This window comes from Sceloporus undulatus, chromosome 8 (assembly GCF_019175285.1).
Source record: "Sceloporus undulatus isolate JIND9_A2432 ecotype Alabama chromosome 8, SceUnd_v1.1, whole genome shotgun sequence".
Classification (NCBI taxonomy): domain Eukaryota; kingdom Metazoa; phylum Chordata; class Lepidosauria; order Squamata; family Phrynosomatidae; genus Sceloporus; species Sceloporus undulatus.
In genome coordinates, this window is record NC_056529.1 from 17,361,725 (window position 1) to 17,422,672 (window position 60,948).

Below are 60,948 nucleotides of genomic sequence, written 5' to 3' on the forward strand. Positions count from 1 at the left end.
TCTGCTTAAAGATTTCCAAAGAATGAGAGTGAACCATCCATCAAGACAGTCTATTCTACTGTCGGACAGCTTTTACAGTCACATTCTTCCTAATGTAAAGAGATCTGGTAGCCAGAGAATGGACTGGGAACTTCCAGCGGCATTGGTGGCATTCTCCCATGTGGTAATATGTATCCTTTCCCCATTCCATTCCCTTCCCACCCTCTTTCGTTCCACTCCGGTCATATTCCCCAAGCCCCATGTGATGAATTCCATAGTACAGTGGTGTCTCGGGTTACGAAATTAATTCGTTCCGCCGCCGCTTTCGTAACCCGAAAAGCATTCGCAAGCCGAAATGCCATAGGCGCTAATGGGGAAAAGCCGCGATTTCGTGCGAAAAAGCCGAAAAAAGCACCAAAAATTTTTTCGTAACCCGAAAAAACATTCGTAACCCGGAACAATTATTTCCTATGGGATTTTTTCGTATCCCGGAAATTTCGTATCCGGGGTACCACTGTATAATTTTTGAAGTACAAATGGGCCCCAAGTCTTCTGCCTCAAAGATCAGCTTTGCAACATCTCTTGGATGGACCTGATTGACCATCAAGGGATACATGATGTAGGAGTGGGCATCCTATGGGTATAGATGAAATAGTGAAGTTGGGAAGGTGGTTGGAGCAAGGAAGGTGGTTATGGGTGGCAAGGATAGTGTGGCCCCCACACACAAAGACCTGAGGGTCCTTGAGGCAATATAAAAACTTCCAGGACCTGAAACCCATTATACCAACCCTCTAATTTACGTCACCAATGGTTTCAGCTATTCTGTCCAGTTCCAACAAAACCCCAAACCAAACCCAAGTATTGAAAGCTTCCTCGACTGTTCACACTCTTCCAGAGAAAAAGCTGCTTCATTGGATGCTGGCAATGATCAGTATATCAGGTGTGTGATTTCTACCTGGGGAAAAAGGTTGGTATGAGGAAATCCAGCAGGGGAGAATTGTTTTTAGAAAATAAAATAAAATATTAATAAAAATGCCTCTGATGGCTGCCTTCTTGATTTCCTTGTCACCTTTTGGGGGAAAAGAGAATCAACTCTTTTATTCGGTCAACACATGCTCCTAATAACTCAGCCTAATTAAAGGCAGACCACTGAGCAAGCTGAGAAGGGTTTCTTTATCGGTGCCGAAATGAAGCATGCGATGCAAGGCAGTTTCTTATTCTTTAAAGGCCCTTCAAGGAAACTACCTAGACATGCTGACTTGTGAACTCTGCTTGTCTTTTTGGGGGGTGAGGGCAGGAAAGTGGATGAGAACACAGGTTTCTTTCTAATGGATGCCAGTGCACCTAATAAGGAAGGCTAAAGACATTTGTAGAAAATCAGCATGTCAGTTCCTCTACACACACACACACACACACACACACACACACACACGCGCGCGCGCGCGCACAAAGGGATTCACTGTAATGAAACAACACAACAACAAAAAAGTGGTGTGAGCCAAGAGTGGAAACAAATTCAGACTTGAGTGATACCTTTATCAGCTCACTAAAATGTCACCAACATTTTAACAATCCAGTAATTATGTTCACTCTACCCGCTGATTTGTAGTGGTTTAGGCGGTGAACTATGACTCTGGAGACCAGGGTTTGAATCCTGCCTTGACAACATGTGGTTTGCATGACCCCAATCTGGGTGAAAAGAGGTGTGTGACTTGCCCAATGTCCTCCAGGGGGTTTACATGATGCCATGTAAACCCCCTGGAAGACCTTGGGAAAGTCACACTCTCTCAGCCTCAGGGGAAGGCAATGGCAACCTCCCCTGAACAAATCTTGCCAAGAAAACACCATGATAGGTTCACCATAAGTCAGAAATGACTTGAAGGCACACAACAACAACAACAACAACAACAACAACAACAACAACAGAATAAAATCCTGTTGGCCTTCAAGTCACCTCTCAACATATGGTGGTCCCATGAATTTCATAAGGTTTTCCTAAGTGTGGGATACTCTGAGGTGGTTTTGCCAGTTCCTCCCTCTTAAATATAGCCTACAGCTCTTGGTATTCATTGATGGTCTCCTATCTAAGTACTAACTAGGGCTGATCCTACTTAGGGGCTGTACAGATGGGTGGTCGCATGCCGCCTCTTTTCACCCAGATTGGAGTCATGCAAACCACACGCTTCAGCCTCTACAGGGAGCAAAAAGAAGCCACAAAAAAATGGGTTCTTCCTGCTCCCTGGAATGGGCATCATAGGCACGCTGGCATGCCATGATGATGCCCCTTCTGCGCTGCACCAATTGGGCACTGCACCACAGTGGCATCATCATGGCACACGCTGTGTAAATGGGCATATGCCAAAATGGCACAATGGGGACGGTGTAATGGCATCAAGCATGTGGACGCTACAGTGTGACACCACCCACAGACCAGCACAAAGTGCCGGTCTGTATCCTCCTTTAGTTTCCAAGTTCAATGAGCATACACCTCAATTACAATATCCCAAATAACAGAGCAACGGAATAACACTAACATAACTTTTTAATATACTTTTTATACATATTAAATACAAGCTTCATGGCCAGTGACATCTCAGGGGTATCTGATCAACCAAGCACTGTTTTCTCCAACCTTATTCATAAGATGGGGAAAGTCCCCTTGGCTCAATTCCTAGCTCCCTCTGGCCTGTTTCCTGACCTTCAATTTTCAATGATGTTTTTAGTGGCAAGAACATGGAGCATACATTCCTCTTTTCATCTCTTTGTTGCTTTACCATACCCCACAGAAATTTGTATATGCACGTCACAAGAGGTCCAGAATAAAAAAGAGAACAGGGCAAGTTCTCCCATTTCCACGTCTATTTGTTTTGCTCCGAGTGCGGAAGTCGCCCACCGCAGGAGTCCCAGGACCTAAACTGGCAGTTTGGAAGTCAAGATAGTACAAATTCTGTCCACAAAAAGGCAAACATCTGGCATTCTCATTATGCAAGCCTTTGATGGGGAGTCGAAATGCATCTCCCTCTGTGAAAAAGTAAAATGTTGCAACACCCCATTCTTCAGATATCATAACAGAGGACATAAAGGCACATTGGTATCTGCATGCATTGCACATGCATACATAAACCCCACACCAATTTCCCCGTGTTCATCAGCTCCCACAGAGATCTGCTATCTGCGAAGGTGAAAGCTGTCTGCTAATATCAGTACTCCACTGAGTACTCATGAGATCAAGGAAAGACTACCCTGCCAGAAAGAATAATGGTCATCTCGAGAATCCCATGTTCATCCTTGCTTTTCCCCACCTGAGTTTATTAGCGACTATTATGCTGATATTTTAATATGAGATGTCATTGGCTAAATCAGCACTGGAGACACACCATATAGCATTTCTCTGTTAGGCACTTGAAGATAATTTGTTTAAAGGGTGTTTGTCCTACTTGGAAGGCAGGGGTCAAGCCCAGCCATTAATGTCTAGAGCGGTGGTTGTCAAACGTTGGTTCATCAGGTGCTTTGGACTTCATCTCCCAGAGGCTCTAGCCACTTCGCCCAACTGACAAGAATTCTAAGTGACGAGGTCCAAAACATCTCAAGGACCAAACTTTTACAACCACTGGTCTAGAGTTTAGGGTAGAGTAAATTGCCCCTCCATTCATTTGATTCGATATCACTGATGGTTTTATGGTCATGACAGCAGCAGAACACATGGTTGTTGTTGGTAGTTGTTACTGCTGAAGAATGTAGTTATCTTTTTTAAAAAATGCTATCAAATTTCAGAATGAGAGTTGGAAATATTGCCCTCACTCTGATTTGGTTTGATGATAACATCTTGACAACAGGGAACCCAGTCCCTCTATGTTTGTATATTCATGGCACACTTTGATCCTACCAGTGCCATTACCCATCACTCATTACCATATAGTTCACAGAATACAAAAGAAAGTAGCAAAAGGAAGAGAAGGGCTGCATCTACATGGCAAAAATAATCCACCACTTTAACTGCCAAGGCTCAATGCTATGGGATTCCAGGAATTGTAGCTTGTTGTGGCACAAGAGCTCCCTGACAGAGAAGGCTAAACGCCTTACAAAACCATAATTCCCAGAATTTAACAGCATTTGAGCCATAACAGTTAAAACGGTGTCAAACTGGATTATTTCTGCAGTGTGGATGCAACCAAGGTGGTTGAGGCTTAATAGACACTGTAGAATTAATGCAGCTAGACACCACTTTAACTGTCACGGCTCCACGCTATGGAATTCTGGGATTTCCAGTTTTTTGAGATGTTGAGCCTTCTGAATCAGAGATCTCTGGTGCCATAAGAAACTATAAATCCCAGGATTCCATATTAAAGTGGGATCAAATTGTATTAATTTTGCAGTGTGGCAGCAGTCTTAAGCTCAACAAACATTTAGCGTTGATAAGAACTATTTAGCTCAATGTCAATAACGGGGGGGGGGGAGGACAAAAATAAATAACAGAATAACAAAAATGAAAGCAAAAAGAGGGCATAGCTTTGAGCAAAGGGAGGTATGAGCAGAAGAAGGATTACACAAACATGTTGATTGGGATGTGCAATGCTTTCCAAGGCACATGGCAAGCATATATTGGCACACATGCTAATGTGGATAAAATCTATTGGGTTCTTGGAAAAATAATCACTTCAGCCTTGTTACTAGAGGGATGAATCTGGGTCAACAGATGCATTTTGGATAGGCACCAATTCTTAAATGATTTAGCATTCTACACTGCAAAAAGAAAAACAAAAACAACTCTCAATAACATGAATACCCGCTTTCCCCAGTGACTAATTTTATGGGGCTACAGCCACTCGCCTCGATGCATTCACCAAACACGATAAAACACAACTCCTATACAAAGAAAAGGGATTCTCCAAAACTGATATAATGCACATCAATGTTCTGGATTATAGCTTGAAACAAGTTCAAGTTATTCATATGTCTTTCAGGCAAAGACATCCTGTCTGGATTTCCAATATCACAAGATTAATCTGGCTAAGACATTGCCATACAGATGGTCAGACAAGAAAAATTAGGCAAATATGAACAAATATTAATATCTTCTCTTTATGCAATGGAAAATATGATTTGTCTTCCAAGAAGATTAGACTTGGAACTACCAAGAAAATCTGATCCCGCAGCAACATTCATTTCTTTGAGCTGCCGGTTGTCTTGCATCTTCAAAACATATGGGTCTTCTTCAGTCAAAAGGCAATTGAGAAATCAAATGCCACAACATGGCATCCTCACATCAGCTCCCTTAAAAATAAAAAGTCATTCTCGTTCATGCATGGAGCAGACATTCCAGCTTTTATAACCTTGAGGCTGGATTGCTGTAATACTCTGTAAACTGGGATGTCCTTTAAAACAGAAATATTAATACATTCATTCATTGGATCTATACCCCACCATTCATCCGGAATGGGATGGAATGCTATACTTCTCTAGACAAAATTCATTGGTGTACCTCCATCAGATCCCATTGCTTTTTTCAGAATCAGTGATACCTTCTCAGTTCTATATTTGTCCCTCCACCCATCATGCAACCAAAAATACTCTTTTTTAGAGATGGAAAACCCTCTGCGGCCAGTTTTTTTAGCACTATGGTGGGCTCTAATGGGAAGGGAAGGAAAGGGAGGAAAGGTAGACCAATGTCTTTCATGCTGTTAAAATGCAATGTTGCATTCTGGCCATAAAATTCCTCAATCTAGAAATATTCCTTTCCCATATTTACTGCTGATTCCTTTCACCAGTTGACCCTTAGTTCTATTTCTTACAGAGGAAGAAAAAGAGAACAAGGGAGGGAGAGAGGGAGGGAGAAATTTAGGCTTATTCTTGCTGTCCTGCATCTCATAGCAGTTTGGCATGTACTTTTTGTCACTATTTCTGATTCCATATAATGGATTTGAAGAATAGTTTTTTTTGTGGGTTTTTCAGGCTATGTGGCTATGTTCTAGAAGAGTTTATTCCTGATGTTTTGCCAGCATCTGTGGCTGGCATCTTCTTGTATTTTTCATGTATCAGCTACTATCAGTTAATACATTTGGCCATACCAGATCACTGGTGGTTGGTGGCTCCCACATCACTGGTGCAGTGAATCCATTCTGATTTTTGGTTGGAACTTCAAGTCCAGTGTATTGAAAATAGGATTCTATCCCCACACAAAGGACCAGCACCTGGAATACCTGCCCTAAAGTCCAGCTGAAAACCTGAAGCAGATTCACTATTCCATTGACATGATAACAACCATCCACCACTGCATGAGACTCCACACTAAACTTGGTTCAGATTCCCTGGTTTCCTGGAAACCCAATGAATCTAGTTAAGCATTGGAAATGACCCAAGATGTCATTCCTAAGCTTGGTTCAGCATGCTTTCTGCCAATAGCAATGTGTTCACAGCCAGCCTCCATCCTCTCACTATTACGATGCCAATAATATCTCAGCTAGTTGGGGCTTGGTGGGTACATCAAATCTGGGAACCAGCCAGAATCAAGCAGCTTGTGATATTGCCATTCATCAAGAAGCCCAAGGTCCTAAACATCAGCCTAAGTTTGACACATGTAATAAAAGGAATGCCAATGTGTTCTCTGGGTAGGGAAGACTCTGAATATCATAAAAAGCCAAGACAAAGAGAGGAGGCATCCAACTTGTGACAAAGCAGTAGAATTCTATCAAATTAAGGAAGCCAGATCCCAAAGATAGCTGGCAAAGATCAGTTGAATTAGAAAGAGCTAAAGGATGAAAAAGGAGGAGGAGGAGGAGGAGGAGGAGGAGGAGGACCAAAGGGCTCCTGTATCTAAATACTGGCAACATTTCCCACAATATCTATTCTTTCCAAATAAATTCTGCACATGGCAGGCAAATCTTTTGCATCCAGTCTGTACTCCCTAGTGAACAGTGTTCTGTAGCTGTAATTACAGCCTCACATTTGTGTATCAACTGACTAATATACTGGGCACACTCTATTGCATTGGGAACATGTTTCTGTGAGGACTAAGATCCAAAATCTCTACACAGCTATACGGCAGTCTGAAAACCAGAACTTGGGAATAATTAATTACTGATAATGAGCTACTTGTCATTAATACTCTTTTCACCCCCATATGAAGGTATGGCTTCATTACTATCCAATTGTAAATTCATGAAAGTTAATTTTTGCAGTATTACTTTCCCAGTTATTTGGACAGTTATGGTGATGTGGCCTCACTGAATGGTGGAGGAGGACCAACACATGTTTCCTTCTCAGTAGTGTTGCCCAAAAATGTGGGAGGCAGGCAGATTCAGAGTCCCTACCAACCATGTCAGCATCTTCTTGGTATTTCTTTGGGGGGGGGTGTTATTAGGAGAAAGGAGACCTGTGAAGGGTGGGTAACTTAAGGGGATCTCTCCACCTTTGTATACTAGTACTCACTGCAGAGACTATGGTTTCAATGAATAACACAGTTTTATTTAGGAATGTGCAAATGTAGACAAAAACACACAAATTCAATGCACTCTTAAGAATTGTACAAGGCTAACAGAAAGAAAGGTTTGAAAGGCTGGATAGCAAGAAATCAGGAACTGGAAGGGGTGATTACCAGTCCTGAAGAAAGGTTTCCATGGAAGATGGAGAGCAGGTCAGACAGAATTGGAGGGCTATACAGGGAGAGTAGCTCTAGTCTTCAGAACAGAGCCTTGGTCTGTAGCAGCGAATTGGTCATGTTTAGGGTGGATGTTTATATCCTGTTTTACACCTACGAGGGGTATGTAAGGAGTATGTAATCACAAACCCATTTACCATTTATTTTAGTAACAGCTAGGTCATTCATATGTCTTTGGGCCAATGTGGCTTTCCTATGTGAAACTTCCTAGTGTCCAAGGTCATAGTGACCTATGTCACTAGGCCTCTTAGGTCATAGTGACTTCTTAAAAATACGCCTTACATCAGCTATTAAATATGAAACCCCATATTCAATGAGAATGATGATGGGTATGGTAACAGTAGTCTCTCCACAATACAGTACTGGAGAAGGAATATCACATGGTCCAAGTGATGGCTTATATTGTGCCATAAATATTGTATATATAATAATATTATGAATATAAAAATATTATACATCCTAAACTATTGTCTATTTTTAGCATCGCATTGCTTCAACAAAGCACTTTTGGACAAAAGTTAACTGCAACAGCTGTAAAAAAACAACAACCAGGAACTATTTGTGTGTTTTCTGTTGCATCCCATGTTCAGCTTGTTTATCCATAAACAAACAAATTACAAAGACATGGAAAGCCCTCAGCAGTTCATCCACAAAGGACATTGACTCTACCATGGATGGCCTTGAATTTTAGACCATTCAGTGAACAGACAGCACAAAACATGGGTAGAAATTTAGTGAACATAATTAACCGAAACTAGACAGCAACCCAACTTCCCAGGGGACTGTGTGACATTTAGCAAAGCACATTCATTTTCCTGAGAGATTAACCCCATCAGAGCATATTTATCTACCACACTCTTGGATTTCAAAACAGACTTGCAAAGAAGGGTTATTCTGTCTCTTATGGTGGAAACATTTTTAGAGCCTATTCCCAACGGACTCCGACAATGTCACATTTATATAACTCTGATGAATCCCAACTTAATTAAACTGCCCAGGGATCGAGTGTCGGTGTCAATATAATATTTGGAATGGCGGGCGGTAGGAGAGGACTCTCCATTTACATGGGTGTCATGGCTCACTAGATGCCATTCTGTCAGGCATCTGGCTCAGTCGTCTCAACCGATTCGTAGGAACAAGCTGCATTTTTGCATTTTGGAATTCAACAAAGATCACCCAGCTGCCAGTGTGCTATCAAAGCCTAAAGGTCAAATAAGGGTTTGGATTTTCTCCAACATCCCTTTTGCAAACCTTATTATTATTGACAATGGAGTTCGAGTCACAAAAGAGGCAGGATTGAAAATGTAACTGTGCGCCAGGGCTTTGTACATCATCGGCAGCTGTTGCAACTGGAGCTTTTCAAGCAGAAATGACGACGGCAGTGGAGAACATCTCTCCAAGTACTTGATGCGAAAATCTGACCCATTTTCAGGCTGTAAAATACATTACTCCTGTATGCTGGAGGACTTTCTAAATACAGGAGAAGAATTTATATTCCACCGTGATTGGTGTCTTTGAGGTATGTATGAGGAAGGAGTTCAACAAATCTGCTTTGGGTTCCATTGAAAACATTAAAGGTGCTGGACTGTAGGGATGCAATTCTTTGCTCATTTTCCTCTCAAAGGAAGCAACAAGTAACTTCATCAGTGATCCTCTCACTATGAAAAACCCATAGAAAACTGTGCAGTTTTCAAAGACTGTTTGCAATTCAAGACTTTCCTGTGCAGCATTCCCGTCCCATGGTGCAGAAAGCAACATTTTTTGCACAGGAGGCAACATTTTTGGCACAGAAAACAATGTTTCTGCACTGAAATGTTATCCTTCTGTGCAGAAAATAATATTTATGTGAGGAAATAACATGTTATACATGGGGGAAACTACTGTTCCAAAGAATTACATGTGAATTTTGTGCAGAATAAGTCCCAAACTGCAAATAGCCTTGCCATTCATGACAGAGTCTCTCAATACTTGAGAAACATAATTTTCATCAAGTTTTTAAATGCGTCTGATATTCCTCCCATTCCTACTATATATTATCTCAAAGGTAGGTGAGTTCAACACCTTGGATGCTCACAATTTTAATATCCACAATAAAATACAGCGTGTAACCTATATATGGAAGCTGCCAGACACCAGCAATTTTTCACATATCTGCTCCACTCCCACTCAAAGGTGACATCTGCACCACAGAAACAGTGCAGTTTGACACCGCTTTAACTGCTATGGCTCAATGCTGTAGAATCCTGGGATTTGTAGTTGCTGTGACACCTGAGTTCTCTGCCAGAGATGGTGAATTATCTCACAAAACTGATCGTCTGGACTTAAGCCGTATGGCGCTTTGTAGGTCATGACCAGCACTTTGAATTGTGCCCAGAAACAAACAGGTAGCCAGTGTGCAAAGCTGTTTTAACAATGGAGATATGTGCTCCCTGTAGTGGAACCCTTCCTCAAATCCCGGAGAGTACTACTAGTACTACTAGTCCGTCTTGACAATACTGGGCAAAACGTGCCAGTGGTTTTACTTGGTACAAGGCAGCACCCTTTTTCCTATGTTCTGTTTATTCTCCATTCTTACAGCTAGCAGATGAATACATTTCCCCCCTGGCTTTCTGGCAGCTGCCACTGGCCAACACACAAACTCTCTGTTGACTGAAATCAATCTCACTCTAGGCTTGCCTGCATCTAAAACAGTATCTTTCCCCCTTTCATTTCTCTCTCCTGGTTGAAGGAAAAATAGAGCTTGTGCATTCTTTTGGCAGGCCTTTTATGTCTGTGGAACTAGACCATATACAAGGTAGCAAAACTGGCATCATGCCCCCATGAAGCTACTCCTTTAAAACCTGGCCTGTTGACCTTGGAAACACACATGTTGATATATCCTAACTCTCGCCTCCCATTTCAGAGATTCTTTCTTCAAAGTTTGCAGGATCTGTGTAATTTTTCATGCAAGGATTAGAGAGGATTAAGTCATCGCTAGACTGGGTCTCCCAGGGAGTGTTGGCAGAGATGTTCTGCACACATTTCCAAGATGAGTCAAAGCGTTGGACGGGTATCAATAGCGGTTGCTTTGTATAAAATAACATAAAGAAGAGAGTGGCCCAAAACTGTAAATCAGGTTTCACAGTCAGCCTATCCTTGGTATTTCATATGGAAACGCCACAGGGGGGCAGTGGAAAACATCTTTTTTAAAGAATACATCCTTCCTCCACAGGGGAAATAAAAGTACATAGTGAACACATGCTGTGAAAATAGCCACACAATCCTGTACATATTTATGCAACGATAGGTCCCATTGAATTCAATGGTCTTATGCACAGGCAGTTAGCTAGAAATTGTTTGGCAAACACTGCTTCATCAATCCACCTTTTAAAAAGCTAGTCTGTTCCTTGAACTTATATCCCTGTCCTATCATTTACTTAACACACGTATACATGCCCACACACTAAAAATACCAAACTATTGGTGTTGATATTATGTACTGCCGGTGTTGATATAATACATTTTTCAAAATTAGAATGATTCAAATGCTAGATTTTATTTTATTTTATTATTGCATAGGAGACAGCATATTTTGTGGAAGGTGCAGAAATTCTTGAACAGAAAGCAATATTTTTAGATAGAAAACACATGCATGGAAAGCTACATATGGTCTCTCTGGGCAGAAATCGATGCATTTGCACAAACTGAATTATGTTGGGGACTTTTAAAAACTTGTATAAGCCACACAGAGTTCCAATATTGGGAACAAGGTGATAATAAAAATTAATAGATAAAGTGTGTAATTTTGTACAGCTTGCATAAATGTACAACATTTACACAAATACATCTGCACATTTGTCATATTCATGCATGTGTTTTCTGTGCAAACATAGTGCATCTTTATGGAGGAATTAGTATATTTTACACCTGTTTGTACCTTCTCTATATCCATACTCTGCTTCTGTGAACCCTTTCTTGAGTTTTCGGCAGCTTTACATATTGTTTTGCAGCAATAGTTTGATCAATCCACCTAAAAACAGGTTTTCCCTGACTTTCTATGACATATCACACACTCACAACCCTTGTTTCTTCAGGATCAAGAAACTCTAGCAAAAAGAATAATTGGTGAAAATATTCATAATATGAGACTTATTTTATGCAAAATTCACATGTGGTTATTTTGTGCATGATTTTTTTTCCTGTTTAGAAAATGTTGTTTCTACCCAGAAATATTGCATTCTGCACAGAAAACACATTTTTCTGTGCATCTTATTCAGTGCAGAAACGAAATTCTACTGAATATATTATGTTCCAAATTGCACACTGGCTAACATCAATGTTATTTCCATTATGTTAATGAATTAAGACACTGCTGAGTAGTTTTATACCATCCAGGAATGTACAGCTGTATGTGCAGTGGCCATACTTATAAAACTCTGTTTACACAACTGAATGTATAACAAACTTGAATGTAAAGCAGCAGTTCTCAACCTACTCATTTGGGGGGGGGGGAGCGAACCACCCTTTCACAGTGGTCGCCTAAAACCCAGGGTTGATACCTTAATCTATAATACTCTAGTGCAGCAGGTCTCAACCTGTGGGTGATGACCCCTTTGCAGATCTCAGCCTGTGGGTCACGGCATTAGGAAGGTTGAGGACCACTGATGTAAACAGTTAGGTTGTTCTTGTTGTGTGCCTCCAAGTCATTGACATATGGTGACCCTAAGTTGAACGTATCATGGAGTTTTCTGGCATGTTTCTTCAGAGGGAGTTTGCAATTGCCATCCTTTGAGGCTGAGAGACTGTGACTTGCCCAAGGTCACCCAGTGGGTTTTTATGCTTGAGCGGGGAATTGAACCCTGATCTGTACAACACTGGCCCACAGTGCCCCAAAAATGGCCCCAAAATAGAGCAGGATCCCAAACCCTATTTTTGTTGGTGTTCTGCTATCAGTGCCGTAATGAAATTTTCCAAACCAACACAATTCACATCTATGGTGAGCCTTTCTTCCACCCTTCTAAGCCCAGGCAGTAAACCCTGGGTACCTTGTTCACTGTAAAATGTGACTTTCCTCTTGAAAGCCATTAAGGAGAGATAATATTTCATTCAGGTGAGCATTGCCTTTCTGCTTAAAGGGGGGAACACAGCATTGTAAGCTTAACAGAGAATTTAATTTGATGCATATCTGCAGGAAGTAAGCCTGACATTAAAAAAATATATATGGTAAGAGCTGGCAGCTGGATTCAATATGAGATTTGACACTGTTTGTTCCTAAGCTCTTTACCAAATGTACGTAGTTTCTGAAACTGCCACATGCCCACCTTATTATGATCTCCTTTTTTTCCAGGAAAAATAAGAGAGACCCTTAATCTGAATGATAGCATTCACATGCTTATTTTGCAAAACAGCTGATGCCACGTGAAGAGCTTTATTTACTCTCTTTCTCTGATTTTGCTATAATCGAGGCTTCTTGTCAAAGCCCTTCCATAAGTAATACACCATCGGCACACCCTGTTCTTCATTAAAACAGGCAGGATATCAAAGCAAAAGACTTACAAAACATCGCTGGAGAGGAATGCGAGGCTTGGACTGTAATCTACATCATGCCAGAGCCTTAATAAGGAGCACCAGTGATAAAAGGAAATCAAATGTGGACCACATAACCAGATGTTGGAGCAAGCTCTTGTTGACTGAAATCTGTGTGGATATGAAATGGTTTCTTCTAGCAATTCGCCTGAAGCCAGTAGTTGGCACCCAAAAGTCACTCCCTGCAGATAAAGTCATGCATATCCTCAGAAATGTCAAACCACAAGTTGGGAAAAAAATCTACTTTTTGGATGAAAACTCCCAGAATCCTTCTACATTCTCAGGAATTCAGCAAGGGGAGGTCCAAAAAAATTAACTTATCCAAGCTCCGTGTCACATTGGCCCTGTAGTGGTAGTATTTTGATCCTCAGATTCTGCTACTCCACAGCTGAAGGCCTTTGAGAATCCTTTCCTCTTCTCTGTTTCCAAATTCCTCTAAAATGTCAGAGATTGGGTAGAGGTCTTGCTTCTGAAGTAAAGCTGACGGATTAGCAATCCTCTGGTATCCCAGTTGTATCTGATATACGTTCCAAGTCTATCTGTACTTGACATACTACCCAAATGTCGACTGTCTTGCATCTGTAGAAAGGCCTGCATCATTTTAGCTTTCAGTTTCTTCACTTCATTTGTATTGTCCATAATCAATGAAACTAGTTGGGTTTGGGATTGTTTGTTACAAACTATGCTAAAAAACATAGTTTAAAGAAGTACGGCTGAAATGCTGGCTGGATTCTTGTTATCAAATGATGATGGCATGAGATGTACACCGCTGCAACTCATGTAACTATATGTCCCTCCCCCACCTCACAATGTCCAACTCTCTGACAACACAAAAATAACCATGCTGTGTGTGTGAGAGTACTGATGACAAAGTGAGTTTTTTTTTGTTTTTGTGTAGCACACAGAAATGTAGCTACACACTACACATATGCCTCCCAGTGCAGTATCCTGGCCCCGTATCACTGTTGCGCAGTATAAAACTCTACATGGGGAGTTACACATTGATGTTGCTATGCAATCCCTGTATGAACTTGAATGAAAACATTGTGCAACTGAGTGTACAACATGAATGCACATGCACATCTGTAATGTGCATCCAGTTGTTGAAGCGCTTACATAGCTACACAAATACGTGCAATGGGACTGCATGTGCAAGTCAATATGGACTTGAAAGCACATAACAACAATGACATGACATTATTGCCCTGTGTTACTGAGGGTGCCCAAATGTTGGCCCTTTAAGTCCAAGATAGGGTTGGTGGGGGTTTCAGTCCTATCAGAGGAGTATATATTCACTACTCCTGCATTTGTCAATGCTTTCTTTGAGTCATGGCAATTGTACCAAACTACAGCCATATTGAATATAGCACTGGGTTTATATGACTTTAAGAACATTGCTACCAAGTCCTCCCATCTGTATCTGGCTGTTGTCTTCTGGGTCTCTTCCACAGAGTTCTTATCCTTTTCAAACAGCTGGTGCTTTACCTCCATCAGCCCTCACACATCTCACTTCCCAAAGGGCCTCCTGCCTTGGCCATTTCCATGCCAGAGCACTGAACATCTTGTAGTATCAAGAGGGATCCAAGCCAAAATGCCCGCCAAACCCTTCCAGAGGTGACACCGATCCAACTTCCCTGTTGTCAACACAAATTTCTGGAAGGCCTCCTTCTAAAGAAGCAGCTAATCCAATCACATGTTTCTCCAATGGGCTTTCTGCCATCCGCGTATGGAGATGAAGGCATGACCTAAGGGTTTGCGCCACATCAAGTGGTACGGAAAACCCTTCCTAGCCAGAGCTCTACCCTGGACAGAGTTTGGTTCTGCAGAGCCAAGGAAGGGGAGTTGTGGCAAAATATTTCTTCCCCTGAATTAAAGAGCCGAGACCCATGCAAGGCAGAAAGGGAGATCAAAAGCAACTAAGGGAGTATTTCAACAACTGGAAGAGGAACCAAAGCATTCCAAAATGTTGCCCTGGCCAAAACAGTGTTGATCGTGGAATCGATTTGGGAGGCTCAATGAGATGCTTGTATCTCCATAAACAGAGCCTCTGTGGAGATAATGAGGGGAGGAGGCTTTCTCTTCAGATAAAAGGAGAAAAATGAAAGAAGAAAAGAAGGCAGAGCTTTTGTTGTGATAAGTTAACTTTTAAGAGATTAAGATTTATAATAAACCATCACATTTTCAAAGAAAAATGCAGATTTTAATACAATTTTAACCTCCCCAGATTCTAACCAGTTGTGCAGGGGAAGGAAGCATGGAAGCTATACCTCAATAGTATTTATTTATTTGTTCATTCATTCATTCATTTCATTTTTTAAAAAAATCTCCATCCCCAGAGCTCAAGTTGGTTTCCTTGGTTCTCTCACTGACTCACTCTTATATTCAGAATAAGCCAGCAAATGTAGGTTAGGTATGAGAAAGAAATCAGTTCGCCTGAGCCCAGGTGAGTATCATAACTAAAGGTGCAACTACACTCTAGAAATAATGCAGTTTGACACCACTTTAAGTGCCATGGCTCGATCACACAGAATCCTGGGATTTGCAATTTTGTGGGGCACCAGCACTCATTGACAGAGAAAGCCAAAGACCTTGGAAAACTACAGACCCAAGGATTCCAGAGCACAGAGCAACAACCCTTAAAGTGGTGTCAAGCAACTGCATTATTTCTCCAGGGTAGATGCACCCTTAGAGGGAAATGGAGAGGTGGAACATGCAGCAAGAAGCAAATCTCTGAATATGGCTTAATGCAGAGTCCACATGGATTTTTGATTCGCCACTGATTCTAAATGCACACCTGAAATGGCATCATGGGATGCTTCCATGGAAAGGAATGAAATTGCCCAAAGTATTCTACTGTTTTACTTGTGTCCACTAGATGGTGTAAGGAAGGCACTTTTTTTTATCATGAAGAGGAAACCTCTTTTTCTACCTTCATTGTCTTGCAGATCTGGGGAGCTTCGTAAAGAGATGCAAATGAACCAATCACTAGTGCAAATTGACTAACCACTTCTGGTTTCAACACAAAACAATCTAAAATATGCTAGAACTTGGATTATCATGACTTTTGCAATAATTGGGCCACTCAACCAAACTGGGATGTTTTAGTTGACAAATCCAGCAATCTTCCAAGTGCATGTGCATATATTTACAATCAGATGAAACAATGGTGGGATACAGGCCGCCCTGGTTTGCTCCATGAGGGAGCGGCAGTGGTCAAACAGCGTGGCTCCCTCGCGGAGCAAAAAGAACCCACAAAAGAGTCACAAGCACACTGGGACGTGCTGACACTAGGCATCCATCATGACAAAATGGCGGCACCCATGTAGACAGGGTGCCGCCATTTTTCATTCCCAGTACATTCTAGGGTTAGCCTAGTATGTACTAGGGTTAGGAAGCGTGTGAATGGTGCATGCTCCCTAACCCTACTGCCGCCACCGCCACGCTACAAAATGGAGGTATGTATCGCACCCATATGTCTGAAAGAAGATGCATGTCCCCTTTGTTGTTAGATCATGGGTACATGTGTCAGAGCAGGCATCATCTGAAGAGGTGAGAAGAGAAAAGCAACAAGATGTTCTCTGAATGTTGATTTCAAAGTAGTACTCATTTGGGGTGAGAGAAAACAGGAGGAAAATCTATAATATATAGTTTGGCTCAGATAAGGGTGAATCTACACTGCAGAATTTATGCTTTTTGACAGAGCTTTAACTGTCACGGCTCAATGCTATGGGATTCTGGGATTAGTAGTTTTGTGAGAGATTTAGCTTTCTATGTCAGACAGCTCCAGTGTCACAGTAAACTACAAATTTCAGGATTCCATAATATGGAGCTATGTCAGATCAATCTGCATTAATTCTGCAGTGTGGCAACAACCCTAGACATGCATACTATAGATTTATTGAAATCCACAAGACTGACAATATGTCTGTTTCAGAATCCTTTGTTGTTGTTCTGTGCCTTCCAAGTCATTGCTGACTTATGGCGACCCTAAGGAGAACCTATAATGGGGGTTTCTAGACAAGTTTCTTTAGAGGTGGGTTGCCATTGCCATCCCCTGAGGCTGAGAGAATGTGACTTGTGCAAGGTCATCCAATGCATTTCCATGGCTGAGGAGGGATTCAAATCCTGTTTACACCAAGTGCTTGCGAACAAATTGCAAAAGAATGGGGCTTGTGTGCGTGGCAGCGTGGCGGTGCGGCAGTGCGCACGTGCCATTCATTTGAATGGGATGCACCGCCCCTTGCACCCCACGCGCTCCCCGCGGCTTGAGCACATAGACTCAAGTCCGCATATAACACGGGCGCACTGTACACTGATGGAAATATATAAACGAACTGGGCTCCTACTTGATCTTGGGCTAAGATTTCATCCAGATCCAACCCAAAGTTATTTGATGTTTACCAAGAGAAAGAGGAATAAATTTTTAATCAAGCAATATTTTTAATGACTAAGAACTTCCTAAGAACAAGACTGTTACCACTGGGTATTAATTTCAATACTCTAAGCATAACTAAAGCTGGATCCAGCCCACTGTTTATAGGACTACACCCGCAACTAAACATCTGTGACATCAATTGCCCTTTTCAGATAAGATCTGCAGATACAGCCAGTAAAAATGATTTAGCATCAAAACCTTGAAACAACAATAATCCCCATTCCAGTATAATATCAAGAATAATACCTGAGAACTGAGGATTTTCAGAAAGATTTGTCCCTTGGGGTATTACTTTGTTTCCTGTTGGCCAGACTTCTGGGTAGAAGGTATAACTTGACCCTGAATCCCATCTGTGGCTCATCCATTGCCAAGGCCTTTCCTTATTACAAATTGAGAGTGATACCCATACAAATGGCTTCAGCAGGTAAGGGTTATAGAAATCACAGATGCTCCTTTTCTCATTTCCTCTTGAGAAGATCCGGAGCTTACCAAGCCAAGCAGAAAACCTTGTACGCTTAAATTAAGTAATGCACTGGCAATTTCCTTTTGGGCTTTTCTGTGGCATTTCTTTCTTTCTTTTTTTTAAATATGGATAATTCCTCTACAATATTGGCAAACATTTGTGAGTAATAGCCTGGATTTAAAAACAGAGTTGCATAAGTGCAATCCATTGCTAGAAAAGGTAGTGAATATAACTAGAGCCAAGACTCCATAAAACAACCTAACCTTGTACTCAGTTTGCTTTTGTTTGTGATAGGTCAAGATAATCCAGACGTTTTAGCATCAAGCGGGAAGCCAAGAATCTTAAGAGTTGGAAGGGGTTATAAAAGTCATCTGATCCAATCACCTGCCATGCAGGAATGTATAAATGTTGTTGTTGTTGTTGTGTGCCTTCAGGTAGTTTCTGACTTATGGTGGCCCTAAGGCAAACTTATGGGATTTTCTGAGGCTGGGAGTGTGTGACTTGTAGGTTTCTATAACCAAGTGGGGATTTGAACCCTGGTTGCCAAAGTCATAGTCCAACACTCAAACCAAAATGCCACATTGGCTCCTATATATAACTGTAGCACTCCTGAAATGATTCCCATCCAATTACTTTAAAGATCTCCAAAGAAGGAGAGACTGCCATCCTTCAAGAAGTCTATTCTATTGACAAACACCACTTAAAGAGGTTCTTCCTAATGTCTTGGCCTTTTCTTGTAATTTAAATTCATTGGTTCATGTTCTAGTCCCTAAAGAAACAGAAAACAAGTACATTCCTGCAAGACGTTATATGTGGCTATGGCAATATGTTGGATGTGGGACTGCCCTTGTTGACAAAGAAGTTGTAGCTAATGCAGAATGTGATGTCTAGATTGCTCCTGGGAACAGTATATGGAAACAACAGAATACAATGGTTTTAAAGAGACTACACTCAACAGCAATGTTTTTCCAGACTGCATTAAATTAATGAGTGATCGTTAAACTCTCTAAATTGTCTAGGACCAAAAATGGCTGGAGGTTAAAGTGGAGGCAGTGAATCCCCTCTAGTCTAAATTGTAGAGATGTTTAGCCTTCTTCGTCAGAGAGCTCTGGTGCCATAATAAACTAAAATTCCCAGAATACGATAGCATTGACCCACGGCAGATAAAGTAATGTAAAACTGGATTATTTTTGCAGAACGAAAGCAATCCAAATTTCCATTTATCCCATCAACAGTTGGCATACAAGAGGAAAAGAGGACCCATTTCCCATACTATTTGTCCTCTTGCAATTGACACTAAAAGGCCCTAAAGGTACTGTCAATCTGTGCTAGCATAAGTTATTGGGATATCTTATGTCAATGATTTCTGGTGACTCCCATGTCAATCAGGTAGTAAATCTGCTCTAATGTTTAGTTTGAACTTCAGAGCACTGAATTCAATTTCAAAACAGTTTTAGCATATTGGATAATTTCAGATTAAAGTCAAGAGTACTTGCACGGCCTCATTGACATGGAAGCTACGAGCTGCATCTATCTGTTGTATAGGAATTTGTCCAGCTTTTCCAATATTGGTCTGTTTATGCATTTAAAACAGTTATTTACTGTCTCTTAAAGCAAATATTAAACAGCTGGCACCCTCATACAAATTCTTAGTGGAACATTTCTGGCTGAATGTGTGTGACTGGGAGAAGGAATCAAATAATTGATTAAAACAGGGAAGCCAATGATAATAATTATGATTATGGCTCTCCAGAAAAATCACAACTGCCACCAGGGGGCACTTTATACTAAGCTGTCAATTTGAATTACTGCACTAAAGGCAGGCAGGCATGGAGAGGAAAAAGAAAGACATAGGAATAACAGTACAACCCCCTGTATCCATGGTGTTTGCATTCCAAGACCTGCCGCTGATAATAGGGAACCCCATTATTTCATTCAGACAAATGACTTCCAGCCCAAACATACCATAGAATCACACTGGAGGACCTACAAATGCCTAGAGAGAACACTTCTCTAGGCATTTCTTGGTCCTCTGGCACATCTTTATAGTATACTTAGGCCACTGGTTGGCCATAGAAATCTCCAGAGAGAACTTTTTTTTTTCCTTTTTTTCAGATGTGGGGAAAAGAATCTGTGGATGTGTGGGTCATACTGTATTACTGTTTCTGCAGATGGTACATATGCTGTGCACAACTCCATTTCTATATTGCTTATGTTGTTATAGACAAGTCTATGGGCTAGCAAGAGGCAGGCTGAAGCAGTGGCTTCAGAGGACAGGTGCTGGGAAACAGGAGTGATAGCTCCAACCAGTCTTTTTGAACCTCTTGAGCATTGACCATTGTTGGAGGACAGAGATACCTGTGTCCCACAGCCTGTCTTACAACTGCTACTTTCGGGTGTGAAGCAGACATTAATTGCTTTGAAAAAAATAATTAATGTTATCCAGAGCTTGAAAGTAAGAAGTTGCAAGGAATGTCATTAAACGAACTAGATATAATTTTCAGGTTATGACAAAAAAGTGAAGCCACATTTCACAAGTGATGTAATAAGTTATTTTATGAGAAGGTTAAGAGGTGATATGATAGCCCTGTTTAAATACTTAAAGACAGGTCATATTGAGGAGGAAGCAAGCTTGTTTTCTGCTGCTCCAGAGACTAGGACCCGGAGCAATTGATGCAAGCTACAGGAAAAGAGTTTCCACCTCAACATTAGGAGGAACTTCCTGACAGTAAGGGCTGTTTGACAATGGAACACACTCCCTCAATAGAAGATGGAGTCTCCTACCTTGGAGGTCTTCAAGCAAAGGCTGGATGGCCATCTGTCGGGGCTGCTTTGATTGAGAGTTCCTGCATGGCATGGGGTTGGACTGGATGGTCTTTGTGGTCTCTTCAAGCTCTATGATTCTATGGTTTCAACTTCTGATTACCTTCTCAAGTTACCATTAAAGGTCAATTTAATATACATTTTCTTAAGAGTGTTTTTCAAGTTTTATTCAAGTGGTTTCTGACTTATGGCGGCCCTAAGGTGAACCTATCACAGGATTTTCTTGTCAAGATTTGTTCAGAAGAGGTTTGCCATTGCTTTCCTCTGAGGCCAAGAGCATATAACTTGCCCAAGGTCACCCAGTGGGTTTCATGACCGAGCTGAGAATTGAACCCTGGTCACCATCGTAGTCCAACACTCAAACCTCTATGTTATGCTTGCTATGGGGTCCAGAGCCTGAACTGTCCCAAGAAACCAAGGTGATTAAACTAAGACTGATGTACTTTGAACATATAATGAGAAGATTCACTAGAAAAGACATGAGTCTGCAAGACTTGAGTGGGGCTGTTGGTGACAGGGTGACTTGACCTTTCATCGGGTCACCAAAGATTGAGGTCAACTCAATGGCAGTTAGGAACAACACAACATAATTTATTCATTCCTATGCAGTTTCCAAAGGGATGCATTACAAGTAGTTCTTTGTTGCTATTTTCTTCTGTGTTGTGGGTCTCCCCCATTTCTTCCAACATTCTTGCCAGAAGTAGTGTCCAATCCCATTTTGCCTGGGAATAAAAGCAATTCGTACTCCTTTCACACCAGGATGTGGCTGGTCATTTCCAGTATGCTCATTAGCGCATGCTAACGTAATCCAGAACGCTTTCTTTTCCATGTTGCTATAGTGCAAAAGCTTGCACCATAAATAGAGCTGCAGGACTCAGAGGCCCATGAGTTGTAGACTTCAATATGCCAACAAGCAGTGCTGAAGGGGCAGACTGCCAGGAATAATATGCACGCATACTGAAGGTGGTGCAAAAACCTGACCGGAGAGACCTTTTTTAAACAAGAAACAAAACATCAATATGTTCAGAGCAACCTTTGGAGACCAGGCTGGCTTGCCCAAAAAGGTGCCTCGAAGCAACATAAAACATTTTTGCACATATTCAAGGTTTCATAACACCTCCCTTTCTTGGCACATGGCCCACTGTTCAGTTGTTACACACAAAGCAACTAGGAATTTTCACTCTGGCATAGACTACTGACCATTTCCTTTTTGCTGGCTCCTGCCCCAACATTACTGAAACCATGGTGCAAATAGGAACAGAATGTAATTGCAAATGCCAGGTGATTTGTCTTCAAGCCTTCTCTCAGAATGGATGTCCTGGTGAGAGGTGACCTATCACTTCATTTTTCTCTTGACTAAACTGTTTTCTAATATCCCATAATGAGACATCCTTCTGGTTTCTAAGGTGCACCATAAAGCATAGGAGCTGGCAACCCTTTGATATTAAATCTTGCTTGCCCTGCTATATGCAATTCTCACACATGTAATCCAGAACTGTTCTCAGATTCCTTTGGTAAACAAAACCATCAGTTTGTAATCCCCTTCTGCTCTGTGTGCACCATTATTACTGACATTGCCAAGAACATGCAAGGCAGTTCACACCCAGAGCATGTTAAACTGAACTGTTTGCATGGAATAAGCTGGGGGAAGGAAAATGTAGCCTTCCAGATATGGCTGGACTGAATTTCTCATCAAGTGTAGCTAGTGGTGATGGATGCTGGATGTTACAGTCCAGGAGCATCTGGAGAGGCACACATTTTCCAGCCTTGACTTAGGCTATGATCTCAGAGTGAGCAACAATCCCAAACAAAATCTCATCCCACCTCCCAAAACTAGTAAAACTTTTACTAATTGTTTGGGACTTTTCTGCACAAAGTTTGACCATGCCAAATTGTGATCCCCGCCTTCGTGGAAAATGCAATTTTTGTAGGCATTTTTTGTCCTGTGCAGACTTTTTTTTCCTTTATAGAAAAGAGGTTTCTTGTACAGAAAATCATGTTATCCATTCAAACCTCCCATGTTTTATTCCTACACCGAGAGTAAGCCCAAATCTTTGATGACTTTCTAACAGCAGGGAGAAAACCGATTAAATGGCTTGTTCTTTCCTACAAGAATGAAACTAACAAAGATTTGTAGCTCTAATCAATAGGAGAGAAATGCAATCCTTCCCAAGGGGGAAAAAGGTCTATTGCTAACATGTAAAATAAGGGTTAAAACCAGGATTTGGGTAGGAGGTTTGCTTTTGAGGTTTCTAAAGGGGTAATATGGCTAGAATTGTCAACTGGAGACTCTTTATACGGGAAAGGGAGTTAAAATAGGATAGTCAAAGACCCAGTCTGCATGCTATGAATTAAAAAATGCCTGTTAATAAAAAAGACAGGGGAAAATATGTCCAGTTAATGTTTGATCAAAGCCTGTGAAAGCGTGGTTTTCATGATTTTTGTTTGAGAAATTAGTGTCCTTGATATGAGCACTCGTCAATTTTTATTCCTTAAGTTGAATGAGTTTAAGACTGAATTTTACAAATGCCAGCAAGACGAAGTTCTGCCAGGCTTTGATCCATCTCTTTGTTATAATGCTTTCCCCGAATTCATTGAGATGACCTTCATTTCTTTCATCTCCGAAGAGGGCAATGATTTCCCCCTCCCCACTTCAGACCTGCCAAAACTCAGTTTTCCATTCTGACACTTTCTGAATATGGAATTCTCTGTGGCACAAGAACTGGGATGCAGATACAGCATTGCTTTTGATCAAGTACAGGCAAGACTAAATAGGCTTGCCAGATCAGCTTTGGTGTCTTGTTAGAGGCGCAGGCAGCAATGGTTGGTGGCTGCAAAGTCCACAGAGCAATGGACCTGCACCACCTTTTCATCTAAATGGGAAATGAACTATCCATAGTACTGAACCTGTTTTGCAGGTAGGTCAAGGTGCAAAAATTATGTCCAGGAGGGTGTAGAGAAAAATTAACAGCAGAATAAACCCTTTAGCCCAGAAAAATGATGGCTAAGGTCTTGTTGCTCTTTGTTGTTGTGTGTTTCAAGTCATTTCTGACTAATGGCAACCCTAAGGTGAAATTATCATGGGATTTTCTTGGAAAGATTAGTTCAGAGGAGGTTTGCTATTACCTTCTCTTGGGGTTGAGAGAATGTGGCTTACCCATAGTCAGCCTGTTGATTTCATGGCCAAGCGGGGAATTGAACCTTGGTCCTTAGAGTAATAGTCCAGTGCTCAAACCACTACGTCATGCTGGCTCTCAACATCTTACACTGACATAATGCAAATGTCTACATATAGTTGCATTTTAAGTGTACTATGGAGCTCTTGCGTTATACCAGTGCTGCACAAGTGAAGCAAGGTGGCAAATGCACAACCGAATGCACAACCAGATGTGTATGTGCATCTGTGTGAAGTGCGCACCAGTGTGTAATGCATAATGTGCACCCCTATACATTAGCACAACATGTCTGACTCTGCTTCCATAGCCTTGAACCAAATGCAACAGCTCCTTATTGGACAGAACATAGTTTCTTCCCCCACACTCCATTATGACATTTCCTCCTACCTACCTTTTCCCGTTAACTTCCAAATGCCACTCAGCATTTCATGACCACTGAACATGCTCAGTTCTCATAGAGCTGTTAAGGGAGATCACAAACCACTATTTGTTTGTTTGTTTTTAAAGTATTTTTACAAACTTTCATATTTCCACAAACCTCTTGACACTTTCTTTTGGCGCACTGATGATGCTATTTTCTTTGTTTGATTTATTGCTTGCAAGCTTTGCTTTTGTAAGGACTGAAAGTTTTTTTAAAAAACCCTGAGTTTTATCTTCTTATGTACAATACTGAAAATAAAGGAGGTGGGAAGCGTTGCCTGCTTCCCCTCTGCAAAGTTTCCAGGAGCTCTAGATTTCCGATTTGAATGTCTGCCACATTTCTGCTGCTCATTCCTGGAAGCTGACTAAGAACTAATGCATGAAAGTGGTCAGTTTTGCTCAACACCATAAGCCTTCTCCCATTCAGAGCAATTGAGTCCACAGATAGACAAATACACTCATAGATAAGAAAACAGCCAGCCAGCTCCATTTGGCCTAGGACATTCTGTTCTGGCAAGGCAAGAGAAATGGTATTGCACTGGGCTTTGCCTGTGGAAGATCTCAGGTCCAGTATCATGCATCTCCAGTGCAAAGTATCAGTTCATGCACAATGGAAAAGACTTTTGCTGAAAACCTGTGTCAAATAGAATGTGATGCACTGGCTGCATCCACACTGCAGAAATAATCCAGGTTGATACTTCTTTAAACGGAATTGGCTCAATGCTATGGAATTACGGGACATGTAATTTGTCGTGGCAACAAAACTCTCTGACAGAGAAGGCTAAATGTCTCACAAAACTACAGTCCCCAGAATGTCATTGCATTGAGCATTAGCAGTTGCAGTGGTTTCAGCCTGGAGTATTTCTGCAGTCTGGGTGCAGTTTTGGGGAGGATCTGATAGCAGATTAGGCTCTATCTAACTAATGAACTCCATCTGAGATAAAGCTCACCAGCCACATAGGGTCAAAATGCATGAGTGAGAATAGGCTGGAGTAACACTGGATTGCCCTGCTATGCAAAACATTGGCTGGTACTTGCAAAGCCGTCTATAGCTGCATTAGAGAATGCTATTACGCAATGTCCTAAACAGCACATCTCCTTGCCAACAAAATAAGGCCAAGATAATTTAAATGCCCTCTTCTCCAAAGTCCTAAAAAACACAATGTCTTATACACTGGTATTTGTGCAAACAGAATTTCCAGCTATTGTTTAAGATGCTGAACCCATACTATGATGGATGTTGCTTTTGAGCATTATATTACCTTTATTCTCCTGGAACTTCTTATTCTGCACAAAATTTATACATGGTATTTTTGTGGAACGAACAGCATATTTGTCACAGGACACAATATTTGTGGGGAGGCATGGAAAATATTTCTGCACAGATGTAAATGTTGTTCATTTGCACAGAAAATGCTGTTTTCTGTGCAAAAAGAAAAAAAGAAAAATGCATGATTTTTTTTGCACAGAATAAGTCCCCAAATAACACAATTTTTCGTGCAGGAAGCAGGATTTTCTGCAGAGAAAATACTATCTCCATGCGCAAGTATTACTTCCTGAACAGAAAATGCTGATTCCTGTGCAAAAATTCATGTAAGAATTTTGGTCATAATAAATCCATAACTATGACTAGTCTTTTATAAATATATATAACGCACGGTTTTCATGGGCTTTCTTCATTAGCAGAAAGAAATTTGCTAAAATTGCTTATTGCTCCCTTCGAAAATAAAATCAGCAAACAATTAGCATCTCTATGTGTGTCGCAGAAGCATCAGATTGAAAGAAACATCCCCATCTACTGAATCAAATGCAGAAGACTCTTCTAAAATGTTGCAATCTGCAGGTTTTATTAGTACTTGGATTAAAATATCTGCTGCCTAACTTATTGGGAACAGCTAGTAAATTAATCACAAGATTCTTAATCAATTAATCAAATTGGTAAACCAAATTAATATTCCTCTCCTCCAGTCAGTCTATTTATGATATACAATACCAATCTGAGCTAGACACAATCTCCCAGTTGCAGTTTTCTGTGTCATAACTCATAAGCAATAAAGCAAAGTCAAAAGAATCAGAGCGACAAATGACAAAGCTCTGTGCATCATTAATGAATGAAGAAGATATGAAGTCAGAGGATAACTTTCCATGCATATCATAATGATGGCTTTGGCTCTGCGATTCTCTGGGTCTTTGTGTTTAACAAGACATATTGGAATTAAAATTTAAAAACCTAACGCAGTGTGCTCCATAAAAGATGAGATGGACAAGTTACTCTCTGGCCAAAGTTAAGTTGTCAGTATCATAGCATGGAAGGAGGGACAATTTTCTGGTCCATGTTAGTTTCACATGGGTTCACTCACAAGTCCTTTCCATCTGGATACCATATTGACCTATGGACTTGTAAAAATGAATCCAAATTTAATGGCATGATGGCAATGGGATCCTACCAAATTCATCCTTTGGCAACATGTAGTCAGAGGCATGAACACTGGTTTTCTGGGGTGTTCTAAATAGCAAGCTCTGTTACTGCCATGAGCATCTCTGATAATTTTACAACCACCGTGACTAATAATAATAATAATAATAATAATAATAATAATAATAATACATTTGTATTTATATCCTACCTCTTCCTGTAGGAAAGGACTATTCTATTCTATTAGATTAGCTCTGATATGATATGATATGATATAGTCACCATGACTCAGAGCCAATGGCCAAAACCCTACATTAGGGTCTTTTAGTGAAAATGTCTGCCTACAGAGTTATAGAGTTGTTGTTGTTGTTAATTGGGCTACTCATTCCATGTTTTGAATGGCAACATTGCACAACTGAACCAAGAAACTAAATGTGCAATCAAATGCACAAACAAATGTGCATGTGGATCCACACAATGCACATCCATAAACACTGGCGCCACACTTGTAAACTGTTTGTACATGGATCTTGGTGAGGGACCTCTGGAAATTGAGCACCACATGGCATCGACTTTCCTTATCGAATCTGCTCCAAACTGTACCTACCGAATCTGGGCCAGATTTCTCCTTGGGGTTTAATTTTGCCCCTTCCTCAAAGAGAAACTATCACTTTGCAAAACAGAAATGATTTCATGGATTTTTACTTCTTCTGTTTTTCCCCCCATTCATGCCTAGAGACTCCTGGAAAAACCCTTGAATCTGCTCCTTGGAGTTTTGGATCGTTCCCATTATGACTCACTTTTTAAAAGGCCACAACACATTTGTTCATTTCATAAAGCATTTCTAGCGCTCGCCTTGATACACACAGCTGGGGACAATTGTTTTCCATTTACAGCTGCATCTTTCAGTCTCAGGCTATTTGCCTTGCTTGTTTTGATTGCTTCAGGGAGAGGGAGAGGTACTTGTATTTTTAGTTTTGTTTTGCTTTTTACATTCTCCCTTTTTCCCCTCTGAAAGCATTGCTGTCTGTTTAAAGGGCTGGTTACAAGGAAAATATAACTTCCCTGTCAAAATAGCTTCAGTGGCTGCTGGTCTGTTTCTGAGTTGAATTCAAAGTGATGATGGCCCTTAAAGCCCTATATTCCTAGCTTTGTTTTCTGATGGCTAAAGTTTACAAACTTTGTTCCATGCAGAAGATTATTTAAAGTATTGCATTTCAAATTACATTTGTTGTTGCTGTGTGCTTTCAAGTCGTTTCTGACTTATGGCGGACTTGCAGGCTATGTGTACAAGTTGTGTATGAAACAAAGAAATCTCATTTTAGATTTCAGCTCCATCTCCAAGGTATCTAATTATTTCAATGCAAGAGGTGGGGTATAAATTAAACAAATAAATATAAATGTGACACAGATCCCCACTCTTCTCTTTGTCCTCTTGGTAACCACTTTGTCCACTTTGGAGATGCATTCCTCTTTTTCTTTGATAGGGTAAAAATAGCAACCATAGTCTACTCCACATCAGTGGCTCCATGCATCTTTACCTGTTGGACTACTCTTGCCCTGCCCAAACTCATTTGGAACAAGCAGATGGAATTGCATTCTCCAAAAGAGAAATTACAAATATTCCTTTTATCCACATACTTGTTCTCATTATATTATCATTTGCACACTCCACTAACTACCCAAAGGTGAAGGAAATATGTGCCAATCTCTCTGGATGATTAGTTTTTTCACCTGTTGGTGAACCCTTGGAAGAGAATAGATCATGATGATGAAGGGTCTCTTGGACTCTTTTTTTTTTTTTTACACCTGCAGAGACCAAAGCAACAGGGGCCTGTTTGCTAGATGAAAAAGCAATCCTCCCCATTCCTAGTCAGCTCTAATGAAGAATAATTTGCATGCTGCCAGTAGCACCATTGGTCAGAGGGAATTGGTTTTCCCATCTTAGAGAAAGCACTCTTAAATCCTTTGCTATTTCAACTGCTCTCCATTTGATTTTAATTAAAGCCCTGCCATGAATTATAAAAGAGCAGATCTTCAAAGTCATTAATTAAAGCCTCCTTGGTGTCTTTGTGCTAACATTATAATGACAAGAGGGATATGCAGAGAGCCTATTGACACACAGCAGGATGGCAGCTAGAGGAAGGCATGCAGAACTATCGTTCTGACATGCATGGCATCACACTTCCAATTGTTTGAGAAAACACATCTCCTGTGGATACAGACTGAAGCATAACGGGGAATAATGGGGGACTATATGGGGCACCTTTATGGAAAGGGGTCACTCCACCAACTCCATCTCAGGATGAATGCCTGGAAATGGACTGTAGAATAAATAAATATCAATGTCATTGTAATATAAGTTCCAGCTCTTCATATTTGCCCACACTTGTTCTGATGGTGTCATACCCTGCTTCCAGGATATGGACATGGATTCAGAGACTGAAGCGGCAGACATGCTGGGACATGGTTTTAAACCAAAGCAGGAGGAGTTTCCAAAGGAACATATCTCAGAGACAGACCAGAGTGCAGTACCAGCTCTGGCAGAAAGTCCTGTCCATTTAGATATAGAAGACCACTTACCTTTACCTACCTGAATTGATGGTATCATATCAGGTGGTATCCATCTGAGCATTGTCCAAAGAACTCACCTAGAAAGATTATAGGATCTCCTACTCTGGACATTTTGAAAAACAGGGTGGATGGCTGGGGATGCTTCAGCAGAAGATCCTACACTGAAGAGGGGATTGGACTCAATGACCCATGAAGCCCCTTCCAACTCATTGATTCTATGACTCACAAGTGAAATGACTGATTTTCTAACTAATCTATGGTCCACATTCTTAAGATGAACTTGGGTGTTAAATAACTGGAGAGTGGCCAACACAGCATCAATGACATCACAGATCTTCAAGATGTTGTCGCTATCATCATCCTTATCACTACCATCACCAAAATTTGTTTGCTTTCAAAATTAGAAAAGAAAATTTTAGCCCTTAAGAGTAAAACAATTTAAGTTTTCCAAGTTCCAATTGTCACTGTGTCAGGCTGCTTAAGAACTTCCTACCAAACACACATTACCCAAACCTGAATACAAACTAGGACACAGTTATACAGCAACGTATGTACTTTCCCAATGTTTTTAAACAATTGGGGAGAGGATAGCACAGAACGCCACACAAGTCTGTCAAAATGTGTGAAAAGTCTATATATCTGAAAAGTTTTAGAAGGTACAAAAATGCTCCTTCTATCAAGTCTGTTGAGTCCAACAAAAGTACTTTGCACCTAAGAACTCTCTCCATTTGACTGATTGGGACTGTCGCCTGTCAAATTGAGACAGTGGGAGGGTATGCTATAAGTGTCCTATGTTTCAAATATCGGTCCTAGTCTTTCCCTCCAAACCCCTTCAACATCACTAAGTCCTTGAACATCAAGGGCTGGCATTTTCCAAACCAGAGTTTGAAAATGAGGCAGCTACAAATGCAAACGCATATGCAAGCGCACACATGTGTGTGCATACATACACACACATACTCAAGCCTAACAGCCAGCCATGGCAAAGGATCAAATGAGCAATCCCTTCTCCTTATTTTCATTAGGCCTTCAAGAATTTAAGGATACCCTGAACATTATCAGTGCTTCTGTCCAGTTTCACATCAAGGAGGATAAAAAATTAGCATATACCTCATTGACAAATTAGATTGACTCTGATTTAAGTCACAATCTGAGGAACTTTGTAACTAAAGTCTATAGGCCCAGCCTTTCCCTCAATCCTGGAAACATGGCTAAATCCCCTATAAGGACAACTACTTTTTTATTTTAAAAAATCTGTTTTGATCAGCAATGTATTCAAGAAAAATGTTTTTTCCTCCAGTTCTCACCCAATGAATCAGATGTGTATAGAGGGCTCAAGTGGTTTCTCCCTCCCCTTTCTTCATATGTGAAGTGTGTAGATGCGCATGTGTGTGTGCATATGCACATCTGTCTGTTGCTACCTTAAAATTCCAGCAAAACACACATCTGGTAACTGCCCTTTCCTTCCCTCCCTCCCTCCATGTTTCCACTGGTTTTTCAGACTTCCTCTTGGTGGTTTCAGAGGCTGAGCATCTGGATGTTTTAAACATACAAAGGAATTGCTGGAGCAAGCAAAAGCAGAGAGCCCTGCAGAAAGTTAAGATGTGCTGCTGATAAGCAACTGATGGGACTTTACAACAATTCAAGTCACTGGCAAAACAGGAACGCTCTTCCCAAGATAAAGGAGGACACAGGAAACAAATAGGAATTTAAAGAGAATGGAAGTGCACATTTCCTTCAAGTGTGTTGGTTGCATTTTCAAAGTCCTTTTGCTCCAGCTCTCTATCTTTCACCCAACTTCAGCTCCTCCACCACCAACATTTAGGCTTTCAGAAGATGCGGCAGGCCGAGAACTGATACCATCACCCATTATTAAGTTTCCAGGTGACATTTCTCCCAAAACAGACAAAGAATTGGCATTGGTAAGTTCTGCTTATTATATATATATCCCAATTCCCTGAGAAGAAACAACACAGTCTGTCTTGTTGAGTTTTAAATCTGGAATCAAAACAATCACTTTTGAGTTCCAAAATTATTGGTTTGGGGGAAAGAACAGAGAAGAAAGATGGTCAACCTTCAGATGTAAAGTTCTATTTGTTCTTGTAAAACTTTTGAAGAGTTTCTTTTTAATCTAAGTTTTTAAAAAAATGGGTGCATCCACATAAAAAATATTGAAATAGTGGTTGTTTTAAAGGAAAAATCCGGGCATTGATTAAGAAGTTTCCATTCAGATTGCCATTTTATAGTAAGGGGTTTGTTTGCTTGCGTGCTTGTTTTTCTCAGTTGTCATAAAATGTTGTTGTTGTGTGCCTTCAAGTCATTTTTGACTTATGGCTAGCTGAAACCATTCCCCAAATGATACCCCTGTAATTTATGAGGCATCACTTAAGTGTAGCCTAAAGGGCCATTTACAGTTTAAATCTGGCTTCATTTTTCTGTAAGAATAATTGCTAGTCTGAACACAGATCAGCCTTAAGCAGTAAACTGCGCCTCTAAGTTATTCCAGACCTATGTTCTCTAAGTGTTACTGGAAATAGCTATGATACCTAAAAATGTAACATTTTTAAACGATGCTACATTAAGATGTATTTTTTTCATCTTTGATTTTAAAAATGACATTATAGCAAAAGAAGTTTAGGGAAAGTAAGACAAACATACTGAGTTGTCCAGTGTAGTCTTAGCAATGTTTACTCTGAAGAAACTCCTCCTGTGCTCAGTGGGAGTTACTCTCATAACCATGCATAGCATTGCTGCACAACACAAAAACTCCTTGTTTGTTTCCCCAAAAAGTAACTCCTGTTGAGGTTCACAGGCCATGTGTATATGTTCCTTCAAGTTGCCTATCAACTTAAGGTAACTTATGGTGACCCCAAGAATTTCATAGGGTTTTGTTAGGAATACCAAATGGTGCTTTTGTCAATTCCTTCATCTGAAATAAATGACATTATAGAAACATTGTAGAAAATATAGAAAACACCAGGTATTTATTAGCAGTCTCTCTTGCAAGTATTAACTAGGGCTGACCCTGTTAGCATCTAAGATAAGTCAGAATCTGGTGCCTTTAAGGTATGCAGGCCTAGATTAGGTCCTTCCTTCCCTAAGGCTGAGATAATGTGACTTCTCCAAAGTCACCCAATGGGTTTCCATGGCTGAGCAGGGATTCAACACTTAGTCTCCCCCCAAGTCCTAGTCCAACACTCAATCCACTAAACCATGCTAGTTCCCAATTCTCCTCATTCATTCAGAAAGAGTATCTGGGGATATAATGTGGCTACCTCTAGTATGATTCTAGGAATTGCAGGGCCCTGCTCAGCTGTATGGAGACACTGTGCATATATTTACTTATGTAAGGTCTTTTCTGATCTTCGTATGAACCTACAGGAGGCCCATGGTTAACTAAGTGGAAGCCAAGATGACAAAGTTGAAGCTGTTGTATTTTGGACATGCTATGAGAAGGCATGACTCACTCAAAAAGACATTAATGCTAGGAAAAGTGGAGGGCAGTAGAAATAGAGGTAGAGCACATGCCAGGTGGATAGACTCAGTCAGAGAGGTCATGGGGATGAATCTACAGGAGCTGAGCAGAGCAGTGGAGGATGGGGGCTTGGGGATGTCAATTAATAACAATGAAACCTTACTCAAAAGTGACTGGCTGAGACATCCCTGCTGCATAGGCCCTGGTCAGCTAATACTGTGGTGGTTAGTAGCCTGGGGTGGGTTGAGTTTGTTCCCTTCTCTCCCTCCAAGTATTCCCTTTATTAATTATGCACTGAACCTAATTCAATGATTAATTCCAGCTAAAGGTGGCTTAACAAGTAGGAACTTCATTACGTCAACAAGGAATTGTTGGATTCAACAATGAGTTGTGGGTGTCTGCCAGCTTGCACTTAACAACTAGCTTTAAGGGAATAAAAAAGTGGGAATCAAGTGGGTATGTATTGTTGGACACAACTCCAGCAGTCCAAGCCATTACTGTGGATGGTGAAGAATGCTGGGGTTGAGAATCCAACAACATCTGGAGGACTTCATGATTCTCCTCTCTGGTTTGGACCAATGTGTCATTTCCATTTATAAACAGAACTGTATATTGCTCAACCAGGAATCACCAGAATGTCAATATCCACTCTAAGACAAAAGCATAGAACCTTACTGATGACCTTCACTATGCAACACAGGAAACTTGTGGTTCAGATCATCAGATGGCTGGATTTATCATTAATTATAAACAGATGTTGAAGGCATACTGGAGTGGTTGCTGTGATTATCTTTGCCTGTGGGTCATCATTTTTGAAAAGCTCTCTTTTAAAAAAAAGCTGTGCATAACATATTAGGGCACATCCTATTCTTTCGAAAGCTGAGACATCCTGGGCTCTTTCACATTACACAATTATAGCCCTATGTTTCCACTTGAATTGCCATGGTTCTTCCATTGAATGGAATCCTGGGATTGGCAATTTAACAACAGACATATAGTGTCTCACTGTATTACACACCCCAAGATAGGAGGCAGCAGGCTTTGCAGTTGCAGTGGAATCATAGTGCTATAACTGTGTAGTGTGAAAGGGCCCAAGATCTCAGCCAGAATCTCCTTGTGGACTTCCTGAAGACATTGAACTGGTCATTGTGAGAAACATGACTCTGGACTTGCCTTTTACTTTAATTCAGTGAACTCAAGGTAATATGGCCTGGGAACCCTAAGCCTAGCCCAGGTCTCTCAGCTCAAATTATCACACACACCTGGGGCATAGAATTCAGAGACATAGCCATGTTAGTTTGGAATATCAATATGCAAAGGGGTCTTATAGCACCTTTGAGACTATGTGAAAGAAGTTGTAGCATAATGTTTCAAAGGAAGTAGATCAAGTCTACGAAAGCTTATGCTACAACTTCTCCTCTCCCTGCAAAATTAGGAGTTCATCACATGGGGCTTGGAGAACGCGACTGGAGTGGAACAGAAGGGAGTGGGAAGGGAATGGAATTGTGGGAAAACTCATATTATCACACAGGGGAACAGCAACGATGCCGCCAGAAGTTCCCAATCCATTCCCCATCCGTACAACAGCAGCTGATTTTCAAGAACGATTCTGAACTGTCCTTGAAAATTGGCTGCTGTGGGATGGATGTGGAATGGATTGGGGACTTCCAGCGGCATCGGCAGTGTTCTCCTGTGAAATAATATGCATTTTCCCCCATTCCATTCCGTTCCCGTACCACTCCCTTCCGTTCCGCTCCGGTTGCATTATCCAAGCCCCATGCGATAAACTCCTTAGTCTAAAAGATGCTACAAGATCTCTTATCAACCAAACAACCTCCCTCCCATCCTCCCTCCCCATCATACTTGAACCTTAAAGGATAGCTATGTTGGGCCAATGACAGATGGCACATGAAAGTCTAAACTAGTGTCTACCTTCTCCAACCTGTTCTCGCATCCACTGTTTTGGCCCCAGTTAGTGCACTTAGTGCACTTGTTCAGCAGGTAAGAATGAACTGCAGTCCAACTCATATGGATGACAATAGATTGGGAAATGCCAGCCTGTATTTTGTTTGAAGCAGCCTTGAAAACTTGCCCACAGCTTCCCGATCCAATTCACCTGCCCAAATGTTGTTGTTGTTGTTTCACAAAAGAATGAAGAACCATTAACATCTTCACCACTTCCATTTTCCAATCTCACCATTCTAACCATTGAATGTTCATGCTCTCCCTAGTCGACCTGATGAGTTTTCAATCTGAACTGGAAAACATTGTTCAGTTGCATCTGTCTTGTTTTCTTCCTTGTTAAAGCAATACCTCAACAAGTACTATGGGTGCCCCAAAGACAATTGCAATCTCTTTGTGCTGAAAGATACTTTGAAGAAAATGCAGAAATTCTTTGGGCTTCCTGAGACTGGAGAACTGGATCAAAACACCATAGAAACGATGAAGAAGCCTCGTTGTGGCAATCCAGATGTGGCCAACTACAATTTCTTCCCTAGGAAACCAAAATGGGAGAAAAATCTTGTGACGTACAGGTATGTGGTATGGTCATGCAAAGTCTTCTGTTTAAATCAGTTGCTTTAAAAAACAATATTTTTTTCTAATGGTTTTGGCATAGAACTTGGAAAAGTTATTTTTGACTACTGCTTCCAGATGTCACAAGCCAGTATGGCCACCAGCAATTCTGGGTTGGGTTTCTAGGAGATTTAGTCCAAAAAGTAACTTTTTCTAAGTTTTGTTTTTCCTCATGCTCTTCATTCTACGTAGCCATGAAGGAAGATCACAATCTCACAAGGTATATTTCAATACTGAGTAAGTATAGCAACTGGATGCCATTTTAATTTTCATGGGCCAACCTTATAGAATCTGGGCTATTGTAGTTTGTTGAAGCATTTAGAATAGTAGTGCATTCCCTTGAACTACCACACTAGAGCTTTTTGGTGCCACTTAATGAAACTACAAATACCTAGATTCCTCAGCAATTCAATTGGTATCAGAATGCTACAAATGTGTCGTGTGGATACTTTATTGTCCTCAAACATGATTGTGTGCAATTATTTGCAATGAAGTGTCTCTTTTTTCCAGTTGAACCAGTATGCCCATTGTTACATCCAGGTTTTAAAAAGCATAATGACATCAGTGAGGCCTCCCTCTCTATATGGCCTCACCCTTTTCACCACTCTGTCCCAACTACCCATTTACTTGCTCTTTCTCTTTGTTTCCAATCTATTCAGGTCTTATCTGCACTGCAGAAATAATCCATTTGACACCACTTGAACTGCCATGGCTGGCTGCTATGGAATTCTGGGATTTGTAGTTTTGTGAGATTTAGCCTTCTCTGTCAGAGCAGTCTGGTGCCATAACAAACTACAGATCCTAGAATTTCATAGCATTGAGACATGGTAATTCAAGTGGTGTCAAACTGCATTACTTCGGTGGTATGGATTAGACCTCAGTTGTTCAGGGGGAGATGACAGTAAGAGGCTGGTCCATCTTCTCACTCTTATCCTTTCTTGAATGATCTAAGGTTAATATACAGGATGATGGTTAGTACAGTGGTCCCTTGGTATCTGCTGGGCTTTGGTTCCAGGACCACCCATGGATACCAAAATCTCTGGATGTTCAAGTCCCATTATATACAATGGAGAAGTAAAATGGTGTCTCTTATATAAAATGGTAAAATCAAGGTTTGGTTATTTTGGAGTGTGTATCTGTGTGGATATTAATATTTTCAAGCTGTGAATAAAGAATCTGTGAATGCAGAGGGCCAAGTGTATACAGTTAATGATAACTTTTCTAATGGTTGGTGTAATTGGAGATGGTCCTTGTTGGGCAGCTCCTGAGAACTATACACCTTGAGAAAATCCACGGATAGATCCTGCCCCTGAATCTATCAGTGGATTTTCTCAAGGTGCATAGGTCTTAGGAGTTGCCCAACAAGGACCATCTCCAATTACACCAACCATTAGAAAAGTTGTGGTGATACTATTGTGAGAGCAGGAAAGAAGAAGGACATAGTGCTCTAAATCGTTTTGGTTGGCCCCAGCTAGACTCATTGCTTCAGTTATTGACTGGTAATAGATAAATCCCATATGCTCATTGAGTCTACTCTAGTTGAGATTAACAATAGGATTCATGCATTTAACATTTTGTCCTAAATGGAGATGTAGAGAGGAAGGCTCAGACACACCATATGGATTGGATAGGTCCATGTCTACAGCAACAATGGGTGATGTGGTTGGACTACACCTTTTCATCTCCATTGGCTATCCCAGATGAGGCTGATAGATACTGTAGTCCAACTATAGCTGAAAGTGTTACTTGATCTACAGCAGGAGTGGACAGAGGCTGTTGGACTACAACTTTCCATCTCCACTGATTACACCAAATGGGGATAATGGGAACTGTAGTTCAACCACATCTGAAGGGTCACTTGAAAATCATGTGGACTTCCAGATGTTATTGGACTGCAGCTCCCAACATTTTTCACCACTGCCGATGTTAGCTACAGCTGCAGTCCAGCGTATCTGGAAGGCCAGATGCTTCCCAACCTAGTCTACAAACTTGTATGGGGCAAAGCATGGGTATGATGCAGGTTTCCCAAATCAAAACTTCAGCACCAAGATATGATCCAGTCTTTCTGCAGCTAGAGCAATCCTAAGTGTTTTGTATTCTTTATTAGCAAGACCATTTCTTCATTTCAAGGATTATCCTATTATTCCAGAACACTGTGACTTCTAAAAGCATAATAATGGTTATTCCTTGCTTCCAAATCCTTCTGCTCGTTCATGGAACAAAACACCGCAGGCTCCACAGTGTCTGCCTCTCCCTCTCTCTCTCTTTTAAAAATGATCTGGCACTTCTAGCTGGAGATGATATTAACCCCACAGCCATGTTATGTCTGCAGAAACAAAGCAGACCAGAAATTACAGTGTGATTTGGGCAGCACATATTTTAACAAGCACTTCATCATCCATTAAAAGTCTGGTTGAATCAGTTTTAGGAGCAGGACGTACAGTGGGAGTCTTTTAATGATTTCCATATCTCTTTAAGCCTCAGGGCTCAGTGTTTAGTGTCTGCATATGTGCCTCCTTTTCCTAAAACTCCTAGATACGGTGATGCAAGACTGGAATGAATAATGGTACAAATGCAGGCAAGGAAAAAAATAAGGGAGAAGAAAGAAACCGAAGAGAGAGAACATGTCAGTGGCTACAAATCTTAGCTCTCTTATTCAGGAGTAAGTCCCAGTGAACACAGTGTGGAACTCGCTTCCGATTAAATACAACTATATAGATGCCAGGAATAAACTCTTCTAGAACATGGCCACCTAGCCCAAAAAACCCACAAAAAACTATATATAGATGCATTATAAGTTTTCAATATCAGATCCTGCAACAGTTAGGAGCATACCTTACTTAGGTGTCCAGCCTTTGAGATACTGATGGGTGAATTCTGAAGACAAATTTCAGTCACACGCCTAGGAACGGATGAGATCTTTGAATTCTCTCCAAGAAATGCAATCTTAAGATAACAAGGAGGGTTTATACCATGCAACATAGTTATTTGTGCATGTAATTATTACCAGGTTTATTTTTAAAAGTTTAGATCCCATCAGTTTCCCTGAAAGGGAGGAAATTAACATACGCCTTGCTCCTTCCCTCTGCCCAGACATCTACACCTTTAGCAGTAGCAGCAGAGGGATGGTATGTGTGTGTAGAAGTATAATCCTGCCCTATTTCAGAAATGGCACAATCCGTTACACCAAGCTGGTAGGAGTAACATATTAAAGGGCACACATTCTTGGCAACATCAACTAAATGTTAACTAAAATTCATGGTAAGCTGACCTTTCTCTACTCATTGTGGCTTTGATATTTGCAAATTTATTCACAGATTTGATTAATATGTTCTCTCTAGGAATCTCTAGGTCCTCCAATGCAACTCTATGGTCAACTTTAACTAAAAGTAGCACTGAAAGACCTAGAGATTCCTAGAGAGAATACTCTACTAGGCATTTGTAGCTCCTTCAATGCAGTTCTATGGTCAGTGTCTGTTGGACGTTGACCACAGAGTTGCACTGGAGGACCTAGAGATTCCTAGAGAGGTCTCCTCACAGGTAAAAATATTGTGGGTTTTTTATTTGCAGTTTTTCCATATTCCATGGGGGTCTTGTGCTCCTAATGCCAGCGAATATGGATGGACAAGTGTATATTCTTCTTCATCATCACTTTTTTCTTTGCTTCTCATTGTTTAGGATTTTAGGGTACACACCAGATCTGGACTCGGAAACAGTGGATGATGCCTTTGCCCGAGCCTTCAAAGTCTGGAGTGATGTCACACCGCTGAGTTTCTCCCGAATTCATGATGGGGAAGCCGATATCATGATCAATTTTGGACGGTGGGGTAAATAAGCATAGTAATTACATATGAAGGCTTACAAACTGAGATTCAGCACCTCTGGGAAAGGAGAAGAAGCATAATTCAGGTAGTGATGGATGCTCTGGGAGCTAACAAAATGTCTTGCCATACCTCGGATGATAATTCCACCATTGCAGAAAGAGACATGGCTTGGAATGTGCCATCTTATCCCACTTCCACATCCTCACATTGTGTTTTGGTCCCACTTTTGCAATTCAAAGGCCCCTCTAGGCGACCTCAGTACTCAGTGTATTGTCATTGTTTCTACTCATCCAAAAGTCCCAGAGGTTTGATCCTGTGATCCCTGGCTCCACTACAACTATCTCTAGATGATTTAGATTAATAAAACATGATTGCCAGGAGAGAAGAAAAGCAGCCCAGCCTTTATTTCAATCTTCCAGTAAAAGGAGGCAAAATAGAGATTAGCCAACCTTATTTTTTGGTTTCTGGTTGGTAACCCGAGATAAGAAAGGGCTACTGTTTTCACCCCTGCCTTCCTATCATGTCCATCTAACTCAGAGTTCACAGAGCCAAATGAAGGGCTAAGTTTCAAGTGTCTGGGGTTTGTTTCCAAGTGGCAACGTCTCAAACCAAGAAAGCACTTGGTGATGCCAAAGCAACCATGGGCAGCACTGGCAGCTAGGCCAAAAATGAGAAAGTGATGAATAACAAGATTATGCCCTTGCCAGAATGTTTCTTTTCCAAGAAATGTTTTCAGGGAAATAAACAGGGGAAGCCAAGGACTGGCCTTCACCCATGAAGTAAACCAAGACTCGGAGAAACTCAAGGCAAAAGAGACATGGGCGGATTCATATATCCACATTTAAAGACATGTGGATGTTGGGGGAAATCAACCAGGGTGGCATTGGAGATGGGAAAGGAGTCCATTTTTTAATGTTATTTGGTCAAGGCCAGAGGAACTTTCGTCTTATCCAACAACAAATAAAAGTCAGCTGGATCTAAGGTAGCAGTTTAGAACATCTCCTTGGCTGGTTGTTAAACATGATAGTATATCATCAAGATGGTGTATTTTAGAGACCTTGACATGTTAGTCTGGAAGAAGACCAAAGGGATCACTATTCCTTCTTACAGAATTACAGGTCCCCTGTTTTACTAGAAAGATGCTACAACTAATAAATCAATGCTGTTTTTCTCATTTAGAGGTTACGTTTCACTCTGTTGGATGCCGTATCAGTTGACTCTTTCTTTTTGCAGAACATGGTGATGGTTACCCTTTCGATGGCAAAGATGGACTCCTAGCTCATGCGTTTGCACCTGGCCCAGGTGTTGGAGGAGACTCACATTTTGATGATGATGAACTCTGGACTTTGGGCGAAGGACAAGGTATGCCAGCCATTGATATGCTTGGACATCACTCCTTAAAAATTAATATACCACCCTTACTCTATTTCAGTTTTTAACAGCAGTTGGAAAACAGTCGGAGGAAAGAAGCATTCATTATTTTAATCATAAAATGTCAACAGCATCACTTTTGAGTAACAGTCAACACAGTTCCCATTTCCTGAATTCGTTGCTGATCATTTTAGTAATGTTTAATGGAATTTTTAATTGAACTGCTGAAACCAAAATTAATTAACAAATCAAACACTGCAGTAATTGTTATATTTTTTATTATCAACTTATTAATTTTCTGTTATGATTTAACATTAATATGGTAGAAAGAATAATAATGTTTTCAGACCTTGTTTAAAATATGTTGAAATATCAATTGTGGCTAGATATGGGACAGGTGAGTCTCATGGATTTCATGCTGATTCATCCAGTTGAAATTAGTTGACTAAATCATCATCATCATCATCATCCCAAGGTCTTGTTACAACATGATTTCATTAAACCTTCATTACTGGAAAAGGGAATTAATTGCAAATAACTAGTTACTTCATTGTGACCATACAATTCTCCAATCTTCTCTGGTTTTGGAAGCTAAGCAAGATCAGAGCTGGTCAGGCCTTGGATGGGAGACCACCAGGAAATACTGAAGTTGTCTAAGAAGAATAAGGAAAAAAAATATTGCCTGAAAGTCTGGAAAGCTGCTGTCCATTAGATGAACAAATGTTGTGACAAGCTATAAAATGACTTCCTAAGTAGTTCCTTCTTCCTAACTAGTTACTTCTAAGCTCTGGGAGATCATGTCTCTTTTTTAAAAGATTGCAGGATTTGAGAGGTGGGATGGTAAATTTATTGTGACTAATAGATGGGAGCTAGCCTCTTACAGTGGTTTCAGTGCCGGACTAGGACACTAGAGATGAGAGTTCGAATTTTACTCTCAGCCATGGAAACCCAAGGCTCACTATCTCAGCTTTAGAGAAAAGCAAGGGTAAACCTCCTCTGAACAAACCTTGTTAATACAATCCATACAGTAGGTTCACCATAGACAGGGTCACTATAGATCACAAATGAATTGAAGGCACCTGCCAACAACATTATGACTAATAGTGGATCAACAAAATCTCAGAACAAAGTCTTTCTTGGGTCTTCTGTAACTCTGGATTCAGGGGCTTAAAACTGGGGTTTTGTGCCTGTAGCACTCAAACTATCATCCCTGTCAAGGAGTTAGCATTCAATATATATATATATATATATCTTGGGTCCTTGCTGAGTTAGATATTGTTCCACTGATTATGAAAGATCTTGCATTGAGTAGCATTTCCAGCTGGATTTTTTTCTTCTTCTGATTTCTGTGCTAGCTCTTCTTGCAGCCAAGTTCTTGTTTTGAAGTTCCAGTCTACAAATTCTGTTGAGAAAGGCCATGTTTTGACTGTGACCATTACTGACAGATTCTCGCTCATTTACTTTCAAGTTGTTCGGGTGAAGTACGGCAACGCAGACGGAGAATTCTGCAAATTCCCATTCTTGTTCAATGATAAAGAATACAACAGCTGCACGGACGCAGGGCGCAGCGATGGCTTCCTTTGGTGTTCGACAACGTACAACTTTGACACGGATGGCAAATATGGATTCTGCCCCCATGAATGTAAGTTGCATAGCAATGATAGCACTATTGTCTTTAAGAAGAATGTGTTTGAGAATGTGTTGTGAGGTTTGTTTGTGTGGCATGAATAAATGAACAGCCTAGATTTTTAGTCTCCATGTTTGATCAATTGGTAGATCCATGTGCATTGGATTTCCTAAGTGGGGATGTGTGACTACTGGCAGATGTTCAAATATGCAGTGGTCCTTTCGCATTTGCTGGGGTTAGAGATGAAGGATCCCTGTGGATGTGGAAAACCCACAAATAAAAAACTGCTGTTCTTTTAAATTGAGAGAACAACTCTCTAGGAATCTCCAGATCCAGTGCCAACTCTATGGTCAACATCTGCCAGAATTTGATCATAGAATCATTCTGGAGGACCTACAAATGCCCAGAGAAGTGTTTCCTCTAGGAATTTCAAGGTCTTCATTGCAACTCTATGGTCAACTTCTGGCAGAGTTGCACTGGAGGACCTAGAGATTCCTAGAGAGAACGTATTAATTGAAACTGCAAATAATCAAATCCACAAAGTCAAAGCCGCAAATGTGGAGAGCCAACTAGCTATGTGTGCAATGCTACATCCACTCTGCAGAAATAATGCAGTTTGACACCATTTTAACTGTCATGGCTCCATGCTAGGGAATTCTGGGAATTACTTTTGTGGCATATTAACCCTTCTCTGTCAGAGAGCTGTGGTGCCACAACAAACTACAAATCCCAGGATTCCATAGGATGGAGCCATGGCAGTTAGTGTTGTCAAACTACATTATTTCTGCCTATTACAACATTTAAAGAAGTCATATGTACATTTAAAGAAGTCACATGTATCACTTATAATGTAAAGATGAACTTTACATTATAGGTGATACGAGGGACCTTAAATTTTAGCTGCCTTTATCCCATCTCATGGTGTTATTAAAGGAGATTCACATTCTCAGAGGAGAAAAACAATGTTTGCAATCCACCTTGGGGTATGTTTAGAATACATTTTTGCAGTATAATCTGCTTTGGAGTTGTGTTTTTCTTTCTTTCTTTCTTACAAGTCTTTTACAAAATGCCTAGTTTTTAAGCAGAGAAAGCCTTAACCATATCGACACATCCAAGAAATTCTGTATCCAGTTCCATCGTATTGGCCAGGGATGTAGAGAATGCTACTTATGGAACCTGGCAAAAGGCAGTTAGTTTTGGCTGCTCACTTTGTGAGCTGTGGATATATAAAGCCAAAAGTCACAGAACACTTCTCTCAGAGATTTGGAAGGAATCCTGAAAAGAGAAACAAGAAGGGGAAAAAATAGGTTCATAGCATCATGGAACTGGGGCAATCTTGCATTTAGTTCTGGCTTATTAGCAAAGTTTCTTCCCTTTTTTGTCTCTCTGTGCAAAGAACAAAAAAGCCTCTCCTTTTGGCAGTGATTATTCCACTATGAAGCAATTTTGCATGAGTTTCCATATGTGTTTTTCCCCCCTTTGCAACTGCACTGTGATTCAGATAATAAAATACTCTATTAAAACATGGCGGCTGCCAGACCTACAGCTGGACACGGCTTAAGGAGCAAGTGAATGACTCATCGCAGCCTCCCCACCACAAAATTATTTCTTTGATTTTCAGTGGAGAGTCTTCATGAGGAAAGGATTTGAAATGGGCTACTATAATATGTCTTCTGTCAGCACTATCTTGACCTACATTGTTAGTTCTTAATCAGGGGAAAACAAGCCAGAGCATCAGCTATTGCTTAATTTGAATGCTATGATAGCCCTCGAGTTAGCCATTGTTCAACTCACTGAATATTATGCCTGAATATAGTCATTAGATCACTACTTTGGAGTATGGCGCGGTATATACCACCCCAAAATGGAGGGGTGGAGGCATCCGGTTTTCCTCCGGAGGGATGCCGCAGCAACCAAACTGCTCAGCATCCCTCTGCCCCAAAAAGAGCCTGGAAAAATGGGTTCTTTTTAAGGTGCCCAGTGCATGTCACGAGTGAGCCAATGGCACACCAGTGATGTAAGTGACGTGCAGCGACATCTGTATGGTGTGCTTCGCTTACATCATCATGGCAGTGCCCATGTGAATGGGACGCCGCCATGATGCCGCCGTTGTTATACACTAGGGTTCAGGAGCATGCAGTTACTAATATTAGCGGTGGCTCACCGCTTTTGGCTCATCTGTCATGGGCCTATATTTCAATGCTTCGTTGTTGTCATGTACCTTCAAGTTGGCACCACATTGCAGAGATCCTATCCTAGGGTTTTCTTTGCAAGATTTATTCAGGAGGATTTTACCACTACTTTCTTCTGAAGCTGAGAGAGTGTAACTTGCCCAAGGTCTCCTCGTGGTTTTCCATGGTTGAAATGGATTCAAACCATGGTCTCCTAAAGGCCTAGTCCAACCCAACACCATTGTTGTGTGCCTTCCAGTCGTTTCCAACTTATGGAGACCCTAAGGAGAACCTATCATGGCATTTTCTTTGCAAGTTTCTTTAGAGGGGGGGTTGCCATTGCCATCCTCTGAGGGCGAGGGTGACTTGCCCAAAAGTGGGTTTACATGGTGGATCATTTCATATCAATGTTTATCTTTTGGCTGAAGAGTTTCTATTTTGTTTTGTTTGCAAGCCGTACATCAAATGTATATTATTCCAAAAGAGATGCATGTCTCATTTACATAGAATGCTGTCTGCTCATGAACTGAATATACAATAGGTGAATGCACAAATGCTTTCCCACTACTTCACTTTTATTCTTCTTTGTTCCCTAGCACTTTTCACAATGGCTGGGAATTCTGATGGGCAGCCCTGTAAATTCCCCTTCAAATTCCAAGGTAACACCTATGACAGCTGTACAACCGAAGGAAGAACAGATGGATACAGGTGGTGTGGAACCACTGAAGACTATGACCGAGACAAGAAATTTGGATTTTGCCCAGAGACAGGTAGAATAACTCTGACTACATATAATGTTGGTGTGCTGTATTGCTTTGAGAGTTGAGATTAGGATTCAAATCCCCTCCCAGCATGACAAATAGATAACCTTGGTCAAGTCACACTCTTTCAGCATAAATAGAAATTAAGGGCACATCTTGAAGGCATATAATAGCAACTAATATATGTCAGCACAGTTATGTTGTTGTTGTTGTTGTTGTTGTGTGCCTTCAAGTCATTTCCAACAGATGGTGAGCCCAAGACAAACCTATCATGGGGTTTTCTTGGCAAGTTTGATCAGAGAGGGTTTGTCATTGTCACCCTCTAAGTCTTAGAGAGTTTGACTTGTCCAAGGTCACCCATTGGGTTTATATGAGCTGGGATTTGAACCCTGGTCTCCAGAGTCATAGGCCAATGCTCAAACCACTACACCATACTCATGGATGCCACTAATGTATGACTTGCACAATGGGTACCATAGCCATATACTCACTCATTGTGCAATGGGAAATTAGGTTCATACTCACCAAGGCAAAAATGAAAGATAAGCTTGCCTGTGCATTTGTGGAATGATGGGTTGTGTTAGGAACTGCACTTACCTCTGGGAAAAGTGCAGCCATTTGTACAATGGCTCTTATGTTACTGTAGCTCCACAACCAGATTCCAGACATAGATACTGATAATGTGCAGGGTGAAAAGGATGCAAAGAAATGGAAGCAAATGAAGCCACACCAACTAGTGCATGTACCAGTTCTAGGTGTATTCATTTTTATTTCTTTATTTTAAAAAAGAAATTATCCTGGTTCTAGAGTTTTAGAATAGCACAACCTAGACAGCGCGAACTCACAAAACAATACATCAGCTGAATGGTGTGGACTAAAGTATACAATTTGTAAATAATTATTGTACACATGCATGTGTCCTCACAGCAATGTCCACTGTTGGTGGGAACTCAGAAGGTGCACCCTGCGTTTTTCCTTTCATCTTTCTGGGGAATAAGTATGAGACCTGCACCAGTTCAGGACGTCAAGATGGAAAGATGTGGTGTTCCACAACTAGCAACTATGATGAAGACCGCAAGTGGGGATTTTGTCCAGACCAAGGTAGTCCTTCTCATAAGTATACATATCCAAGGGTGGTGGTGGTTGTCTTTTGGGGGAATGGTGAGTTGTGCTTGCCTGTTGCCACAAAACAAAAGACATGAGGCATTGGACATGCATTACCACCTAAAGGAAACTTGCCCAGTTTGGAGTTAAAGAATGGAAGATGGATTGAAGACAGCAGTGCATTTAATGACATGCCAGTTCAGATATCAGAATTTTGAACAATCCAGTACCAAAGCAAACATGCACCTTACCATATCATTGATTGTCCTAAGAGTTAGTAATCCTGATGACCCATGTAAAGGTTGGGGAGGCTGTGTTTTGAACAGGGTCGGAGAACCCCAGACCCTAAGGCCGAATGTAGCCTTTCTGGGCTTCCTATCTGTCTCTCTAGTGCAGTGGTTCTCAACCTTCCTAATGCTGCGACCGTTTAATACAATTCCTCATGTTGTGGTGACCCCCCAACCATAAAATTATTTTTGTTGCTACATGCAAATATGTGTTTTCCAATGGTCTTAGGTGACCCCTGTGAAAGGGCCGTTCGACCCCCAAAGTGGTCGTGACCCACAGGCTGAGAACCGCTACTCTAGTGATTCTCAAATGACCATGCCTCCTACTTGCTGTTTTCTCAGTTTTTAATACATCCTTTCTCCAGTCCCAATTTTAAAAGATTGAAAAACCTCTCCTAAGACATTAAGAGTTTTGCTAAAACATGCTGGTATTTTGTACTTTTGTCCCCAGGTCAACACTGAAACATTGTTCCTGAGAACTTATCTGAAAGCGAATTAGGCCTTTTGGGTGAAAGACATTCCCTACCTGATTATCCATCCTACACCCAAATCCAGAATAACAATCTTAACCATCAATGGACAGTGGTGGAATCCCTTTATGGTACAGTGCGCCCACTCCATATGTGGGCTCACTATTCCAGTTTACGCGGAAGCCGCGTCACCATTAAATGAATGGTGCATGCACCCGCAGCATGCGTATGTTGTGCTGCTGCAAGCATGAGCCCATTATATTGAATGGGGCTCAAGCTTACGCAGGATTTGCCTTACGTGGGGGGGGTGTGTCTGGAACGAATCCCCCACGTAAGGCAAGGCTCCACTGTAGTAGCAAGGATTATCATCTGTTCTGGGTCATCGTTGCTATAATTACAAATAATATTTGTAAATATTCCATAGCACCTCAAAGGTTTAGCCAATAGATATGGAAGTCTGATTGCAATATAATGAAACCACATCTCTTTCAGCCCCGAGTGATGGAGCTTTTAGCTGTGAAGTTGACATCATAGATAGATGCATAGATGGGTTATAAAACTTATTTTTCTTCCAGGCTACAGCCTTTTCTTGGTTGCTGCTCATGAATTTGGCCATGCCATGGGACTCGAACACTCTGAAGATCCTGGAGCCCTCATGGCTCCCATCTATACCTACACTAAGCACTTCCGGCTTTCCCAAGATGACATTCAAGGAATCCAGGAGCTCTATGGTAATGATTTCTATTTGTCCAAAGTAGGGATGGAAAGAATATTTGAAATCAGTCAAAATAAAATTGCAAAAACAGGTTTTTAGCAAATCAAGAAAGGCTGAATGGAAGAATAATGGGCTGATGAAAATTTTCACAGTTTGAGATATGTTCTGGACAAAAATCAGTTTCATGCAGAAAACAGGATTTTCTGCAAAAGAAATAAAACTATTTTTTCTATGTAGAAACTCATATTTCTATGCAGAAATATCATTCCCTGTGAAGAAAAAAATGTTTCTGATGCAGAAAATGCTGCGCAAAAACTACCACATGTGAATTTTTCGTTGAATAAGTCCCGAATTGTGAATAGGCTTTTGTAGTTTTTCTCACAGCTCTTAGAAAATCATTCCTTGATTCCTTTGAGAAGAAAATTAGGAACAAATTATATCCGTAGTCCAAAGCACTTCAAGTATATTTTCGGCTGCACCACAACTGCAACAACTATTCTGAAAGATACTGAATGAGAGGTGTTTATTCAAGAACTCTCACACTGTCCCATAACTCCCATTGTGTTCTTCAGTCACTTCTCTAATTCCTTCAGATATAAATGTGGAATTAAGTGTAATTGATTTTATTCTTGTTGTTGTCATTGCAATATGTAAAGGAAAGTACACTCTGCAAAGTTCCATTTTTCTTTTATTTCCAGGGGGTTCTACAGATGTCGGTCCAGGTCCAAGTCCAACCCTTGGGCCAGTTACTCCTGAACTGTGTGGTCAAGACATTGTATTTGATGCTGTCGCTCAACTCAGAGGGGAGATCTTCTTCTTCAAAGACCGGTAAGTGAGAGAAATGGGTTTGTTTGATAAAACTTAATTGGAATTGGAAGAAAACAGAACCTGGAAGATGATAATTAGGCAGTGTTCATAAAATGAAATATACAAAATATCTCAAACAATGAAACAATGACAGCTCAAACAATGGCTTTCAGGCTTTGCTCCAAGGAATTCCAGAGTTCTTCTCAAATTCATCAAAGATTCCTCAGTGAGAAAATAAGAAATGTTAGGCAGGTTTCCTCTCACTTTCTGGGGGGAAAAGACTACATTTTGTACTAGAGTTCCCAGAGCGCCTAAATCAGTTTGCTCTTTGGGAGATTCGAAGATTGGTAATATTTTAAAAAAAATAACTTTTTCTGATCTCTGGACATAAAAATGCAGGAATCACAACCCACTGCATGGGTTGGTCATCGTTCTAGCCAAATTCGAAATGCCACTGTGATTGCCTCTGGCCATCCAGTTGTGAAATGGATGCACACACAACAGCTGCACTGGATATGTAGCAAATGGGGCCATGTTTCACCCACAATGCTTTGGAGTGCCATTTCAGTGGACCTGTTCCAGTGATGTGGTCCCATTCCGATGACAGCCTCTAACAAAGTTCTTTTTTTATTCTTTCCAAGATCCTGTTTCGGCTTCATAAAATACAAAATTGGCTCATGCTAATAAAAAGCTCGAAAGGCAATCAATTTGCTAGATGTTGACCAAATTGCAGTTTTGTTTCATTACAGGGGGGCTTGGAAAACCTGTTGCTTGTGGAATTGGCTGACTAGTGTAAGCTTATTTTTTCTCCCCTGATTTGGACAAAATGGAGTGTTCACATTCATTAAATGGAGATTGAAAGGGGAAGAGATGGAGAGAGAGAGGAAAGTGCCTCTGTTAGCATTCTGTCCCTTTCTGCCCTAAACCTTCCCACTGAAATTAAACTAGAGGCTTTTTTATATGCTCTTAAATCGGAAGAGGATATCGCCTCTACATAAAAGAGCTCCTCAATCACCCCCCCCTTTATTTCTCTGATGAATGCTTTTAATGCTCCAGGTTTCATTTACAGCCAAGCTGTTTGATAGATGATTATTAGATGTGATCTTTTTAGTTGCTACAATCATAATCATCCGGAGTAATGTGCCCAATACAAATGTTGACATTTGCCAAATGCATATCCATCTGTTCGATGTGCAGAAATGGGGATGGCTGAAAGAGTTTTAAGTGCCTTGTAAATGGGTTTATTTGCTGGGATAATTGAAGTGGCAAAGGCTTTCCCTCCCCTTTTTGTTCTGCAGTGAGAATTAATATGAGTGGTAAAGATGTTAAAAACAGTTAATGGCCGAGCATAGCAAATGAAGGGATCAGCTGGACAGAAATACAAGGATGTAGCTACAGGAGGGCAAAATGAGGGTGTTGCCCTCCAAATAAGCATCCCCCCCACAGTGATTTTTTTTCATTCACCAAATTTGTAGCATTACTGTAATTTAAAACTTCATTTGAGTAGTTGGGTATCCAGAGAAAATGGACAGGCAAAGGGTACAGCTGTGGAGTTTTGGTTTGAGTGTTGGATTACGAATCTGAGGCCCAGTACAGAAGGCAGGGAGCGGTGTGCCCATGCCGATTCTAGGGTTCTGGAGTGCACACCAGCCACACGCTCCGGAACCCTAGTCCGTACAGACTCCATCATCATGGCAGCCTCCTGTCCACATGGCAGCCACCATGATGACGACGATGACACGCAGCATCCAGACGTCACTTCCAGGAAGTGGCGTCATGGCGGCGCCCTTTCCCCTTTACAGCACTTAGAGCAGCTTCTTTTTGGCAGTACATCGGTGCTGCACAGTGTGGCTGCTATAGTACCAACGAGGGGGAAAGACGGGTGGCACAGAGCCACCCTTCTGTACCAGGCCTGAGAAACCAGGATTCAAATCACCATTAGCTATTGAAACCCACTATGTGACCTCAGTGAAATCACATTCTCTTAGCCTTAGAGGGAGGCAATGGCAAACTTTCTGGGAACAGATCTTGCCAAGAAAACCCGGTGATATTTTCACCTCAGCTTGGTCATAAGTGATAAACAGCTTGATGGCACACGACAAGCAAAGTGACCAAAGGGGTGCAAAAAAAGGAAAAATAAGAGTTCTAGGCACAAGGACTCTTATGCCCCCCCTCCAGCTTCTTTGAGCTGGATGAGACCTCTTGATGAAATGAGATGTCACCGCCTATTGATGTACCCCTTTTCCTAGTGACTCAGTGAGAAGTTACTTTGGGGTTCTACTTGCACTTTCTGTCTCTGATGCTGCAGAAATTTTCCTCCTCCCCAACCCTGGGAGGGAGGTGAAATCAAACAAAAAACACCATTTTCAGTGTCCATTTTCTGCAATGCTAGATATTGGGGGACCCAATAACCCTTTCCCACTGCCCTGACTGGTGAATCGCAAAGCCAAAATATCTTAAAATTGGGGCTGTCGTTGCCAAAAATGTATATTTTTGCCTAACTAAAGTAGTAAGATTATTTGAACCTGGAACAATGGGTGCTTAATATACATTCGGCCCTCAGTACCTACTGATTCTTTATCCACAGGTTCAAGCATCCATAGCTTGAAAATGTTCAAAAATATATACATTCCCAAAAAAGCACACTTTGATTTTGCCATTTTATATAAGGAGTACCATTTACCAAGCCATTATATTTAATGGGATTTGAGCTTCCATGGATTTTGTTAACCATCGGGGGGGGGGGGTTCCTGGAGCCAAAACCCAGTGGATACCAAGGTATATCTGTATATCTTTCCAATTTGGGAAAGTGAGTCTTTTAGCTATAGTATGAATAAGTAAATCTGTTGGGTCAGTCAAGTTCCAACAGTTAAATTCTACATTTCAGGAATATCATCTTTCTTCTTTCTTTCTTTCTTTCTTTCTTTCTTTCTTTCAAATTGATATAAAAGAAAAGCATGACTGACTTTCTTTGATGATTTCTATTTTAAAATATGTAGTAATTATATGTTTATATTGCTGATATGAGTTTTGTGTGCCAGTGTGTGTGGATGTATACACAGACACACAAATGCACAGACGCACAAATGTATGCATGCCCTTTTGCCAGCACTGATGAGAAACAGATGTGGCAATGAATCAGCTCTTTGTAAACCTTCTCTGTGATTTCCCCCCTCCCTGACTAGATTCATCTGGAGGACAGCAAACCAACGGAACAGGCCTATGGGTCCTTTGCTTGTTGCTACATTTTGGTCTGAAGTGCCGGAAAAAATTGATGCTGTCTATGAAGCCCCTCAAGAAGAGAAGGCTGTCTTTTTTTCAGGTAGGGTGCTGATGAAAACAAGTCAGCATTGCATTACTTTAGCATTCCCTTTGGCCTGTTTTCTTAAACATGGGGGCAACAAAGCATGCAGTGTTGACCATGCAGTTAGGAAATGCGGGAAAGGTCTTCTTACATTTCAAAGCAAAGTGCCACACCTCTGCCATCCAGGTTGGAAATTTGGAGATGGAAGGGGGTCTTTAATCCTTTGCTCATGCCAGAGTGCTAAAGTGAAAACCCCACCCACCCGTTCATCCATTTTTATTTTTATATTTTTGGATATTACACCTATTGCCTGCTACCTCCATTTGGAGCAGGAATGATCAACTTTTGCAACCAGAGAGCTGGATTCAGTTTCTCAGAGGTCACAAAGGAGAGGTGCACAAGGCCAGCGACAAAATAAATGATCTGTAAAATACACACAGACTGCATGTGCACTGTAGAAATAATATACAGTGGCCCGTCCAAGTCTGTGCACTTGAAATCCACAGACTTGAAAATCTGTAGAGGGGCGACCACCATTAACATTAATGGGGCATGCGCCTGGATGCATACACCTCATTCAAACCTATGGGGCTTGAATATGCACAAAAATTTGGAACTCGGGGGGCGGGGGGTCCTGAACAGATCCTCTGCATGTTCCAAGGGGCGACTGTAGTTTGCTTTAACTTTCACGGCTCAATGTTATGGAATTCTGGGGACGATAGTTTATTGTGGCACCAGAGCTCTCTTACAGAGAAGCCTGAATGTCTCTCAAAACTACAGTTCCCAGAATTCCATAGCATTGACCCATGGCAGTTAAAGTGGTATCAAACTGGATTGTTTCTGCAGTGTGGACAGTTCACGCACACACACACACACAAACACACAGCTGTCCTGGTTGTGTCAGAACAATTCCAATGAATCCTCTGCCATCCCACTTTTCAGCTGATCATCCACCATCTTGCTGTCTCAGGGATTCTGGGAATTGTAGTCCAAAAGCCAGTTGTGTTTTGTATAATTGTAGTCCAGCCACAACTTGGAACTTTTGGAAGCTCTGATCCCGATTTGAAGGACTGGAGCTGAAACTGATACATGTGTTTCTTGCCAAACTCAAATACTAGGTTCTCTCTTCCAAATGTCTAATGCAACAGCTATGCTGTCTGGAAGGGCAAGGAGAGCAGAAAGAGATAGAGAAAAGCTAATTGCCCGTTGACTGTTTATCTCCATGTATCTGCATATGTAATTCTATGCATCCGTTACAGCTGCGTTGACTAGGTTTTCAGTGGTTTTAAAAAGTCCAGCCAGCAAAAAACAAAACAACAATCCTTCAACATGGATCAAAATTTCCAAGTATGATAAAAAGGTGCGGAACAGGTTGGTTACATGCAGATGTACAAAGGAAGGAAAGGTCCAGTAATGAACTCCACATGTCTGCATGCTTGCTGAATTTGGATTACACAATAAATTGGATGTCGCCAAAACACCTCATTTGTCTATGTCCAAGCATTACATCCACCAGCACTCCAGGGGAATGCACGACAAAGAAGGGATTCAATACTGTTTGCTAAATAAATTCAATTAGTCCGCTATAAGGAGGGAAAACAACAAATGATCCAAATTGGCAGATTGCTCAAAGGTCAATAAGCAAACCTGATTGTTCTCAATATTATCAAACAATAACACCCACAATTTAGATCCCAATCAATTTTAAAAGACAAAATAAAACATTAGGTTGGCTTACATTTAAAGATTTCCTTTGTGAGAATTTCCTTTGTGGGAAAAGCAAGGGGTTTTTTGGTGCAGAAAATGACCAAGACAGAACACACACACACATACAAAGTGCTGGGGTGTGTTTACACTGTAGAATTATAGCAGCTTGATTCCACTTTAAATACCATGGCTCCTTCCTATGGAATTCTGAGATCTGTAGTTTGGTCAAACATGTCCTCCTTTGAACTGTAGCACTGTGTTATCCAGCCGAAATGTCTGAGTAATATTACCTCCCCGAATCACAGATTCCAAGATTTCATAAGATGGAGCCATGACAGTTTAAATGATATAAATAATGTTTTAAGTGTATAGCATGGATGCACAGCTAGAATGTGAAATGGATAACAACAGTGGGAAAATGCAAAAAGTGTCCTGATTTGGCAAGAGCTGCACATGCACTGCACAAATCATCCAGCTTGACCCCACTTCAACTGCCATGGCTCAATGCTATGGAATTTTGGGAATTATAGTTTGATGTGGCACCAGGGCTCTCTGACAGAGAAAGTTAAATGTCTCACAAAACTACAAATCCTAGATTTTCGTAGCATTGAGCCTTGGCAGTTACAGTGATGTCAACCTGGATTATTACTGAAGTGTGATTGCAGCCAGGGACAGTTCTGCTTAATCCTCTGTTGTCTCACTTTTTCAGCTGTTTTTTAAACTCGGTGCATAAAACATAAATGCAAATTGAGTGATGAGTTGTGACATGTCACTCAAGGACACAAACTTGGAGGTACCTCCTAAAATCCCATCTTGTACCCACTGGACGTGTGGGCATCCCAGGTTGGGAACCCTTGCTTTAGTTGCTTTAGTTATGCAAAAGCAAACTGCTGCAGCTTCATTAGTCATTTTGCCATCTTGACCACATTCTGATGTTGTTTAGCCATATAGGTCCCAGTTTTCCTTGGTGAAATGTTGGAGGGTATGACACCTATAGTATCTCCATCACCACCAGTCTCTGATATGACTAGGGAGTTTCTCCACCTCCAGACCAAGAGGTTCCAGTGTCCCTCAGTTGTCCACTGTGAAAGCTTCGACACAAACTTATATTCCTTGCCTCCTCTATTTTCCCTTTAGCTAGTGAAATCTGAGAACCTCTGATTGAAATAGCCCCTTTCCCCAGGCCATTTCCTGTTAACCTCATTTGTAAGTGAGATGACTCGAACTCAATGCTTTATTTTCTTATAGGAAACGAATACTGGGTTTACTCAGCCAGCACTTTGGAAAGAGGTTATCCAAAGAGGCTTACCAGTCTGGGTCTACCTCCTGATGTGCAACATGTCAATGCAGCTTTTAACTGGAGCAAAAATAAGAAGACCTACATTTTTGCAGGGGACAAATTTTGGAGGTGAGATGTAATTGCTTTCTCAGCAGGTAAGCCAAGGATGAAGTGTCGTAATGCTAGGTAAGGTTTATAATCCGTTACGTTTGGGATTACAAACAGAAAAACAGCCCTTTGTGGTTAGATTGCTCTATTCTAACTGGAAAGGAATGAAAAGTCATTTAGACTACTGCAAAGTTTTGTACATGGGGCTGCCTTTGAAGATTACATAAGTTGGTTCAAAATAAAGCATCAAGATTGCTAACCAAGTGGAATATATTTTAGAAACAATGTCATAATAACCATCCTTTGTCCTCCTCCTGAGGCTTAATGTGAGACAAACTGGAACATCCCTTGAGTTTTACATCTTCTTGGAGGCTTGCAACCGCAGGGCATTTTGGAGAAATAAAAATGCACACATACCATTTGTAACTTGGAATTTGGAACCAATTTCTAGGTTTAATTTGTTGCTTCATGCCAATTATAGTTTAGCGTTATTCAAACCCGGCCATTTTATTATCCAGTATTTCTTTACTGGTTCCCATTCTTTTTCTGTTTTGTCTATTGATTTATCATTTATTAAAGCTGTTAAAATGTCCGTATCTATAGCCTCTTTTAGCTTTATCATCCATTCTCCACTTGATGGAATTATTGCATTTTTCCAATATTTGGCATAGATGATTCTTGCTACTGTTATCATATACAGCAATATTCTTTTGTATTTTTCCCCACATCCTTTTCTGTATTATAAGTCATGTTTAGTAAGAAGAGTTCTGGGTTTAATGTTAATGTCTTTATCTGTAATATCTTTCTGATTTTTTTCATGTGTTTAAAAGAAATCATGTTTTGTAGATACAATGAAGTAAAGAAGAAAATGGATCCTGGCTTCCCTAAATTAATTGCAGATGCTTGGAATGGTGTTCCAGACAACTTAGATGCTGTGTTGGATGTGAGCGGAAGTGGTAAGTGGCCATCTGATTCAAAGGGTTGGTTGTGGTTACTGTATTTATTTATTTGCTTTTATTTCAAGGATTGATATCCTACCTTTCTTCCACAACAGCATTCAAGGTGGGTTACATTAATTTAAAATTGTTGCTCTTCTGAGATCAGCTGCTTCAGTCTACTAATATCTGATTCCTTGGAGACATGCTTTTTTTGTGACAGTCACCAAAGCCTGTAGCCATCACAGACTTTTCTCCCCACTTAAAATGTCGTATTGCTGCAATGAAATTCAGGAAAGGTAACCCATCTCCAGCTTTTAAAAATGCTCAGTAGGTCAGTGAACCAACTCTGGATTTCAATGGTACACAAGCTATTTTGAAGGACAGATGTTAGCATCTTTGTTGGCACCTTGAACATTGAATCTAGAACCCACAGCAGGCTTGCCGTGCCACTGATGAGGAAGCCACCTGACATCTCTGCTCACAAACCATTCCATTTGTGCTATGATCAGAGAGTGTTACATCATATAAATATATCAAGGCTTATTTCTTCTGCCTTACAGGTCACAGCTACTTCTTCAAGGACTGGTATTATCTCAAACTGGAAGATCAGAGCCTAAAGATAGTCAAAGTTGGCAACGTGAAATCCGACTGGCTGGGTTGCTGAGCTGCGTGATCTTTTAGTAACCAAAAGCCAACCCTCTCACCCCCTCAAAACCCCATTTATACTTTTTTTATTTGTAAAAGTCCTATGTCATACTTGTAATTAGAGATAGATCTGTACGCTAATTCAAGGGCCAGTCTGGAACTGGAACCATATCACCAAGTACCACTACTTGACACAATTCTTTTGTTAGATCGTTTGACCAAGCACATTTATTTAGGAGGATGTTCCATCGAAATCATGAGTTCTGCTTCAGACTTGTCGCATATTGGCTTGGGAATACTGGGTACACCAGGACTTTGCTTTCTCTTCCTCTTTCTTTCTTTCTTTCTTTCTTTCTTTCTTTCTTCTCTTTCTCTTCCCCCCCCCCCCCCCCTTCAATTAATTTAAGACATTGGAACAAGAAACATTCACTTATCTAGCCTGTGTTGTGGCTATATAAGTTATATATTTTCTACATTGGTTGGTGCTCGAAAAATAAACAGCATCCTGCGATTCCCTGCTTTACTGGGGCCCTTTCGCATTGCCCAATTCTAGCACAAAGGTTCCCCTTTTAACTGTCATGGTCTTGATATATAGAATACCAGATTTTATTTTATAGGGAAGGGCATATAGAATCATCTTCCAGAGAGTTCTAGGGGCTCCCAAAGTACAGACTCCAAGATTTCATAGGATTCAGCCATAGCAGTAAAATCAGGATCATAATGCTTTAATAGTATGGAAATGCCTCCGGTTTTCCTGAAATAAGTGTCTATGGAGCAAATATGAGACTTGGCATTTTGTAAGTGAGGTGTGAGGACATAAATCCAATCTATGCCATTTTAATCCGTGTTTTTTGGTTGTTGCAGAAATTAGAATTCTGTTCCACTCCTCAAATGTTTGAAAGTGCAGATTTGAGCTTCAATATTCCAAACCTCCAATGCCCACATAATATGTGCTTGCTATCCTCAAATTTAGGTGCCCTTGACTGGTGCTATCTTATTATATGTGTCCATATATGTTTCTTTCAAAGAGGACCTTTAAAAACTGTGATTTAATTTAAAATTATCTTTAGAATCTGGCCTTTGTGCATACATGCACCAAGGTCTTGCACACATTTAGCATAGCTTAAATATACACAGACGTAAGTATACTATACCTTCCAACATTTCACAGACAAAAACCAAGATACATGTGGCCAAGCACCATCAAAGTATGGTAAACGTAGCAAAATTAATTAAGGAGGAGGAAGAGACAAGCCAGAAGAGACTGCAGCATCTTACTTTTTGCCTGAAAAGGCAAGATCCCCCCTACTTTGCTGCCTGCTGAGTTAATTCAATGCAAACTACTTTTGCACTCACCACTCAGTTTGAAGCAGTTGAAGTAAGAGGAGAAAGTAGGGCTGGACAGAGAAACTGGGACATTTTAAAAGTGGCTTAAAAAGTGGGACAACTGAGGATTTATTGTGGCCCTCTTTGCCAAAACAGGACAGTTGGGGCGTACAGTATCCTGGATCCAATAGCTGCCCAACTATTTATGTTATGGGCACCAAGATTTTGAGCACACCTCTTATGCAACACATAATGTGGTTCACCCCAGCCATCAAATCAAAAGTGACTGAGAGAATCTGCAGAAGGATTTGCTTGCCCTTTTTGTGTGAGAAACCATGCTTATGCCATCTCTGATAAAATGCAAATGCTTTTACCCTAAATTAATATATGACACTGAAGTTAGAATTGTCCAATCCATTGTATTCCCCATCACCATGAATGGATGTGAGAGCTGGACAGTGAAGAAAGTGGATAAGAAGAATATCAATTCATTTGAGATGTGGTGTTGGAGAAGAATGCAGAGGATACCATGGACAGCCAAAAAGACAAATGGCTCCTTGAACAGACCAAGCTTGAAATCTCCCTGGATGCCAAGATGATCAAGTTGAGTCTGTCATACTTTGGACACATCATGAGAAGGCATACACATTAGAAAAGATAGTAATGCTAGGAATGGTAGATGATAGTAGAAATAGAGGAAGACCATACTAGATGGACAGAGTCAATCAGAGAGGTCACAAGCATGGATTTGCAAGACCTAAGCAGAGTAGTGGAGGATAGGAGGTCTTGGAGATGTCCCATCCACAACGTTGCCATGAGTCAGGGTCAACTTGAGAGCAGTTAACAACTACAAAATGTCCCAATACAGTCCTGGCCTGAGTTTCAAGTGAGTCTTTATCAGCTTTTGTTCTGTTGAGCTAAAAATGAAGCATCCTGCATTCTTTCCCTGAAAGAGATTAGCACTAGCTTGGTCATTTTTTTGAGGATTGTGTCCCTTGTTCCTGTTTCATCTTTGCACATTAACATGGAAAGACTGACAAAAGAGGCACAGGTTGCCCGAGTCTTTTGCCATAAGTGTCTGGACATAATAAAGCATGGGAAGAAGCATGTATGAAAAGTATTCTTTTTAACTATCTCTCTTCATTATTTGAATTCCTTTACTTAAAGATAGCAATCTGTTTCATGCACTTTGTTACCCATCACAACATCATTTTAAAAAAAACACACAACAACCCCAATTTGTTTGAAGTTAATGTGTTATACATAAATGCCATGTCTGAAAGTTTAACTTTTTTTCCTGTTCTGTGTTATATCAAGATAGTTTCTTCTCTTCCTCTCTTTCCCTCTCTACTTTTTTAGTTGGAAAGCATTGGGCAATGTTTTCACCATACAACCTGATGGAATGTTTGTCTTCACACAGAGGATTCTTTGTAAAGGGAAAATAAAATAACGTATGTGAAATGTCAGTGGTATAAATAAAGAACAAAAATAACTCTCATTTCTGGTCATGCTCCGTTCCTTAAATGATTTGTGTTTTTAAGGCATCCAACTAATACATCTGTTTCCTCTCTGATAGGTAGAAAGATCAGCAAAATGCCTGCAATATTGTGAAAACATTACAATGATAGGTGGTGAGCCGCTAGGCTCAACTCGAAGTTGTAAGTCCTACATACTCTCCAACAGTTCATAGATGAAGACTAGGAGACAGGTGGCCAAAAGACATCATAGTATGGTCAAGATGGCAGAAGTTAGTACAGTGTGCCTGCATTATACACAGGCATGACTTACATGGATTTCAGCATACGCTGAAAGTTGCACCAGAAGAAGGCTTGGCGTGCCCCGGAAAGGGTAATGGTGCATGTGCCGCACTGTGGGCACAAGTCCCATTCTTTTGAATTGGGCTCAAGCATACGCAGAATTCTTTTTACACAGGGGGGATCCGGAATGGATCCCCCATGTAAGGGAAGGGCTCACTGTAATGAGGAAGGACACACAAGCTAGGAAAGGTTGCAACTGTTTGCTTTTGCCTGAACCTAATGGGAAGGACAACAACAACAACAATAATAATATTTTTTGTATCCCGCCTCTCCCTGTATTGGATTGAGGCGGGTAACAACATACAAGAACAATAAAATCAAAGATGAATACCAATAGATAAAAGCATAACAGGACATATTTGATCTTAATTCCCCAATCTCCCTCCCACTCTAAAATACCATTTAAAAAATTCCCAATAAAATGGTTAATAAAACAGATCGAGATCAAAGTCTGGTGAGTACAGCTAAACAGATGAAGAGTGAAAATTCTCAGGAGATCAATTTGGGAAGGCCTGCCGGAAGGGATCCGTTTTTTATTGCCTTCTTAAAGGCCTCCAAAGATGTTAAATTGCGAATCTCATCCGGAAGGTCATTCCAGATTCTGCCGCCTCCTTTCCTCTCCCCACTGCTGAATGAATTGAGAGCAAATTGCTTTTGCACTTTGAACTCAGTTTCCATCAACTAAAGTAAGCTGAGGAGAAAGAGATGAGAGGTGGGCGAAGGAAAGAAAGACACCTGGGATGTTTTAAAGGCAGGTGAAAACATGGGATGATGGAGGGTTATTTGGGACTTTCTTAGCTTTGCCAGGACAGTTGAGGAATGTAGTATTAGCATACAAAAGCTCAACATCCCAGCAGTGACCCCCCCCCCTTCGACAAGCGGCACTGGAATATAATGAATGGTTGCACGCTACCACTACGCCCAAGCCTCCCCTTCCCAAAATGCTGGCTACGTTCCTGATCCCAGGAATCATGTACATAAAAGTATCAACCGAGTATCGACTGACCTGAGATGTGAGATTTCATTGATGAGCTCCAAAAAGATGTCCCAAAGAGTTAGGATGCAAATTCTTGAATAACTTATACCGTACTTTCATGCCAGGACACATTATTAGTTTTCTAATAGCAGTA

At 40.9% G+C, this 60,948-nt stretch overlaps 1 protein-coding gene across 1 annotated transcript; it reads left to right on the forward strand.

Moving 5' to 3' along the window:
* The first annotated feature begins 31,016 nt into the window (after window positions 1–31,016).
* MMP2 (matrix metallopeptidase 2) lies at window positions 31,017–58,517 on the forward strand. Its single transcript, XM_042438442.1, has 13 exons — window positions 31,017–31,430; window positions 35,291–35,517; window positions 39,236–39,384; window positions 40,615–40,743; window positions 42,221–42,394; window positions 45,147–45,320; window positions 46,239–46,412; window positions 47,748–47,903; window positions 48,586–48,715; window positions 51,880–52,016; window positions 54,954–55,113; window positions 55,939–56,048; window positions 56,591–58,517. The coding sequence occupies exons 1-13, from the start codon at window positions 31,227–31,229 to the stop codon at window positions 56,692–56,694; spliced, it is 2,028 nt and encodes a 675-aa protein (XP_042294376.1). The 5' UTR covers window positions 31,017–31,226; the 3' UTR covers window positions 56,695–58,517.
* The last annotated feature ends 2,431 nt before the right edge of the window (window positions 58,518–60,948 follow it).

Bases quoted from the DNA above. Each gene is read 5' to 3' on its own strand.
- MMP2 (XM_042438442.1), top strand. From the start codon at position 31,227: ATGGAAGTGCACATTTCCTTCAAGTGTGTTGGTTGCATTTTCAAAGTC. The intron at 46,413-47,747 runs GTAGTCCTTCTC...TTTTTCTTCCAG, and splicing joins GGGATTTTGTCCAGACCAAG to GCTACAGCCTTTTCTTGGTT. The intron at 52,017-54,953 runs GTAGGGTGCTGA...ATTTTCTTATAG, and splicing joins GAAGGCTGTCTTTTTTTCAG to GAAACGAATACTGGGTTTAC.